General features: G+C 30.6%; 8 protein-coding genes, 2 long non-coding RNA genes and 1 pseudogene across 10 annotated transcripts; 4 read left to right on the plus strand and 7 right to left on the minus strand.

Moving 5' to 3' along the window:
- Nucleotides 1-8,113: 8,113 nt before the first annotated feature.
- On the minus strand, nucleotides 8,114-10,033 carry LOC140179456 (uncharacterized). Its single transcript, XM_072218354.1, has 5 exons — nucleotides 9,991-10,033; nucleotides 9,038-9,765; nucleotides 8,529-8,704; nucleotides 8,216-8,289; nucleotides 8,114-8,127 (listed from the first exon to the last, which is right to left on the minus strand). The coding sequence occupies exons 1-5, from the start codon at nucleotides 10,031-10,033 to the stop codon at nucleotides 8,114-8,116; spliced, it is 1,035 nt and encodes a 344-aa protein (XP_072074455.1).
- Nucleotides 10,034-11,358: 1,325 nt separating this feature from the next.
- Nucleotides 11,359-13,567, minus strand: LOC112751741 (uncharacterized). The gene is made up of 4 exons (XR_011872892.1): nucleotides 13,155-13,567; nucleotides 12,485-12,586; nucleotides 11,874-11,932; nucleotides 11,359-11,701 (listed from the first exon to the last, which is right to left on the minus strand). It is a non-coding gene; the product is annotated as an uncharacterized lncRNA (long non-coding RNA).
- A 4,617-nt stretch (nucleotides 13,568-18,184) lies between these two features.
- LOC112751740 (1-aminocyclopropane-1-carboxylate oxidase homolog 1-like) lies at nucleotides 18,185-20,440 on the minus strand (annotated as a pseudogene).
- Nucleotides 20,441-20,898: 458 nt separating this feature from the next.
- Nucleotides 20,899-22,837, minus strand: LOC112751742 (1-aminocyclopropane-1-carboxylate oxidase homolog 1). Its single transcript, XM_025800970.3, has 3 exons — nucleotides 22,191-22,837; nucleotides 21,439-21,760; nucleotides 20,899-21,366 (listed from the first exon to the last, which is right to left on the minus strand). Exons 1-3 carry the CDS (start codon nucleotides 22,718-22,720, stop codon nucleotides 21,103-21,105), a joined length of 1,116 nt encoding a protein of 371 aa, XP_025656755.1. The 5' UTR covers nucleotides 22,721-22,837; the 3' UTR covers nucleotides 20,899-21,102.
- Nucleotides 22,838-31,749: 8,912 nt separating this feature from the next.
- Nucleotides 31,750-32,562, minus strand: LOC112751745 (ethylene-responsive transcription factor 9). The gene has a single exon (XM_025800973.2). It carries the CDS (start codon nucleotides 32,472-32,474, stop codon nucleotides 31,821-31,823), a length of 654 nt encoding a protein of 217 aa, XP_025656758.1. The 5' UTR covers nucleotides 32,475-32,562; the 3' UTR covers nucleotides 31,750-31,820.
- Nucleotides 32,563-42,747: 10,185 nt separating this feature from the next.
- On the minus strand, nucleotides 42,748-44,382 carry LOC112751743 (1-aminocyclopropane-1-carboxylate oxidase homolog 1). Its single transcript, XM_025800971.3, has 3 exons — nucleotides 43,853-44,382; nucleotides 43,298-43,619; nucleotides 42,748-43,199 (listed from the first exon to the last, which is right to left on the minus strand). Exons 1-3 carry the CDS (start codon nucleotides 44,380-44,382, stop codon nucleotides 42,939-42,941), a joined length of 1,113 nt encoding a protein of 370 aa, XP_025656756.1. The 3' UTR covers nucleotides 42,748-42,938.
- On the plus strand, nucleotides 43,965-46,362 carry LOC112751744 (deacetoxyvindoline 4-hydroxylase-like). Its single transcript, XM_025800972.3, has 3 exons — nucleotides 43,965-45,377; nucleotides 45,607-45,928; nucleotides 46,011-46,362. The coding sequence occupies exons 1-3, from the start codon at nucleotides 44,842-44,844 to the stop codon at nucleotides 46,263-46,265; spliced, it is 1,113 nt and encodes a 370-aa protein (XP_025656757.1). The 5' UTR covers nucleotides 43,965-44,841; the 3' UTR covers nucleotides 46,266-46,362.
- A 44-nt stretch (nucleotides 46,363-46,406) lies between these two features.
- LOC112751746 (deacetoxyvindoline 4-hydroxylase) lies at nucleotides 46,407-49,513 on the plus strand. Its single transcript, XM_025800974.3, has 3 exons — nucleotides 46,407-48,111; nucleotides 48,459-48,788; nucleotides 49,047-49,513. The coding sequence occupies exons 1-3, from the start codon at nucleotides 47,513-47,515 to the stop codon at nucleotides 49,048-49,050; spliced, it is 933 nt and encodes a 310-aa protein (XP_025656759.2). The 5' UTR covers nucleotides 46,407-47,512; the 3' UTR covers nucleotides 49,051-49,513.
- Nucleotides 49,514-53,546: 4,033 nt separating this feature from the next.
- LOC112751748 (1-aminocyclopropane-1-carboxylate oxidase homolog 1) lies at nucleotides 53,547-56,702 on the plus strand. Its single transcript, XM_025800975.3, has 3 exons — nucleotides 53,547-54,344; nucleotides 55,140-55,461; nucleotides 56,241-56,702. Exons 1-3 carry the CDS (start codon nucleotides 53,821-53,823, stop codon nucleotides 56,493-56,495), a joined length of 1,101 nt encoding a protein of 366 aa, XP_025656760.1. The 5' UTR covers nucleotides 53,547-53,820; the 3' UTR covers nucleotides 56,496-56,702.
- A 679-nt stretch (nucleotides 56,703-57,381) lies between these two features.
- Nucleotides 57,382-59,499, minus strand: LOC112751747 (uncharacterized). The gene is made up of 3 exons (XR_011872896.1): nucleotides 58,927-59,499; nucleotides 58,107-58,368; nucleotides 57,382-57,992 (listed from the first exon to the last, which is right to left on the minus strand). It is a non-coding gene; the product is annotated as an uncharacterized lncRNA (long non-coding RNA).
- A 3,397-nt stretch (nucleotides 59,500-62,896) lies between these two features.
- Nucleotides 62,897-65,781, plus strand: LOC112747285 (deacetoxyvindoline 4-hydroxylase-like). The gene is made up of 3 exons (XM_025795238.3): nucleotides 62,897-63,568; nucleotides 64,110-64,431; nucleotides 65,381-65,781. Exons 1-3 carry the CDS (start codon nucleotides 63,036-63,038, stop codon nucleotides 65,639-65,641), a joined length of 1,116 nt encoding a protein of 371 aa, XP_025651023.1. The 5' UTR covers nucleotides 62,897-63,035; the 3' UTR covers nucleotides 65,642-65,781.
- Nucleotides 65,782-71,273: the final 5,492 nt, after the last annotated feature.

Here is a 71,273-nt window from a genome sequence, read left to right on the forward strand (position 1 = left end):
TTAATATTGTAATATATGTTGGCACAATTTTTTAACATGTATTTTATTAATAGAGTTTTTATTATATATTGATAACATCATCAAATAATTAATGCCAACAAATTATATTTTTTAAAAAAGTTAATATTTAAAAAATTAACACTAACATAAAATTATACTTTTAAATAAAAATATAAAATAATAATAAAATATTAATCTCCCATCTTTACATATTAAGCAACATTTTTTCTTAATTAGTATTTTATTAGTATTAATTTTTTTATTAAAATAAAATAAAAAATTATTATTTTCCATAACAATTTTTTATTTTTATCTTTTAAGATTTATTTTGTTTTAGATTTTCATAAACTCAACATAATTTAAAATTTTAAATTATAAAATTTTTAAATTAAAGGTTAAATAAATATAATTTCATTAATAACTTAATTTAATTTAATAAAAATAAACGTATTCATATTATTATATTCATATGATTAATTATATTTATTCAATTTAAAAAATAACTATATAAAATTGTTAATTATAAATTAAAAAATTAATATACTCATATTATTTTTAATACGATTATATTTACAATATGTTCTAATAGTTTGGTGAATCAACTGTGTATAAAGTTTTTAATTATTTAATAAATCAATACTCTATATATTTTTATTTTTAAATTAATTTTTTGCAGTTAAAATTTTTATTTTTTTTATATTTATTTTACCTCTTCTGTTTTAAATTAAAAAATCCTTTATATTTATTTTACCGCATAGTTCTCTTTCTTAAATTTCACTTCTAACCAAATCTATCACCTTTGTTTACTACCTGGTGTCTTGTTCAACGTTACATCTTTATCATTTTCTATTCGTATTATTTTTATTATCTTAAGCAAAAAATATCTCTAACTATATTTTTTAGATAAAATTTTTCAGATATTATGTACTTATATATACACTCTAGTATTATTAATTTAAAAAATTACATATATCTATCTCTTTTGTTGAGATATTTAAAAACCATGTTTAACCGCTTTAAAAAATAATACGAAAATGTTTATTTAAGATAAGATGAATATATTTATTTAAAATTTTTTAAATTTTAAATAAATTTATTCGTATTAATTTAAAATAATACGAATATGTTTATTTAAATAAAAAAATTTTAGAATAATAAAAGTATTATGTCCTTTTAATTCTTTTAAATTTTTAGTTTTATCATAATTTTATAATAATTTAATATCAATTTAAAAATAAAATAAATTTAAATTAAAACAAAAAATTTAACCCAAATAAAATTTAATGCTAATTCTTTTCTCTTTTCTTAGTAATTAAATGATGATTCTTCTCTCTCTTTTTAAATAAGGAGCACTAAAACTCTAAACAAATGTTTTCTCTTACTTTTAATTAAAGAGCACTAAAACTCCAAACAACTTTGGAGTATCAAATCACTTCCCCCCTTCTTTCTTTGACTTATAAACTGCAAAGTGCAAAACTTACAATACTCCTCTGTTGTTTGGAGTTTTGAAACTCCATAAAATTTTACCAAAAAAAAAAAATCTTTATGAAAATCCCATTTTAACCCTCCTATTCATTTTCATTCCTTGCAAATTCCCATTCACTTCATTTTAACTACTGTTATAATTTGTTGGATGGAACGCCGCGCTGCCAAGTTGCCGTCTGTCCACCGCGTCTATTCCACCATACGCTCCTTCTTTTTCGTCACCGTGTTCCTGCTCTGCAACATTCATTGTGGTAAAAAAAAAAAGTTCCGACAAATTAAAAAATTTACAACAGCAACGATGACGATGGCAAACGTAACCACCAACAAACTCCATCGCCCGAAAACGAGCATGCCATCAAATCACCGGCGATCCCTGAAACTACGACGGCAGCGACAACAATGTCCCGACAACTGCGATCGATTAGTATACCAAGTTCTCTTCCTCTCAAAGTTTCAAACCATAACCAGTTTGAAAGATTAGAACTCGTTGATTCAAAGAAAATCTGTTGATAATTTACAAATAATTTTAGTTATGAACAAAATTGATTGGGCCAGATAACAATTGTAGCAATGATCATCTGGAAGATCTGGAACGCCCGGAACTTGCTGATAAATCTTCATCGCCGGATGCCATTCACGCTGCTGCCATGGAGCTCGCGGGAGAAATGCAGAGGGGATTCTCAAGCTAATTACAGTAGAGATTTTTTTGTGCCAATAAGCTTTTTTAGGAAAACCCACACTAACTTAGGAAAAAAATTTCGAGCCCGATCTGTGATGCGACGATGACTCAGGATCCCGGAGGTCATTCCACAGCAGTTGCGTAAGGGAGGATAGGAAGAGATTTGCGTTCGGCCAAGGTGGGTGCCTCCGTTGGTGGCGTCAGATGCATTAGAGGCGGCGAAAGAGGTGTCAACGGCGCAAACAGTCTCCTTTGCGGCGGTGAACGGAGGAAGAACGAAGAGCTCTCTCTCACCATGAGGAACGACGGCAGCAGAATGATGAAACTAGATGAATGGGTCTTGGTTTTTGAGTGTATCCGGGTCGGGTTCTGTTTCTCGATTGGGCCAGCCCATGGTCCCACATTTGACCAAAACAAAACAAAATACAAATTTGGCCCAATAAATTTAAAATATAAAAAATAATAAATCACTTTTTTTCAACTTTTCGTATGGAGTTTCAGTACTCCAAAACATATTAAGAGTATTGAATCAGGCACCAACATTGTTCACGTAAATCTTATTACTTATGTAAGTATGTCTATTAACATTAAATGGACAAATTCTAGTTCACTGAAAAATTAATTGTCTATTTCTACTAAAATTGACTCACCAAAATTTGAGCAATATTTAAAAAGTCATGTGAGATTTTTGGTACTAGAATACTATCTATTATTGTAACATAATATAATAATGAGTTAATAGTTAAATTTGTCTTTAAAAAATTATTAATTTTTTAAATTAGTCTCCAAAATATTAAATTAGTCATATTAGTTTTTGAAAAAAAAAATATAGGTTAAATTCGTCTTTTTGTTAGTCAAATGATGATATATCACGTTAAGTGTCATGTGACATAATAAATTAATTGTTTCTAGAAGAAAATATCAAATCGGTACCCAAAAGATTCAAACGCGAATAAAATAGTACCTGAAAGATGTTATCGACAAAAAAATTTCTAAAAAAACTTAATTTTGACAAAAATGATCAACCGTTAATTGAGTTCTCTAGAGTTAAGGTTAAATGTTAAGGTGTCAATTAGCAATTATCATCTTTACAAAAGCTATCCATACTTTTAATTTTTATAATTTTAAAAACACCCTCGTTTCAATTTTTCTAAAAATCCTAAATCCCTAATCCCTTTTTTTGAGACTCGTCTTTTCCTTCTCCGCCTCTACCTTTCTCCTCCTCCTTCCTCCAACCAACTCCATGGCCTTCCAATAATATTCAATCGCGATCTCAAACTACTTCTTCTTGTAAGCAGTATTACCAACTTCCTCTTTTGTCAAATCTGCCACCTCTAGCTCCAACGGCTTTGAAATCTCTTCTACAGCAGTAGCAACTCACTTCCTCTCTTACGCATGGGTCTGTGGTGACTAAGACGAAAATAAAGGAGCCGCTTCCGCCATATTTTTGTCATCATCATCCTGTGTCTGGATCTTTACATAGAGCAAAACACCAATGACTTGCGTTACCCTTAGATCTTTCAGATAAAGATATTGCTCAGACTTTTCTGAATATCATGCATTATCTTCACGAAATTCGGTTGCTAAAGATAAACTCAGGTTCATGGATCTGCGGTAAGCCAACCCACATTCCCAGGCCAGAGAATACCTCGCCGAACTAATTGGTTGTCAGAGGACGAGACCTTGCTGCCGAGGAGGAAGGTAGAGGCAGTAGTGAACGGAAATAAGGAGGAGTTTATTTGGGAAGAAGAAGAAAACATGGACGAATTATCATGAGAAGAAAGAAGGAATGAGAGTCTCAGAAAAAAGGGATTAGGGTTTTTAGAAAAATTAAAATTGAGGTATTTTTTAAATTATAAAAATTAAAAGTATGGGTAACTTTTGTAATTATGATAATTGTTAACTGACACCTTAACATTTAACTTTAATTCCAAGTAACTCAATTGATGCCTGATCACTTGTGTCGAAAATGAATATTCTTTTAGGGATCTTTTTGTCGATAACATCTTTTAGATATTATTTTGTCAGTGTCTGAATCTTTCGGGTACTAATTTAGTATTTACCTCTTGTTTCTATTATTTTATACAAAGAGAATTTTGTTTATTAAGATCTAAAATTGATATTAAAATTAATGTTTAATTATTCTGTTGGTCCCTATAATTTTATTAAATTTTTAATTAAGTCTCTATAGTTTTTTATTTTCAATTGAGTTTCTATAGTACTTTTAATTTTATAATTATGTTATTTTTAATGTAAAAAATGTTAGAATTATCTGAATATTTATTTACAATCTAAAGGTATTCATCATTAAAAACCGAGTTAAATCTCAAAATAATCCCTGAACTTGCACTCAAGCCTCAAAGTGATTCTTAAAATTAATAATTACTCAAATTTATCCCTAAAATTGTCCTCCGAGACTCATAGTAATCCTAAATTAATTTCCTTCCATCCTTACCATTGGAAATGACTTAAACGACGTCGTTTTGTATTTATTAAAAAAAAAACCCACACTCCCCTTCCCCAATTCCCCTTTTCTTTCCTTTCCCTTATCTGTTCTTCTTCCTCTTCCACAACCCATCTCCAGTTCCCCTTTTTCTTTCCCTTCTGAAATTTGTCATATAAACCAAATCACAGATAAAATATTTTTAGTCTCTTCTACTTGCTAGGTTGAAAAAATTAAAAATAGATGCATGTGTTTTCTATGACATCAAATTATTTACAATCCATCCTGTCACCACTTTGTAGGAAAAGTGTTAGTTTTTTTCTCTCCAAATTTTAATTCCAATTGGTTGGTTCATATGCTTTACCGGTAACGGGATCATGTTGTTTTATATTTGTTAAGGAATTGGCTCTATCTCTATTTCTCCAGCCCTCGTGCCAATTTAGTAGCTTAAACTTACAGCAAATTTTGGTTTCACAATCACTGTCAGTGAGGTTGAAGCATTTTTTGAGCTATTTAAGAGCATAATCAGTTTGGTTGTTGATGATGGACTAATAAGTAAGGTACCATATAGCAAATGCGTTTTTCTCCTAGTTTCCAACATAGTTGTATTTATGACATCTATTTTGTGATGTTCATTTTATTATGAGATATTTGGTGTGCTTTTTAATTTCTAGACATGAATGATCAACAATATATTATATTATTTTTTGTCTTTTTCATTTTCTTAAATAGAATCTCACACAGTATCATGATAAATTGCTTATACAATTACCAATATTTTTTATTTCTATTTGTTCTTCACATTCATTTCATAGTCTGTTCTTTGATTACAGTGTTCTTTCTTTGCAGGAAGAATTTCAATTGACAATCTTCAAGAATAGAAAAAAAGGAGAATATCTTTGCCAATCGGGTACTATACATACACAACACGGTCACATGGGTCTGGTTTATGAATAAGGCCTTCATTTTTAAGGTTTCTTGTAGGGGTGTTCATAAAAAAAACTAAAATGTGGTTAACCGGTTAAAAAATCATAACCACATTGTGGTTAACTAGTTTAATAAAACAATTTTAAAAATTATATCCATATTTTTTAGAATTGGTTAACCAAAATCAAATTAAAAAAACCAGTTTTTAACCGGTTAACCAAAACCAAAACCAAATTAAAATCAAAACCTAATTTCAAAATCAAATTACATACTCTCTCTCCCTCTCCCCCATCTCTCTCTCTCTCTCTCTCTCTCTCTCTCTCTCTCTCTCCCTTCCTCTCTTTTTCTCTCTCCCTCCTTCTTTCTCTTCTCTCTGTCTCTCTCTCATCTTTCTCTCCCTCCCCTCTCTCTCTCTCTCTCTCTCTCTCTCTCTCTCATTTTCCTCTTTCTCCTCCTCCTCTTTGTCCTCTCCTTTTCTCTCTCTTCTTTTCCCCATATTTCTCTCCCCTCTCCCCTCTCCCCCTCTCTCCCCCTTCCTTCCCCCCTCTCTCTCTCTCTCACTCCCTTCTCTCTCTCTCACTCATTTTTCTCTTTATCTCCTCTCCCCTTCTCTCTCCTTTCCCTCTCTCTCCGCTTCTCTCTCTCTCTCTCCCTCTTTCTCCCCCTTCTCTCTCTCTCTCTCTCTCTCTCTCTCCCTTCCATCATCTCTTCCTCCTCTCTCCCTCTCTCCTTTTTCCCTCTTTTTCTCCTTCTCTCTCTCTCTCTCTCATATCTCTCTCTTTCCCTTTCTTCCTCTCTTTCTCTCTCTCTCTCTCTCTCTCTCTCTCTCTCTCTCTCCTATCTCTCTCTTTCCCTTTCTTTCTCTCTCCCTTGTCTCTCTATCCTTCTCTCCCTCTCTCCCCTTCCCTATTTTTCTCTCTCCTTCTCTCCCTCTCTCTCTTTCTCTCTTTGTCTCTCTCTCCTTCTCTCCGCTCTCTTACTTCCCCTCTCTCTCTCTCTCTTTGCCCTCTTTGTCCCCCTCCCTTCTCTTTCTTCCTCTCTCTCCTCTTCTATCCTTCTCTCTCTCTCTCTCTCCTTTATCCTTTCTTTTCCCTTCTCTCTCTCTCTCTCTCTCTCTCTCTCTCTCTCTCTCTCTCCTCTCCTTCCCCCCTCTCTCTCTCTCTCCTTTCCCTCCCCTCTCTTTCTCTATCTCTTTTTTTCTTTTGTCTCTCTCGCTCCTCTCTCTTTCCTTTTCTTCTTTCTCTCTCTCCCATTTCTCTCTCTCCTCTTCCTCTCTTCCTTTTCTCTCCTTCTCCTCTTTCTTTTCTTACTCTCTCTTTTCTCTTTCTCTCTTAACCTTCTCTCAATCTCTATCCCTCTTCTATCTCTTTTCTCTTCTTCTCTCTAAAGCGAGAGAGAAAAGAGAGAGGAGGAGAAGATAGAGGAGGAGAAAGAAAAAAGGAGAGAGATAAAAAGAGTGAAGAAGGATAGAAGAGAGAGAACAAGAGAGAGAAAGAGGACAAAGAGGGAGAAAGAGAAAGGAGAGAGAGAAGGAGAAAGAGAGAAGGAAAGAGAGACAAAAAAAGATAAAGAGAGAGAAAAGAGAGGAGGGGAGAGAGAAGAAGAGGGGAGAGAGAAGGAGAGAAGGAGAGGAGGGGAGAGAGAAGGAAAGAAGGGGAGAGAGAGAGAGAGAGCATGGGGAGAAAGAGGGAGAGAAGGATAGAGAGAAAGAAAGGGGAGGAGGAGAAAGAGGAGAAGGGGGGAGAGAGAGATAGATAGAGAGGAGGGGAAGAGAGAGAAAAGAAAGAGAGAAAAGGAAGAGAAGAGGAGAAAGAGAGAGAGAGAGAGAGAGAGAGAGAGAGAGTGAAGGAAGAGAGAAGAGGAGGGGGAGAGAAAAGGAGAGAGATGGGAAGAAGGAGATAAGAAAAAGTTACTCGTATCATTTAAAAAGAAAATTATTTATATTAGAAAAAATTATTTATAGAAAATGTTGAAAAGAGATAAGAAAGAAAAAGGAACGAAAGCAATGGAAGGAATTTCATTAGTTATAAATGTTACTCGTATCATTTAAAAAGAAAAAAAATTAGATTAAAAAAATTTAATTAAAAAAAGGTTTATAAATGTGGATTTTTGTATGTAAAAACCAATTTTATGGTATAAAAACCAATTTTTTTGTATAAAAACTAATTTTTTAGTATAAAAACCGATTTTTTGATGTAAAAACCGGTTATTTTTTAAAAACCGGTTTTTGCTTTAATAACCAGTTAAAAACCGATTTTAAATTTTACTAACCGGTTTTATCATATAAAACCAATTTGGTTAATTAACCAATACTATATTTTTGGTTAACCAAAAAACTGATTTGGTTTTTGGATTAACCAAACCATGAACACCCATAGTTTCTTGCATGCATGAGTGAATGCCTATCTAGCATCACAAATGTACTTTGTTAAATTGATGATTTGCAATGTAAATAGGTTAATGAAGACATTGTTCATTTAGGCTCTATGATTTGGACAACACAGGCTTTATAGAACGCCAAGAGGTATCATATAGTGCAATCCTTTTTTTTTTTTTTGAAATAAAGAAAGCTCGACACATTAAAGTGGAGCACCTAAAACAGTCATAACAAACAAAGTAGAACACAAAAACAAACCTCTGTTATCTCCGGCATTGCCATCAACAACCAAGAGGATCAATACCAGTCCACTCCTTGTAGCTCAAAAACGTCTTTCTTTGGATGATATCAACACCTGTTTCTTTATTGTTGAAAATCCTGTGTTACGTTCCAGCCAAATATTCCAAATCACTGCAAAGAACCCAGTCAGCCACATCTTCCTCTCCTGTTTTCTGTTAGGCCAGCCAGACCAACTCTCAAACAGTTCTTTAATGGTTCCTGGGACAACCCACTCTCTATCAAAACACCTCAGCCAAGCGCACCACACCTGCCACGTAAACTCACATGAAAAAAATAGGTGTTGTACAAATTCCACCTCTTTTTTACATAAAACATACACAATATCACTCTGTGGAATAACTCCTAATCTGCTTAATCTCTCTTTAGTATTAACTCTACCGACTAGCACAAACCAAGCAAAGAGCTCAATTCTCGGAGGAACTAGTCCTCTCCAAAGCGAGCTTGTGAAGCTATAGCTCGTAATATCCGCAGAAAGAGTCTCTGAATGCAACACCTGCATAAATGAGTTAGTAGAAAACACACCTGTATTATCAAATTTTCATACAACATTATCCTCTTTTCCAGTTGACAACTTAACTGGCCTTAATCTCTCATGAAGTTGGTGAACAAGTTCCAACTCCCATGGGAACAACTCTCTCCTCCACTGGAAATTCTAGATCCACTCTAGCCCATCCCAAAACCCATAGTCCCCTATCACGGATCCCTGTTGGTTTGAAACAGAGAAGAGTCTTGGAAAGCTCACTTGCAAAGGACCCCCTTGTATCCAATTATCCTCCCAAAAAAGTGTTCTTCTCCCGTTTTCTACTTCCATCGCTAGCCCACTTACCATTTTTTCCTTCACCTGTTGTTCTTTAATATTCAATTGAAAGATGTCTTTCCACGGGCCCCCCTTAACAGGTAATGTCTGAGAAGATAGCATTGCATGAGGCCTCAAATTATTACATGAACAAACCACCTTCTTCCACAGCGGACAGTCCTCCTTTGAAAATCTCCACCACCACTTAAACAGAAGCGATGTGTTCCTTAGTACTGCATCTTCTACCCCCAATCCTCCAGCCCTTTTGGGTGCTTGAACCACTTTCCACTTGACTAGCGGAATACCGTAGTTTCCGTCATCATTACTCCACAAAAATCTCCTCTGTAATGCAATCAGCTTGTCTGCAACTGCTTTTGGCATCTTATACAGACTGAGGTAATATATCGGGAGACTATTCAACACCGACTTGATGAGGACCAGCTTACCTGCTTTATTCAGAACCTTCGTTTTCCATAAGCTAAGTTTTTCTTCCACCTTATCTATGATCGGTTTCCAAGTTTTCACCAAACGCGGATTAGCTCCTAGAGATATCCCGAGGTATCTAACAGGTAGGACCGCTTCCTTGCATCCCAAAACACCACAAGCGTGTGTCACCCACTCCTTCTCACAGTTAACCGAGATCAGATTAGATTTATCGAAATTGATACTCAGACCGGACATAAGCTCAAAACAGCGCAGCAGTCGCTTATAGTTCACTATCGTCTCTGTATCCAGAGGGCAGAACAAGATAGTATCATCTGCAAATTGAAGATGCGATAACTCAATAAGATCACGCCCAACCAATAAAGGAGCAATTCGCCCTTATAGTGCAATCCTATTATAGTATTATGTGTCAATTTACTTAGATTTTCACTCTATTTTTCATGGTATCAAAAACAACTAACCCTACAGAAGTGTGCTCTACGAACACTTAATAAGTGATATTCGACACTAAAATATGATTTGTTGTAGTGTTCATTTACGTCTCCGCTTACGCCCGATTAATTTTAGTGATCCTAGCTTCATTGTTTTTTTGCGTTACTTCTAACAAGTCAAGCAAATGTTGATTGCACTTCTATGTGAATCTGAAATGAAGCTAGCATATGAGGTGATCGGGTTTTTTTTTTTAATAACTACAAAACTACGTCGTTTCAGTCATTTCCAATGACAAGGATGGACGGAAATTAATTTAGGGATTACTATGAGTCCTGGAAGACAATTTTGGAGACAAATTTGAGTAATTATTAATTTTAAGGATCACTTTGAGACTCGAGTGCAAGTTCAAGGACTATTTTGAGATTTCACTCTTAAAAACCTAACTAGATATTTGACCACATGTATTTTAAAAAAAAAATATTCTGTTAATTTTAATATTTTTGATATGAAAATGACTTAATTATAAAATTAAAATTAGTGTAAGAACCTAATTGAAAACAAAAAAAGTATTAGATCGAATTAAAATTTTGGTAAAACTCTAGGGACCAATAAAGTAATTAAGCATAAAATTAATAGTATTAAAAATATTAAGAATTTAATATTATGAAGAAAAAATAATAGAGATTTATATAAGGACTAATTTGATTAATTTTTAAAATTTTAAAGATGAAAATGACTTATGTGTGTATTTTCAGCGACTATTTTGACTCTAAATAAATTTATAACGTGTTAGATAACACATAGCACACGTGGTATGCCATATGTTATTGACATGACACATCAACTAATTATCTTGTGACATGTGACATTAACCTATCATGTCATCATTTTACCAGAATTTAATGTAAAAATTAATTTATCTAATAAAATAATTATTTAATAATTAAAATTTATTTATAATAATTTTTTGTCTAAAACATTTTTTACAGACTAATTTAATGTATTAATCTAAATTTATTGTTTCGGACATAATAAATTAATGGTTTAATTACTCTATTGGTCCCTATAGTTTCGCCAAAATTTCAATTAGGTCCCTATACTTTTTTTTTTCCTTTTAATTGGGTCCCTATACATTTTTTTTTTCAATTTAGTCCCTATTAACGTTAAACGTCAAAAAAATTTTAGTAAATTGTGAAATTACTTTTATACCCTTAGGGACCTAATTGTAAAGAAAAAAAATATAGGGACTTAATTGAAAATTCGGTAAAACTATAAATATTCAATGAAAAATATTCCTATAATCCCTATTCAATGATTCTAAGACATGAAAAATATTCTTATAATCCATTTTATTTTATCCCTATCATTCTTTTGCTTATTTATATACAAATTGTACCAAAAATACCTTCTCTTTTTTTTTTTTTTGACTTTCAAAATACCTTATCTTAAGAACCTAAAAAAAAGAATGGATAAAATGAAATAGAAATAATAGTAACATATATAAAATTCAGTTTTCATCCATCAAGTATTCATTATGATAATGTAACATTTTACATTTGTGTGGATTCATAGAATATAATTTATGTCTTTATCATATCATGGTACACAATAAAAAACCACAAGACTATGTAATTTGTGTTATTGAAATTTAAAATCTGAAAATCAGTTCTTGTGTTGCAGTCTCCCACTCCCTGAACTAGCATAGAGATCAATAATAACATTGATAACGGACGGTTTTGAGTCGAGAAGAATTCTGAGAGAGGACTTCAGTTCATCAGTAAATATATGCAACCATCCTAAACCTCACTTTTCCCAGACCTGTATAAAAATCACCAATTTAGTAAATCAAATAATAAACTTAAATTCATAGTCATGATTCATGAACCTAGAAATAATAATCTAATAATGCCTTATCAAAGTGAACATTGTAATCAAATCATGCATGCATCACAATGCAAACCAGATAGGAGTAAAGATCGCAAACACTAACCGTGCTTTCTCCAATTTTTCAACCATATCTTTCATTGTGTGTACTGTAATTTTCTTCACCTGGTGTAAATAACACAGCAATTCAGAAAGTGTAAAGCATATACATTATACACCAGCAAGAAATTATTAAGCTCGCAATATGAAGGACACGTAAAGTTCATGCTGGAACTATCAAATTTAAACAAATTGGTTAGTGACAATAAACTTCTGATATACAAAAACAAATTCTTAATAAGCAAAAACTACACATGCCAAGATTAGACATACAATGTGATACTCAGTAATGTTATCTGATAGCAAATATACTTCAAAATGGTCTTTAAAGACCCATTTTGAAGTCAAAGATGATATTCAAAGATAAATCTGATTAGAACTGCTATATCATGTTATATTCAATTCAAGAATCAACTTGAATAGACCTGCTACATTCAATAAAACACAAGGCTAAGGAGAAAACACAAGAAGCTAAGATTCAAGCAGAAGAGCATCAATGTTTCTTTTTCCTTCAGGGCCTTTGGTATATCATGATTTTACATAGTCTCCATAAACAACACCCCGGTATTTGGCTGGCGATGATTCATTTATCAGTTCAGAAGCTGGGGAGATCCTAACCGTCTTCGCTGGATCATGAAATGTTGCCACTAATAGTCTTGCGCGATCAGGATTTGTAATTGCCCTATGCATGCAGCTCTTGTACTTCCCATTTGTTATGATCTGGAACAGAGCATTTTATATTAGACAGGTTGCGCCAATTTTATATTTTCTTATTGAAACTAACCAGCATTTTCCACAGCCTTAATCTCACAAGTGAATGATTTATCAAGAGAACATAGATAAATCACACATATCATGAGAATCCACTATTAAGATGTCACATTGTAGAAGATGGAATATCATACAATGTTATGATTTCAAGAAGAATATAACACATAATCAAAATTGTAAATTGTGAATGAAAACACACCATCTAAACTCAATATTCATGACAGTTTGTCAACCGTAGTTTTACTAAATGAAAAAGCTACCTTTTTTCACTTCTATAATTTTATTCATACCAAGATTTATGACCCAAAAACATCTTCACCAGCAATCCAAGCAACCTAACTTTAGTTTTGTCAAACAAGTTATTCGTAATAGATTCAACACAAAACAGTTTCTAGACCCCTAACCTCAGTTTAAAATATCTATGTCATACTGCACACATGCTAAGAAGTACATACCCATTTTCTAGAACATGCAAGAAACTAAAGAAGAGAGATATTATTAGATAGGTAGTGTCTACCTGATGATCATCTATTGGACATTCTATTCAATTTTAGAGTCATATTGATGCAAGTTTGTCATTAGCCACACTATTCAATCCTAGTCCTGGGCTCTGTCTGAAATGGAAGCCACGGGAGCAGGCGCGAGGCAGCGAAACCAGGCGCGAGGGACGGAGCGGCGGCGCAGTGAGGGAGGGACGGAGGCACGGCGCGGCGAGGCGAGGGAAGCATGGAAGCACGGAGGCACGGAGGCAAGACGCGGCGAGGGAGAGAGGGACAGAGGCGCGGCGAAATACAAGGGATGAGTAGAATACAAGGGACGAGGCACGACAGGGACGCCGAGAGGAGGAGGCGCGGCGAGAGGGCACCGTGCGGCAGATCCGGAGAGAGCTCGATGAAGAGGTTACGGCTAAGGATATGTGAGTGTGGAAGTGAGAAGGATTTTTTTGGAATTTTAAAAATATAAGAGTGTCTTGTTATCCTAAAAGAGAGAATATTCGTTTTTTTAAGAGAATATTCTGTTATTTTAGACGTTTTTGTTACGGTAGGGATTTAATTGAAAAAAAATAACATATAGGGACCCAATTAAAAAGAAAAAACCTATAGGAACCTAATTGAAAATTTTGCGAAACTATAGGACCAACAGAATAATTAAACCTAAATTAATAAGGCAAATAATTAATTACATAACTGGGTATTTTAATGGGCCACTGCAATCTCTGTTGTTTTTTTTTGGGCCATTGTAATTTGTGTATTAGAACAAAGATTATTGTTTTTGGACATGCATCACTGTTAAAAACCTCACTTCATTATTTAATTCTTTTCTCATTTTTTAAAACCAACGGACCATGTATATGTTGAACCGATTTTTTGTCATTTGAACCAAACCAACGGATATATTAATAAAAAAATATCAATTTGACCACATGTTTATCTTAATTAATGATAGAGAGCAACCTTAATAAAGACGCCTAAACCTTTTTTTTAAGGATTTTTTTAATTAAAATTTTACATATGTAATCAATTAAACCGTATTATATATTTCTGTCATAATTAGATTGGACAAACTAATTTAACTAAAAAATCGATGAACCAAATTTTAAACCGATATAAATTAATATCTTTTTAAAAAAAATGTCTATAATATTCTATTATAGAAAATATATAAGAATATTTATCATGATCGCTGGTTGAAGTTAGAAGTTCACTTGTACGGAAAGAATAGGTACAAACGGTCGAGAGCTATTATCATTATTATTTGTCCGGCTTCACATTATTCTGGTTGGTAAGTGATAATACAACAAATTAAAATCGTTCGCATTATTCCTCATAGTCAATGAAAAAAAATATATTTCGGGTCCACAAACAGACAAACGTTAATAAAAGAAAAATAAATAAGATCCATTTTCTCCAAAGTCCAAACTCATATTCAACTAAGCCCATAAGCAACAGTTGTTCCTACCTCATAGTATTCCCATAACGGATATTCTATGGCCTCTTGCACAGTGCGGCTCACCAGTTGAGCCATTCCACGCCTATATCTGGCTAACTGCGATATTTTTGTTCCTCACTGACAACAATCATAAATCTCAATCATCACAGAAACCACGTGTCAAACTGAATCTACATCTTATAAAATATCTTTATTTTTCTATAAACTAGTGAATTGTCCCGTGCATGCACGGGTAGGTAAATTTAATAAAAATTATTCATTAAAAAAATATTTTTATGTTAATAACATATGTATGAGTGTTCTATAATAAATTAGATTGTTTAGTAAGATTGACTACAATTTTAAGATTTTGACTTTTATCCTGTAATTTTAACTTTTGTTGATAGTTTTAATATCCTTTAGCAAGTTAAAAGATGAAGCTATTGTTTAAAATAAAAAAAAAAAGACAATAAAAAAATATAATCAAGTTAATTTGACGATGATGTTGAAAAAGTTGTTTTAGTGTGGTAAAACAAATTGAAACAAGGCAATATTTATAATGTGAACGACTATCATGACTTTTACAAAAAAATCAATAATAATAAGGAAGAATATAAAGATAATTATGGTGTACAATTAAGATGATTGGTTGAAAAAAAAATCAAGATAGATGATTGGAATTATAAATAATAATATTGTACACAAAAGAAATCAAGTAGAATGTACGAATTAAGTTACACATGTAACCAAATATGAAAACAAAGAAATAATGATGTGAATAGTAAAGTAGATAAAGAATTGAGTACTATATACTATTATGGAATAGTGAAAAAAGAACAAAAATGTATGATTCAGAGAAAGGTTAAACTATCGAAGAGTACAAATTCATTAAAATAAATTAGCATAAAATAAGTGTCAAAATATTAATTGAGCTATTTTATGTATAAAATGGATGAAAAGTCACTGAAACTAATCAAATACTTTGAAGTAACAACTAAATATATAATTGTGATTAATACTATAAAAATTATATAGGACATGAAAGTGTTAAATTATGTTTAAGAATAAAAATTTGAGTTATCATAACAAATTTAATATTAGTGGATATACGGTTTGGGTGCATTAGGTTATAATAATTCGCTTTATGTTTAGGCATACGATACATGGATACAAATAGTTATATATTTATTGAAGAAATCTGGTAGAAACATACTATGAGGATTATATGATTTTTCAGTAGTATATAAATTACTGTTACATATGATATAAGAGAAAATTTAAAACTGGTGGTGATTAAGCTGACTTGATTATATGAGTATGATTTAATTCAAAATTTTATCAGTTAAAATATTATTATATCGCTGCACAGAGTCATCTGATAATTAGAATATATCAATTTCGTAGTAGGAACATGTAAGAATATAAGAATACAATAAAAACTATGTATAAAGCATTTGAGAAAAAAAATTAATAGAAAAGAAAATAATAAGTATGATAATTAGACTACTGTATTCAAATAAATATATTCATTACATATATAAATAGAAAAAAATAATGAGAAATAGAAACAAACAAACTGCATAATGAATAACCAAAAAGGTCTATAGTGTTTGATGGAAGAGAAAATCCTAATAAATACTAAATACTTAAAACTTCTAAATTCATTGATTTTTTATCGTCAACAGGGACGTCAAATTTGACCTTGCTCCCTTTGACTATACCATGTTGAAGACAAAATTTGTGTTACTTCTGATGATGTAGAACCTCTCCAACGAAGTTCCATTGTGAAAGAAGGTCTAACCTTTTGACGTACATTAACATAAGAAATCTCATTTGATTTTGTATATTGTAAGCAAATTGAATATAAGAGGAAAAGAGGTCAAGACCTTTTGGCGAATTGAAAATAGATTCTCGGCAACAACAATGCGATTCTGTCTTTTTTGCATGAACAACTACATACCAAACAAAGACGCATATGCATAACAACAATAATATTTCAAATATTACTAAAATTAGAAGATATACATTAGATCAAATAATAAGAAATATACATAACTCGTCATTGGAAAGCATTACGAATCTGTGATTGAAGCAGATCCCCTACAAAACTTTGTGCCTGATAGTGGGGGTGCGTCTTAAGAAAATGAACGGAAGAGGCCAATAAGAACTAAAGAAGAAGAGAATAAGTGAACGGAAGAGAAAAAAATAATGGAGAGAATCTTTTTTAATTTTGAGGAGAAAGAGAAAAAACTGAAAACAGAGAATGAAAGTATGTACATGTAAAGCAAGCGTAAAAATAGGAAAGAAAAACTTGACACGGTCATGAAATGTGAAGTGTATGGTAATAAGGGTCATTATGTGAAGTGTAATGAAAATAGTTTCATGTAGGAGTAGTAAGATAATAAGAGTCACGATGAGTAAAAAGTAAAAACATTAATATTTTGATAGAAACTTAGAATGAATATAAGGAATGACACGTTAAAATTCTACTACAAGAATAACTTTATTTTCGATGTCTGTTATAGGATTAATCTTTTTACCATATAATTGACCATTACATGTACTGATATACACTTCTTATTGACCACGTTAGTTCTAACATGGAGAGGACAAATTAAAGAACTTTAAAATTTGATCCTTATTAATTCTCAAAAGAAATAATTCTAATATAAAACAAACATTAAACCAAGCATACCTATAATTGGATCTATTCACTCGATATCTAACTCGAGAAACTTAAGAAATATAATCATTAATAATTATTACTCATATTCTCTTATATGTGCTCTATTTCAATAAAGTTTTTATGGCTTAGTTAAATCACCTGTTATTCTTGTTTTTTTTGGTCAAGAAATGACGTACGTGTTATTCGATCAGTGGTCCATAACTCATTAGGTTGGATTTATAAGTATTAAAAATGCCATCCATTTTGTAAAAAAAATATCTGTAACTGTTACTGATGTATCATCAAATACAACTAAAATGTAAGCCTTTTTTACTTATTCCCAGTAAAATATCAATACCAATTCCTGCAAGACAAATATAAAAGTTTATAAACTCAAATGTTATCAGTCCCAGTCTCAGCTGGAAGTTGACCTTGGTGACTTGGTGTAGCTTGATAAGAGGCAACATCATTAACACTTGGCCTTTTCTTTTGGACTTTTTTTTTGGATTTTTTTTTTGGGACTTTATCAGTGTTAGAAACTTAAAAATATACTACTTCCATTTACGTCTTGGTCTTTACCCAACACATTAAAATAAACCCAGCTAACACAATTAGATTTATAAAATCGATTTTTGTTTCTTAACACAAAAAACAGGCTGTCATCTGACATGATGAAGTCTAACTTAGTTTTATTTAAGATTGAAAGGCCCAATCTCCAAAAACAAAACTTTATAGTGGCCCAAATATGGTTTTGTCTGAAAATTTTTCGTTTATTATTATTATTATTATTATCTAGAAGTATTTGATTTTCCATTTCAACATGTTTGCAGCTTTAGAAAGCCACGCTCAAACTTATGATCTATTAATATCATTCAGATGCAGGTGCATAGTGTAACTTAAAATGGTAAAGAGCTGAATTTCCATCAAGTGCTTTGTCATAAAAGTATGCTCTGTAATCCTGCAATAATGTTTCCCCATAAAGAGAGAAGGATTATGGGGGCATAGATTATTGTTGATGGAGACTGGAGAGTGATCATGAGTGATGAACATTGCTATTTCTAACAAGTATACTACTCTGGATCACATACATTAATCTCCAAGTAGCCTTAGAAATGTGGATATGATGTGTTGATAGAGCAAGTGTTTAAGCCCTATATTATGTTCTCTAAAACCATATTTTGTGATATCATATTTTATCTTTGCAACAAAAAATGATAAAGAGCAGAATTGCCACCAAGTCCCTTGTTATAGTAATAAGCATTAAAATCTTGTAATGATGTATCCTTATAGAGAGGGGGGTTATCTTGTGAAAGTAACTCCTTGATGGGACCATATATTCTTTGTGATGGGTAGTTATCAAGAGTGAAGAAGCATGCAACTGATACTCTAGGTCCTCTATGGTTTGCCACAACACGATGCTCCACGCTTTTGAAATTTTCATTAGATATCAACTGCAAATGGTACCATAAATTAAGATTATTACAGGATATATGATTCTGCTCTAGTTACACTATAAATTATGCATCTATTGGAAAGGATTCACATGCCATAAACGGTAGTCCAGTGCATAAACATCCTGTCAAAAAGGTGTAATGTAGGCGGCTTAACTTAATAACAGTATCGATGGCTGATTCCACGAAAGATTCACGCGTCATATAGAGAACAAACAATTGAGATTTAAAATGATCAAATATAGGGTTGAAATGAAATATCATGTCTCTATAAAAACAAAGATTTTAATAGATTAGAAAAATATTGGACTCACTTGTAGCATATCTCCAATGTTAACTACCAAAGCAGCATGAACAGGGGGAACATTGATCCACTGATTTTGCCACAAAACTTGTAGGCCACCAATGTGATCTTGGAGCAGAATTGTGAGAAAGCCAGGATCTGAGTGTTTGGTAGTGCCAAGAGTGAGTTCAGGCTGAGGACATGGTGGATAATAGTGACACAGAATTGAATGCCCTTTTGCACAATCTATGCTTTCAAGATATTCAGGGTTCAGTCCAAGTGCTTCTGATAACAATCCAAATAAAAGGCTCCCCAATACCTTTATCTGCCTTGAGTACTCCATTATTGCATCCCTGCAAATCAGTTTTATTTCATAGCTAAACTATACAGCATAAGTACCCAAAATTTTGGTTCCCTCTAAATCAAATCACATTTTCCTAAATCATATTAGTTCACATCCCACAACTTTCTACTTATATCCTCCCTTGGTTCCTCACAGTATCTCTCTGCTTGGCAGACAAAAAACTAATCCGTTGTAAATCGGAATTCTGATCTATTATTGGCTGATGAGTAGCTGCATACACAATGCGTAATTCGAACCCGACTGGTGAGCTTTCCAGTCAACCAACTCAACTTAGTGAGATGTCATTTTGATAATTAACTATGGCTGCATATAAGAGCCCATCCGACCAAAGTGTCGCTATAGCCAAGGTAGCAAGACATTATAATCTTCTAGTCAAGTATACGCAATTCGAGTATCGAGAATAAAAATAGTTTCCATAAGTAAATACATAATCTTGATAAATTAATTGCAAAATGTTATTCTGAATATCAAAGTTATATTACGAACCTACAAACCAAAGGCAATTCCTGAGGATGAAGAGGATCAGGACCCATAACACACAACAGTGTGTCTCTCCAATTAGCATACCTCGTTCGATACAAATCAAAGTTGCTACCATATTTCACCTTCTTCATCTTATCCCTCGTGTAATACTCTCCCTTCACTTCCTGTGGCAACTCGTGGAACTCACGCACCGCCGTCAGCGTTTCTTCCAGCACCTTCAATGGCACCCCATGATTCACCACTTGGAACAGCCCACCGTGTCCGCCGCCTCTCGGACTGCAGCAACCATTTTGGAATGGTCTCCGGAGACACCCTTGAGGTCGATGACTGGAATCGTGAACTGGGACGGAGTCTGGTTGTCGGCGGCGAGTTCTTCCGGAGGGCGGATGAAGATTTGTGGGAGTTTGGTGATGCCGGAGTCAACGAGGCCCTTGACGCCAGCTTTGGATTCATCGAAGGACTTCAGTTGCTGGAGACGATTGTAAGATGTTGAAACTCCGCCGGTGTCGGCGACAGACATTGTTGGAGAGTGCAAAATGCTTCTAATCTTAAAAAGATTTTATTTTTTGACAAAATAGCTTTTGAGAAGAGATGATATTTTGGACTTCTAAAATAATTTCAATCTCATAAAATTAACCATTTTTTTGTTCATGTAAAAAAGAAAATCATTAAATTTAAAAGATATTATAAATGTCTCATTTTATCAAGCATCCTACAAAAATATGCATTAAAATTTGATCTTTAGGATTTTTTTTTCCCAAACACATCTTCCTATATATATTTTGTAAAATTAATATAATATTTTGAAGACCAAAATATTTTTTATTTTAAAATTTATTTTGTCAAAATTAAATTGACTTAAATGATAGTTTATTCCTCCAAAGTCAAAACCCTTTGACTTCTTATCGCAATGGTAATGAAGATATTATTTAATTTCACTCTAATTATGCCCCCTCTATTTCTTAGTGATATAATACGTACTTTTCTTCAGTTACTTCATATCCTTCTTAAAATGAGCGTTTATTATTGATATCCTTGTTAAATTCATCATTTTCTCAAACATAAAAAAAAAAAGAAAAGAAGAAATTACACAAAATAGTGAATAGTCATTATTCTAGTGGTAGTAAAATTTCATAATTTTAGTCCCGACAACTCATCTTTCAACTACAAAATATGACCCAAATTCTCCGTTGTATGTCAAAGTTTAACATACATAATTTTATTTATGTCCCAAGTTAGGAGCTATTTATGAGTATGAAGTATTAATCTAAGTCGAATTCCATGCCATAATTAACCCATTAACTTAAAATGGGAAAGAGCTGAAATGCCATGGTCACGCAGGCCCTTGCTATCATAGTAAGCGATGAAGTCTTTGAGTGATGTATCCCTATACACTGGAGGGTTATCCTCAGACAAGAGTTCCTTGATGGGGCCATACATTCTTCTTGTTTGGTGAAGATGAAGAGTGAAAAAGCATGCCACTGATACTCTTGGGCCTACATGATTTGCAAGTACACGGTGCTCCACACTCTTGAATTTGTCGTTGGACATTAGCTGTAGTATGATCATATTATAGCACTAGTCTAATCATGCATTTTCAACTCAATTTAAAAGAATTGGACTTACTTGTAGCAAATCTCCAATGTTGACTACTATAGCTCCATGAAGAGGAGGCACATCAATCCAACCATTTTGGGTAAAAACTTGGAGGCCACCAATGTGATCTTGAAGCAGAAGAGTTAGAAAATCGGGATCAGAGTGTCTGGTAGTTACCATGGTGAGTTCTGGCTCAGGACATGGTGGATAATAATGGTACAAAATTGAGTGCCCTTTTGCACAATCCAAGCTTGCAAGATGCTCAGGATTAAGTCCAAGTGCCTCTGATAGCAATTCAAATAACACCTTCCCCAAATCCTTCACTTGCCTTGAATATTCCATTGTCACTTCCCTGCAAATTAAACTAGGTAGTTATGTACTCTGAATTAAGATTGATGTTACCTAACTAATTTTTTTAACCAACATCAGCTAACGTTTTTAAATTATTTTATTTATAAATTTTAAATTATAAATTTAAATACTAAATTTCTTAAGGTTAACTAATTAAAAGTTAGTTTATAACTAATTTGGATTGTTCAGATAGTCAAATTACTCATTTACTTAAACTAAGTGTTGAGAATTTGAAATCTTGTCTTGAATATGCAATAATTTATTGTCCAACAAAAATTTATAAATAGAGTTCAAATTCGCAAAGAATTAGTACTTATCCTCTTAGGCGAGGAGATAGCATGGGAAACAAAAAACTAGTTAGTTTACCAACTTTTGGTGAATTAGTTACTAATTAAATCCATAGGATACAAGATTAATCAGTGATTACCTACCTGCATGCGGTAGGCAGTTCTTGAGGATCAAGGGGTTCAGGGCCCATAACACAGAACAGTGTGTCTCTCCAATTAGCATATTTTGATTGATACAAATCAAAGTTGCTAACATACTTCACTTTCTTCATCATCTCCCTTGTGTAGTACTCTCCTTTCACCTCCTGTGCCAGCTCGTGAAACTCACGCGCCGCCGTCAGCGTCTCTTCCAGAAGCTTCACGGGGATCCCGTGATTCACCACCTGGAAAAACCCCACCGTCTCCGCCGCATGTCTTACGCCCACCACTAATCCGGCTCGGTCTCCGGAGATATCCTTGAGGTCGATGACTGGAATACTGAACTGGGTAGGTGTCGGTTCTCCCGGAGATGGGTCGCCGGCGGTAAGCTCTTCCGGGGGGCGAATGAAGATTTGTGGGAGTTTGGTGATGCCGGAGTCAACGAGGCCTTTGACTCCGGCTCTGGATTCATCAAAAGCCTTCAATTGTCTCAAGCGGTCGTTGATTGCGGGATTTCCGGCCCCGGCGACAATCATTGTGGTTGTGAGTTGTGACAGCGATGAGTGTTACAAGATTGACCTTTACCTCTCTTAGTCTCGCATCAACTAATAAATTTTTTTCATATTGCCATATCGCACGTGCTAATGCTCTGCAACGTTGTTATTAGTCTCACGTGATGTAAGCTGTTGCCATGTGCAACCTCCATTACTAAGGTAGCGTTTGTTTTGAGGTATTGAGATAGAGATTGAGAGATTGACTGAGACTCAGTAGTCAGTATCGTGTTTGTTAGTTCAGAGACTGGTACTAAAATTTTTGTCTCTGTCTCTAAAATTTCAGTATTTTAGTACTTTCAAAAAATAGGGACACAGGGACTGAAATTTTTAGAGATGGAAACTGAAACTTTAATAACATTTTATACCTAAAATACTTTCATTTCAATTAATTAATTTCAATTTTACCCTTTGTGCAAATTAAATTAGAGTTTCATTCTTGTTTCAATTCCTGTCTCTCATTTTACACAAAACAGAATACTGAGATTTATTTCAATCCCTGTCTCTTAGTCTCTGTCTCTCAGTCTCAGTCTTTCTGTCTCTGTCTCTCTACCAAACGCTACCTAAATGTCTGAAAAATAATCTATTTATATCTATTTAAAGGTTAAGCAGTCCAATCTACAGTATTTCCTCCAAAACTAAATTTTCTCTAGACCGACACGTTGCAGGCAAAAAACAGGATTCCCTCCACGGTATCGAAGCGGAATTTTCCTGCACAAATTCATTTTGAAAATCAAATTACTCTCTTCCGTTTCACTTTTAAAAGTTTTAATGACTGAAAATTAAAAAGTAACAACAAAAAAAAACTTAATTCATACCCTTCTCTCACCACCCCTACCAACCTTCACATTCTCTGATTCTTCTCTTTTTTCTTATTTTTCTCTTCATGTCACCAACTGAAAATTGTGTTTTAAGTCACCAAGATTGTCTGGACAGTTCCATTTATCAAAATAGAGCTAGAAGTTACAAATATCTTTGTCTATGGCAGCAAAAAAAAGCCATGTGTCAAAGGAAAAAGAACTTAGTAAACCCAGATGAAGAAGAAGGTTTAGCAACAAAGACTATGAGCACAAGGTGAAGAGAACAGCAGATGATATTCCAATAACCAGTAGGATTGAGATTGTAGTTGAAGATTTGAAGTTTATCTTAAATGTCAGACTAAATAGGAAGGGAGATTTCGGAAGTCCGGAGAAGTCGTGGCGACCCAGAGATGGAGGAAGCACGATGGGGAAAAACAAGGATATTCAAAAATGTGCCACCGCAGCAATAAATAGAGATTGGAGAAGTGGTTATCGGAAGAGTTGAATGGCGTTGGAATCTGCTGCACGTCACGCGCTTGAAAGCATGAAAAGATTCTTGCATACTTCTTCTTCTTCCTCCAAATACATACTGTTTCTACTTTTAGTTATTTATTCCAAAGTGGGATTAACACTATTGGGCTTCAGGTTTCAATATTTGAGTTCTTTTCTTTTACTGTCTTTTTCAAGTATTCATTTTTTTGGTTTTGTTTTTGTTTTGCAGTTTAGGGTCTCAGACATCTTCAAATGAGTTACAACTTAAAATGTTGTCGGAAATGGTTCTATAATTCACGGGTAAGCATAGGATTCTTGCAGAATGTAACACCCTAATACTTTTAAACTGAGTTAAGCTTTATTTGGATTATATTTAGTAGCTGATATTCAAAGACCTTGCGAAATTTTTCTTTTAAAATAAATGTGAAATATTTATATAAAATAATTTATAGATAAAAATATTTGAATAATTAGTTTTTATTAGAATAGTTACTAGTTGAAAAATATAAGTGGATTTGAAAATACTAACATGAAAAATCGGTGTGCTAAACCATGAAGGCACAACAATGACAAGCTTTACTCATACCAAATAAAAAAGGAAACATAATAGTTACAATTGCAATCAGTCAATAAGGATAAAACAAGACACATAGGAAATCCTAATTCTCTTAATTTGTTTAACTATGGCCAAAACAATCGCATATTCTTCCTTCTTAAGGTAAACGTTTAATGTTTTGTATTTACGTCATCGATAGCTTGCTCCTACTAGTGCACTTGTCTTTTCACCTCAACTGTATTACTTCGTACTGCATCGTTCCTGAAGATGGTACGGAGAGAGGGGTGAGAAACAAAAGTTTCTCAATAGTTTATCTATATGGTGTCATCGTATCCATCCTCAGCCACTCTGAGTTTTAAAATAAAAATAGTGATGATGCAATGTTGTTCAATTATTATTTTCAAAAGTCTTGATTAGTCGGAGTGGTGTGTCTTTTAAATGCTTCTCATTTACTTATGTTATGACATGTGTAATGCATACAAAATGCCTATAGCGTTAAAACATATAAAGGTAATTCATAAACATTGGTATGATGTTCTCATAGGTCATAAAGCAAGACGAAATAAATAATAAATAAGAGAAGAATAGTAACATTACCATAGATAAGTCAAACAGAATAAATCTGAATAAAATAAAGATCTTAACCAATATCATACATCATACAAAAGAAACTTTGGAAAAAAGAAGGATCTTTGAATGCAATAATAAACATAATCATAAAAAAGATAAAAAAAAGAATAATCATGATCACACTTTTCATTGCACTTTTCATTACTTTCTCTCGTAGCTTTTATGGAAGGTATTAAGGTATTGACGGCTTCAGAACAGCGATGGCAGTGGGTGACCCAACGGCGGCAGAAGGTTCCAACTCCAACCGCGATGCCTTTCCTCTCCTCCGCATGCGACAGATTCGACCTCCCTCTCGCACGCGTCCTTCTCTCGAGTCTTGACAGAACAGCGGCGTCACAGTCGCCTCTTTCCTCCCTCGCGTCGAGCTCCTCTTCCCGGCGAACCTCCATTGATGGCGACGACGGAAACTGGGCAGCTCCTCCAGCTCGACGCGACCTTCCCTCTCATCTGCCCGATCTCTCTCTCCTCTTTTGGTGTGCGACGATGGCACGGAAAACGATGACGACGATGGGCTCTGCGGCGGCAACACGGCGGTGAACGATAGTGACTCTTCCGGCGTGCTCTTCCCCTCTCCTTTCTCTGCTCTTTCTTCTCCCTGTTTCTCTCACTCCCCGATCTCCATTTCCCTTTTCTTCAAATCTGTGTGTGAGCGGTGGTGTGTGGGTGCCGTTGGAGAGGGTAAGGGAGATGAGGGTGTGTGCGGATGATAGTGAGAGGTGAGTGAGTGTTGTGGTGTGTATCTGGGGAGCGGGTGTGGCGATGGCTAGTGAATATTAGGGTTAGGGTTGTTTTGGCAGGATTTAGGGTTTTAATTTGAAAATTAGAGTTTTAGGTATGAAATTTGGGATTTTGGGTTAATGTGAAATTTAATTAAATTTTTAAAATTATTTTAAAATTTTATTTATTGTGTCAAAATATTAATTGATTTAAAATTAAGAGTAAAACCCCTCCCCGGTCCCTAACTATTTACGAAATTGACCTGGCGCCCCCTTACCATTGGAAATTAACAACGCGGTCCTTAACCATTCTCTCCGTGTGACCAAAAGGACCCTCTTACCGGTACTTCCGGTTATTTTTTACCTGAAAACCGGCAAGAGGGTCCTTCCGGTCACACGAGAGAATGGATAAGGACCGTGTTATTATTTTCTAATAGTCAGAGGACACCAGGTCCTTTTCTAGATGGTTAGGGACTAAATATTTTAATAGTTGGATTACACGTAGAGACTAAATATTCTTTTTAGATTTATAGAAGTGATATTTGTTTCATTCAAATGTTCGTGATATGACGAATTAATTTTAATTTAATTTTACTTATTTTAATTTTGTTTATTTAGTTATTAATTAGAATTTTATGTCAGAGGATTTAGAGTTTTCTTTATTTAACCTAAAGTTGAGTGAGTTTCTTCGATTTAATTTCTAAACCAGTGAACAAATTAGATTGAGGTATTTCTTTCTTGTTGCATCAAGAAATTGAATAAAAAATTAATTGATTCTCTTTGTATTCAATTTCTTGATGCAACAAGAAAGAAATACCTCAATATAATTTGTTCACTGGTTTGAAAATTAAATCGAAAAAACTCACTCAACTTTAGGTTAAATAAAGAAAACTCTAAATCCTCTGACATAAAATTTAAATTAGTAACTAAATAAACAAAATTAAAATACGTAAAATTAAATTAAAATTAATTCGTGATATCACGAACATTTGGATAAAACAAATATCACTTCTAAAAATCTAAAAAGAATATTTATTCTCTACGTGTAACCCTACTATTAAAATTATAGTTGATGAATTTAATTCCACTAATAAAAAAAGCAGTTTAATTTTTTTAGAAAAAGGTGTATGAAATAATACTCTTGAACTAACTTTTTTTTTAGGTTCAACAATATAGAACATACATGTCGTTCTTAAAACCCTAAATCCAAGACATAATAATGCTTAATCAACCCAAATAATTATCACTTTTGTGTTAAGTTTCGTTGTTAATGATTTCGTACTATCTATTAAATTTAACGTTGTTTGCTCTACGTCCACATGTAAAATATGGGAGAATGCATTAGATGCAAAACTTAAAACAATGCTCTTTTTTTTATTTATTTTCTAATTTTAAGTAAAAACCCTTCCCGGTCCCCTCACCATTAGAAAATAACAACACGGTCCTTATCCATTCTTTCCGTGTGGCCGAAAGGACCTTCTTAACCGGAAGTACCGGTAAGAGAGTCCTTTTGGTCACACGGAGAGAATGGTTGAGGACCGCGTTGTTAATTTCCAATGGTGAGGGGACGCCAGGTCAATTTCGTAAATGGTTAAGGACCGGGGAGGGGTTTTACTCTAAAATTAAATACTTTAATTAAAATTATAAGATAATATAATTAATTTTTTTATAAAAATATTAGTATTAAATTTTGAAATCTCTCTTATTTACATTTGTTAAGTTTTATAATTTAAATATAGAAAATAATTTAATAATTATAAAATTAAATAAAATCTTAAATTGCTTTAAACTCAATTGATTAAAATTTATTTTAATTATCTTTAATAAAATAATTTTTAAAATTAAAATACTTAATGAATAATTAAATAAAAATTAATTCTTAATAAATTTTTATGAAATTTTTGGATCTTATAATAATAATATTTTATATTATTTAAATTTAATTTAATTAAATTATATGTAAATTATGATCTAATTCATATTTTTATATAATACATAAAATAATGAGTAAATATAATAAAAAAATTTACTAGTGGCACATATAAAATAATAAAAAAATTGATAAGCTGATTATTCCATGTTTTGTTTCGGCCATTGACCCATGGCAGGAGAATTGCCAAATCAACAGTTGCAGTGTTACATGACAGTAAGAATGGATGAGGGGTGAAGGAGCCAAGGGTCAAAGTCTCGAGAAGATTTTGACATTATTGTCAAATCCTACTTCCCATTTCAGGCCTTTTTCAACAACTTTATGTCTTTTTAATATATTTTTTAGGCTCAAAAAAGTATTTATTTTTTTATATATGGATATAATTTTGGTGTAATATTCAATCTGTCAATCGTTAGATTTTATGGTATTTTTTAAAATTATAAAAATAGTACAATATATTTCTCTTCTATTGACAATATATCTCTTTTGTATTGTATATTTTAAAATTATGTGAGTATGTTGTGAATGATTTATTTTAAGTAAATTAAATTTATCTAATTCAATTTATTTCGAGTGGTACAAAATTAAGACACTTTCTCTTATACTACTAAATTAAATTGCGTTAATTCGATTGGATTTTTTTTTGTGTGCATAAATTGAGTTTTCTAATTCGATTTATGTAAAGATGTGTAAATTAAATTTGGTTAGTTTGATTTACATAAATTAAAAAAATGTTTAATTAAATTCTAATCATATGATTTTAGAATTTAATAATTTTAATAAGATAAATTTCTCAAATAACTGAGATATTATTTGACGAATCTATTTAGATAAGTCATGATAGATTTTATTTTGTACTCGTTAAGTAATTAAGAATGGTCCCCCAAATATAGCTGAAATTTATGTTGGTTTTAACGTGATGAATATAATTTAGCTAATTTGGCAAAAGAAATTGTTGGAGATGCAGAAGGCGAAAGCGACAAACAACTGTGTGTGGTGCGGAATGGAGTGTCCATAGATTCTGCGTTCACGCGCACACAGCGGTAAAGGGCGCACCAGAAAAAGCGGCAAGTGACGGCACCACTCCACATGTACAAGGTTCTCCTCTTCTTCACTCAATCTCAGGTTTCACTCTTTGTTTCTTTCCCTCTTCCAATTTCCAAAACTAACACACACTCACGTATTATTACAACACTTATTTATTTGGACGACAAAATTGATATACTGCCCTCCACTTTGGGTTTCCACCGCTCCACACTGTACCCTACCATACCCAAATACAATTCCCTCCTCATCCCGCACCCTTGACCCACTTCTCTTTCTGTGGGTCACATTCGCTCTTCTTCCTCCTTTAATTTTGTCGTCGTTGTAAATTAAACTCCCCCAAAATCTAAACTAACCATTATTATTATTGAAAATGTTTAATAAAAAAATAATAATATAATTAATAAATATTAAATAAAATAAATTTATTATTATTATTATTATTATTATTATTATAACAGCCCAATTTATTTATACAAGTCTATATCAACTATTCAATCTAGTACCTTTTTTTTGTGGCTTAACTAGTGGATTAGGAATTTAGGATTGATTAATGAGGACATTTATACCGAGACCCTTGCATTTCCGACCATGTTTTATATATATTTAATATTTATATTAATTAACGTTACTGATTAAGGAAGTATACAATGAGGATTTAGGAATATTTGATTCAGTACAATATCAAATGTTTATTATTTCTGGTATCTTGATGGTTATTTTGGATAGTATGAATATATTATATTTAAAAAATTAGTAGTATTTTATTCTAGATATTATTTTTTAACTCATATTAAATAAAATAAATAATCTATTATACACATTATATAAATACTCTGTTGATTCTCTAACAAAATTTTTAATGATTTTATCTGTAAAGTATAGAATCCCTTATTTTAGAGTTTGGGTGAGATAGCAACATCTAGAATTTAATATTTTTTTTCTTATGTGAGGTTCTAGACTGTTGCAAATTTGCAATGATTACATACATAGAGGAGTCCATTTCTATTTAACTTATATCATTAAATAATTTCTTTTATGTACGATTGCATCCGATACAACGGTTGAATTATCGTCATGGCATAGATCAATTGTTGAATTAAGTTATATTATCATTTAAGTGTACTAAATTTCATAAAATTTGAATATTTAACGTATCAAAAATATTAAAAAATTTAAATGTATTTTATTTAATATTTATTAATTATTACAATAATTAATGATTATTAAATAAATTAAATTTTAACTATTTTTTTCTAACATTACCATTAACAAATATATATATATAGTTTAACAAAAGTTTAACTAACATATATCATAAGAATACATAATAAAATTATTATTAATAAAATATTTTAAATATTTTTATTTAATAAATAAAAAAATATATTAAAAATTTAAATTTTTATATTTAAAAATAATTAATTTATTATCTTAACATAATCTTTAGAATATAAGTTAGATAAAATCATTAACAAATATATATTATTTCTGGCATGTAGAAAGTATACACTGTAAAATTTAAAAGTGGCATAGAATACTTATACGAGGATTATTTCTGTGTGTATGTGTGTGTTTATATATTTTATTTTGTGTGTGTTGGTTCGATTTATTCTTTATTAAAACCAAAGGCTAATAATTAATTGATTGATTGCATGTAATGTAATACTAAAGCCTTCCTATACATTATTATTGGGACTGTTGCTCCTTTTTAATTAACAAATAAGTATTGGCTAAGTGTGTGTTTATTTGGATTATCTTTTGTAAACGGATGTTGTATAAAATTGATTTTGTAAAATTAATTTTGATCAAAAGTGAGTTAGTATTAACGTAGTTTATATTTGGTAATTTTTATTCAAAATGGATTATAATAAACTAAATATTATTTGGATTACATTATTCAAAATTATTTTTAGATGAAAAATTACAAAAAAGAATATGAATTTAAATAATTATTTTATATTATCTTATAATTTTATTTTAAATATTTAAATAAATTTTAATATTTTTTTAGTACTCCCAATATTTTTTGATACTCTAATAGGATTAATAAAATCAAATACAAAGTAAAAAAATATAACAATAACAATAAAAGAACTCATATAAAAAAACAAAAGTTTTATAAAAAATAATAATATGCATAAGAGAGTATTAAAAAAAAGTATTATAAAAATAAACAATAAACATATAAATAATGAAGGATATAATTGGTACATAGAACATAAAGTTCAATCTAACATAAAAAAGTGAACGAAAAAACTAATATTTTTAACTTTTAATAAATGTGAATTAAAGACAAAAATTACTTCTGCATTTACAGGATAAAACCGTTGCCAAATACAAAAATAAAACGTTCAAAAAATTCAAACGAAGTTCTCTCTTTTTCATCGCAAATCCAAACATAACTTAATAGTTAGGATCTATATAATTGGACATTTACATATACAACTTTGCGGTTGAGTGTTGACTCATCCTACCTCGTTTTTTTTTTTTTTTTCTTTCTTTTTCTTATTATTATTACTACTTAATTTAACGTGTATAATTAAACATGTTGCTTTCGCTCAGTTCATTCTTACCCTTATTTTTGACAAGATGTAACTCTCTTAACTTTATAGGTTTAACAAATTAATTCGATATTAAAAAAATAATTAGAAAAAATAATATATAAGAGATATTCGACCCAGATAACTAATGAAACATTTCTTAAGTTTGTTACCTATATTTTTTCTATTAATTAATATATAACTATAACAACAATAATAAGACTATAAAAGAAGAAAGAAAATATCTACATCAGCACCTTATATCCTCAACATGATGTTAAAAGGGAAAGTGAAATTGGAAAATAAAAAAGAAAAAGAAGCTTGTATTATTAGTAGGGTAAAAAACGATGTAAAATGAAGGTGAAGGTCAAGCATCAATGGCCAATGGGTAGAGCGAGGTTCAGATCAAGATTAAGAACTCCATTTGGTTTGCAATCGACAGCTGATGTTGAATCCGAGTTACTCTGTGCCCCACTCTCAGACCGTGCATTAAACCCACCCATCCTTACTGGCTCAAACCGGAAAGGACAACAACTCCGCTCGCCAATGAACTCAACCCTACCAACTGGTTCAGGCAAAAAAACCGGACGCACCGGTGCAACCACGCCCTCACCACCACAGTATGGAACAAACGGAAAAAACTGATCTACTTCTGTCTGCCGTGTCACGTCACGCTCAGGCGCAGAATCAATCGGATAAGACTCAACGATGCCGCATTTTCTGCCGGCGACGGCGAAGATGTCTTCGTTTTCACGGTGGGAAACGCAAGGGAAATTGGTCTTCGCCTTGGCACCGTAGAACTTCTTGGCGGCGTCGTCGTATGCCATGGCGGCTTCCTCAGCGCTGTCGAATGTTCCGAGCCAGACGCGGCTCTTCTTTCTGGGATCACGAATCTCGGCGGTGTAACGGCCCCATGGCCTCTTCCTTATACCCCTGTAATGAACCTCCTTGGCAATATTATTTTTTGGCTCCTTCTTGCTAGCAGGATGCTTTTCCTTGATAGTCATCGAAGATAATGGGTTTCGCATTTCTAAATCCAAACACTCCACAACGCTCAATGATATGTGTATTGTATATGTGTATTATATTCAGTTACGTGCCTAGTTCGTTTTGGAGCTGCGTTGGGTTTATATACACAGTTGGCGAAGGAGGAAAATGCAAATAAATAATTATTTATTAAAATTAGAGATAAGGGAAGGAAAGGGAAGGGAGTGTTTGACTGTAGGGAACTGCGAAGAGGCGCCGCCTAAAAAGGATAACGGTGTTTTAAAAGGGAGGTTATGTGTCATGCGGCAAATCCGAGACAAGCGGTCACACTTTCTTTTCCATGCTGTGCCGGCTTCTAACCCTACGAGGGGTCGTTATTTCAATTCACACCTCCTATTCACATTTTTATTTTTAATTTTGAGTTAATAATAGTGTTTTTTTGAATTGTAATTTATTATGATATTTTTTAAAAATTGGAATAATTTATTTTATAGAATACAAATTGGATCGTTTGATTTTTAAGAGATACAAAAATCGAAATGTTCAATTTTTGTACTCGGACCGTCTTATTTATGTTTAAAAAATTAAAAAAATTAGGAGGAGTCCGATTTGTGTACTCCAAATTTTTAAAATTCTTTTAACACAAATTGAAATATTTAATTTGTGTACCTCCATTTTTAAAATTTTTAAACACAAATCAGAGGGTATCCCAAATTTTAAAAATTTTTTAAACACAAATGGGAGGGTCTGATTTGTGTACCTCCCACAGTTTTAAAAAATACCAAACATTACAATGTTAAGGTATAACACTCATTTTATTTTCATATCTAAATTTTTTAGCCCCTCTTATCTCATCGCGTTAAGTATAATATTTAATTTTTTTATTTTTTTATTAAAACTGTTGGCCATATTTTTTTATAAAAAAGTATAGGTAGATAATAAAAATATAAACAATATGAATAATGAATATATTGGATGGTCAATTTATTAGGTGTGCGAATGATTATTCTAATATTTAGATTTAGATGAATATTTTGGAATGTAGTGTATTTTATTTGAATCGGATCATTTTAAAATTTATTATTTATGTTATTCAAGAAAATCATTAGTTATCTAACATAATATTTTTTTATTTAAAAGGAGTATAGTATTATAAATAATTAGTATTCTTATTTACATCTCATTATCAATTTATTTATATTTTAATTTTATATAATATAATTTTGAATAATGTAAGTTGTCTACCATAATTTAGATAATGGTACATTATACATTATATTGTTTGGGATGCATCTGACCAAATTCATATTTAGACTTGAGGGAAACGGCACGTGACACATATGCATGCGGAATAGTGTAGTAAGCTGAATGTTGGTTGGATGAGTAATACTGTCACGACGGATCCAAACACTTGTCATTCTCTCATGATTTAAATTTTTATTAAATATATTTTTTTTATTTTATTATTTTAAAATATGATAAAAAAAATTGTAATTTTAAAAAAATATTATTTTAAATTTAATTTTTGAATATTTTTAAACATCTAAATTCTAAAATCTTAAAACTCTAAATCATATAAGTATCACTTTAAATTTTTGACTAAAAAAATCGTACTCAAGTATTTTATCTAAACATCATTGTATATTCATGTAATATTATGTAAATGTATTATATTTTATATAAATATTATTTTTAAGATATATTTTATTATTAAATAAAAAATTACTATTTTAATATGAATAGTTAAAAATACTCAATAATTTCTCTGGTTAGTGAGCTGAGCTCCACAAATAAGAAGTGCACATGCAATGTCATACATCTTCTGTTGTACTCGACGCCTCTACTTAAATTTTGGGGTCCTCTCACTCACTGTGACACTCACAGTGATAGCCCTACAAAAGCGCATCACCGTCTCCCTTCTCCTTTCCTCGTAACCGGTTGGACATTGTTTGTGCGCTTCACAAGTCCTCCTTATTTCACCTTCTAATATAGTGCGTGAACTTCACGCCTCATCTTGGATCATTTTGACCCTAGCATACATGAGAGACTGTTTTATTTGAAACTATTTTTATGAGTGATCTTGCACCAATTGAAAAAGAACAACAATGCAAAGAGAAGAGAGAAAGTAATGATCGAGAATGATTGAGAATTGAATTGAATGAGAAAAGTGTTATTAGTGTGTTAACACAAAAGCACCCAACTTTTATTCATAGCATAACAGAAGCTCCCACGCTAACAACCTCTAACTAGCTGTAACAGCCTCTAATAGAATTCTTCTCATAACAGAATTCTAACTAACTCCAGGTAACTTATTACCCAAGTTTCTGACTTCTTCTCCCTTAACAAGTTTTATGGAACTATTTGTCTTACTCATTTGCGGTAAGTTTTCAATGGGTTAGGCTTCATTTATCCGGTGGTATATAATAGTGCTAATTTAGTTAGCATGGTGTTTCGTAATAATAATACATATTATATAGTTTTGTTCAAGGGACAATAAATATGTGAAGATATATATTATGTAATGCACTTGACAACTTATTACTATCTGATGAATTCTTAAATAGAAAGAGAGACCGAGGGGTGGTTGGAGGAGCGGATCGGAAAGCGTCATTATTTTATTGGTGTTGGTGACTTGATGCTCAACAAGGCAACATAGATTACGGGTTTAAAAATGGGGATTATTCCTTGAGTAATAAACTAATAATATCTAAAATTACGATCTTATATCCTACATGTTTTTTGTTTTTTGTTTTTTTTTTGTTTTTGTCAGGGATCCAGGCCATATCCTACATTGTTGAAGCAGGTGTTTTCTATCTCTGGAAGGCACATTATTGGTTTGTTGATCCACGGCTTTCAAATAAATTGATTGATTCGGGTGAGTTTTATGAAAAATAGATTAAATAAAAATTGATTAAGATGAGAGATTTAGAATAAGTATATTTGTAAAAAAAATATTTTTATTAATAACAAATAAGTAATACAAAAACTAATGATAAAAATGAATAAACTTTGTTAGAGCGAATAGGCATTAATTAATCTTGTTATCGTAGAACACTCGAATGCCAATTTTACTTGTGAAATTGATGAATAAAATGAAGAATAATGAGAAAAAATTGAGGAAAAAAAAAGATGGACATGAGTTTTTAAGTTTCAGTAAAAAGGGATCTTCTAAAGAGGTGGCTTGAGGTTCTTTTATAGTGTAAGACCATTTTGAGAAGGAGTCTATTATCTAACGGTTACAACTTGATATTTTATTTACTCCTTTTATCCCAAGACTTGTTACTAAATAAGGTAGTTAACAAAAAATATTTTTAGGTGTTTTCATTACTTTAAATCTTTTTAACTAGAAATAGAGGAAGTTGATTCCTACAACTTAAACTAAAGTTTTGCTCGGTGTCAATGACAAGGAGGTATATGGATAAAAGGGGTGTTTAGGACACGTGACATTAGTGAAGGGATATCTAGTTTGGTTTTCTTTTAACTAGATGACACTCTCTACACTCCAAATCCAACTAATCCACTCCTACCAATTTAGTTATCACTAAAAAAAATTCAACTCCTCAAAATATTCTTTTGGGTTCTATAATTTTACCCAACACCTTTAAGAGGAACTTAACTCTTTTTTTACCATATTTTCGGGTCTTTTTAAAATTATTTATGTACAAAAAATTTATATTTTTGGTACACAATTACTTACTACCTCATTAATTTCTTGCAATGGGTTTTGATTAGGACATTATAACTCGACAATTACAAGCTTTAATTTGAAGATTAGATCAAAAGAACGTTAGAATTTTTATGACCCATAAATTACTAACATATAACTCGATCGTTATATCTATAATTCGGCTATTACAATCTGGTTAATTCCGTATTATTCGGTAACTGTCACCTATTACTTAAAAGACAAATTTTAATCCATTACCTATAATTTGGCTAATAAAACCTATACCTCGACCCAAAAAAATTATAACTCGATCCATAACTCAAAAACATGATGATACATCATCACCAACAACTCAATAAAATAGTTAAAATAGATATTGAGAATATCACGGTAACCATATTGCAATTCTCACCATAATCATAGCTTATGATTCGCTAACCGAGTATATTCAAAGTGCTTAGTCTCTTTTCAATCTATATTAGGCAACATTAGGTCAAGTAAAAGGAGGCTAAAAGCCTAATACTCACTTAAGTCACTCTCACTCTCTTCTTTGAATTATTAATGACTTGAGTGTCGGGGCATGTAACGACCCAATTTTCAGTATGTGTAGATTATATCGAAAATTGAGTGCTATCAACTTATCTTCTTAATTATTATCTATTATTTATTATATGAGCATGTGTCTTGTTAGAGCGTTATCATTTTTACGGGTAATTTTTTTTGAAAACGTTTGGTATAACAAGCAGCACATACACACATAAAGGTACGAATACTAATAGATAAAATAATTATAAACAACCATCTTTATATATATTTCAAGCAGTTAACGACATACAATCATCCAGCCTTTATTAGAGTATAGATCCAGTTAGAATACCCCTAGAAATAGCTAGATAATAACTATATACATATATATACATACGACATATCAGGCCCTGACTTGTTCAAAATGTTCCTAAGTTGGATGCACATGTTTTGGAATTCCTTTTAAAGTCTATCTAATAGAATAATGCTAAGCATATGTTTGTTTTGGTAAAAACATTGTCTTTTCTTGAGTTGTTAAAGTATCGTTTTTGTCTCCAACGTTTGGGGTAAGTCCTATTTGTGTCCCTAACGTTTAAATCGTCCTATTTGTATCCCTAACATTTATAAAAGTGATTCAATATTATCCTACTATCAATTATACTAACAAATCAGATTATATTTTTCAATTATTCTCACTTGGATGTATTCATTCTCAATTAGGCCTCACTTGGATGTGTTCAATTTTAATATTATACCCACTATTTGTGTTTAGATTCAATTATGTCCATAGAAAAGTGAATTATGTAAATGTTGTAGGAATTAGTTTCAACTTTTGATGAGTTATTTTTCGGAGTGGATCATCGATTCTATGCCAGACATTTGTATTCTAACTTCAAGAAGAGATTTTTAAAACTCAAACTAAAGCGTTCATGGTGTGTAATTGACGGCAGGATAACATTGAATCACTTTTACAAACGTTAGGGATACAAATAGAACGATTTAAACGTTAGGGACACAAATAGGATTTACCCCAAACATTGGGGACAAAAACGATACTTTACTCTTTTTCTTTTGGTTCTTTTTGATTTTTATGTTTGGAATTTAGAATTTTTTTAAATATAAATTGAAGTTATTTGGTTATTACTTGTGGTTTATTTTTAATTTGATTCACACCGTTGATATTCTGATAATTTCTAATTTAATATTTAATGTCATAAAACTATAATTTTTTTCTTTGAATTATTGTTGATACAATTAAGTTAGTTAATAATTTTTAATGTGTTCTTATTTTAAAAAAATTTAATTATAATTTTAATTAAAGTATTAAGTTTATAATTTTAAATTTAAATTCAAATATTTTTTTTTGAATTTTTAAGTAAGCAATTAGATTTGAGAATACTTTTTAAAAATTTATATAATTTATAAGCTACTATGCTAATTACAAAGGATTATAATAAAGTAAATAGAATTACCAGTCTTATTAAGATGTAAGGTTATTTATACTATTTAAAAAAAATTAATTTAACATTCTTTTATACTTAATTCTGTTTTTAATGTTGTTCCGACCAAATTGAATTAATTTAGTATTTTAAAAAAATTTAAATATTTTGTCTAAATTTACATAATTTATAAGGTTATTAATTTTTAGATTGTATTTAATTTTATTTATTTTTATTGATAAATAATAGGATTGATACTATTTACGACGAAACTAATAAAAATTATTTTTAAATTAACAAATTTCTATATTCCTAATGAACAACGAACGTTTATTTAAAAAATTTTATTTAAAAATTTAAAATTTGTACTAGCTAATTAGGAAACTCTATTTAAAATTTTAAAATTTAAAATTATAATACTAATTCCTAATTAAGTGACTTCTTAACCGTTTTGATTTTTAAATTTAAATTTTTTTATTTGTCACATTTATAAATTTTTTCTGTTTACTTTGTTTACATTGTTATTTTTTAGATTATCTCTGCACAATAGAGATATTTTCATCTTTTTCTCTCTTTTTACTTATCAGCTATTCATTTTCAATCTCTATATTTAAGGAAATAAAAAAAAATTAACTATAAGTTGAATTTATTGATCGTGAGATTAAACTTATATTTATTTGAAAAAAGAAACTTTTGTAAAAAAATATATATTATTTTTCGTAAAATATATTTACGTAACTAAATAAATGAGAATGAAAAGGAAATTAAAGCAGCCATTGAAGTTTACGTAACTAATATTGTTGGTGTTGAATCAGAAATTGAAATTCCAGATGATCTATTGATTATAACTACTGATGATCCTCTCTCTCATTTGGTAGACTTTGCATATCCAAATTTGTTGCAAAACATGTCAGATTATAGGTATTTTTAGAGTAGGGTAATTCTTACACCCATGCTTGAAAGTGTCGAGAAGGTAAACGATTTTGTCTTGACAATCTTTCCAGGGATGGAAAAGGAGTATTTGAGTTCTGACACAACATGTCAAGCTGATAAGAATGAAGATGAACAACAAAAGTGGTTCACACTAGAGTTTCTAAATGACATCAAATATTCGGGACTATCCAATCACAAGTTGACTTTGAAGTCAGGAATCGCTGTAATGCTACTGCGAAAATAGACCAGACTTCAGGTTTATGCAACGGGACAAGATTAATAGTTAACGAACTTGGCAGCAATGTAATTGGAGTGACGGTAGTAACCGATAGAAATATTGGAGATAAAATGTAAATTCCAAAAATGAACTTGATCCCTTCAGATTTAGGGTTGCCATTTAAGTTCCAACGGAGACAATTTCCATTAACAATATGCTTTGCAATGACCATTAACAAGAGTCAGGGTCAATCATTATTACATGTAGGATTTAGTGTTCACCCATGAACAATTTTATGTTGCTTTGTCAAGAGTTAAGAGTCGTAGTGGCCTCAAGGTTTTAATTCTAGACGAAGACGACAATTCAAAGTCATCAACAACAAATGTCGTGTTCAAAGAAGTTTTTAATAATATTTAGGTAAGAATAATATTATTTTCATTTTAATAGCATGTTATGATTTACACTTTTGTATAAATATTTACTGTAAATATAACTAATTTATCTATAACTCTATTTTCAGATTTGAGATAAAATGTGGAACAAGGAGCACAACATCATATGCCAATTGCTTTTCTAATGAAGTTAGTAAGATACTAGATTGTCAATAAATTTTTATTAACCTTTTGATATAAAATTTAGTGTAAAATTGACATGTTATTATTACAGTTATATATGTTCTTATTCTTTTCATATCTCTTTCCTTATGATTCAAGAATATTATAGACTTTAAACTCTTCTATTTGCTTCTTACTTTGAATAAAGATAAAACAGTATAATCAGTACGTTTATTATATAATGACAATGATCATATTATACTAAACTCAAAAAATTTATAATTATAAAATATTATTTTTAATTTAACATGTCAAATTTAAATATAAGTTTGTGCATCGCACGAGTTTAACACTAGTAGTACTAATTTCCGGGGTAAAAAAAAAAAAACAGTTGGTAAATTCTCATTAGTGGTAAATGAAAAGAAAACTTAGAGAAACAGAGAACCGCATTAGAGAGATAAGGTAGGTAGAGGAAAAAGAAACTGACCACGTGTTTTGGTCTTTTGGATGAAACGCTTGATGGGGTGCGCAGATTTTATGAGCAGGATCCTGAGGTGAAGAGAGAATTCTATTCACGTGATATTTCGAGGATAGTGTACTACAACACCAACATGGATTTGTACACAAGTCCTGTGGTTAATTGGAGGGATACACTCTCTTGTGTATTGGCTCCAAGGCCTCTTCATCCTCTCCAACTCCCTTCAATCTGCAGATATATGGTTCCAACAACATGCTAGTAGTTAGTTACATTGAGATTTTAATTAGTTTATGATATGAATTGTATGTTATTAGTAATCCCAAAAGAGCTGGTGCTACTTATGTAAATCGAATTAGGTTGTGTAGATTTATATTGAAGCACGAATAGCTCTAAATCTATAGAGGTTGTTTCGATTTACTATGGTGTAAATCTAATTCAGCAATTGGCGGATACTTAATCCCGCGCCTTTGTTGCCTTTGTTGCGCTGGTCGCCGGCGGCGGCAGAAACAGCAGGTCTCGGAGCTGATCGTCGTTGTCGTCTTCTTGCTTTAACTCTCGCCATCAACTTTCTCTTCGCGGTCAGCTTCTTCTCGGCCGTCAGCTTCCTTCATGCAACTAGATGCTGGTCTCTGGTTTGGTGAGTTTCAACAAATTCCCGTTCTTTTTTTTTTTTCAGTTTTGTTGCTGTAATTCATCACTGCACTTTGATTTTGTTGCCGAGAATATCACTGAACTAGATTTTTTGTTGCTCAAAATTATCATTGACATGAATTTGTTATTGATTATCATCCCTCAACCTTGAATAATTTGTTATTGAGCTGGAATTTTCTATTTACATTGTGTTTGGATTGAACCTAATTAGTTGTGACCATATGTATACTTCAGTCTAGAAGTTGGATTAATGGTTTATTTAGATGGATATATCTTGGAAATGCTAAACAGTACTTATAAAAGTTGTTGCTGCAAGTATAAAATTTAATATTTAATTTGTTACTCCTTTATATTCTTATATAAAGGATTACAATGATAGAATCAGCATTGTGTGAGCATACTATGTATTGTGTTGGTGATTAGCTAACATACTATTTGGAGTCTATCTAAAGATAGACGAGGCAGGATAATTGGTTTTTGGAATTTTATCCATGCATGATCTTTGGTTGTTGACAATATGACATTAGAGCTCTGTCCATTAAGCTCTAATGGATTCTCATTTTTAATGGTTTATTATTTTGGTACACAATTAATTTTAACATTATGTCAACATTTTTAAGAAATCAATTGCCTTTATCTTAAATAATATGTTCTGCTTTTGTTATCCTGAATACACTAAGGGGCAGTACAAAGGCAACAAAACATAGGAGTGCAGTCAACAAATACAATATAAGGGGCCTGTTTCGATGCCTGAATTGGTTGAATTTGTTATTGATTATAGTCACTAAACCTTGAATTTGTTGCTGTTTTATTCAAATAATTACTTAACTAAATCTTTTTGTTGCTGAAAGTCATTATTGAATTGAATTTGTTAGTGATTGAACCTTAAATTTGTGGTTGTCTTGCTGAATAATTAGAGTTAATTTTCTTTTTGTTAAAAATCATCAAAGTTAAATTTGTTATTGATTATCATGACTGAACCTTGAATTTGTTGCTGTCTTTGCTCAAATAATCACCTAGCTCTTTAAACTTTTACAGCATGACTTTGCTTCATCATTGTAGTTTGTGCCTTTGAATCAAATTAAAAGAACTGTACTATAGGCATTGATTCATTGTTGTAGTAGAAGTTATCTGTAATGTATTATCTTGAGGAAGCTTATCCTCTTGTAGCAAATATTAAATTTATACATGTAATCAAAGTATGATCGTTGTCAAATACATTTGAACTTTCTCCGTCACTTTTCATTAGTTTTAATCAAAACTCTAGTATATAGATTGATTCATTTGCGAAATATAACAACAGCTTCATATGAAGCATGTAACATTATTAGTTCAATTCAAAATGATACATGATTCTCGTTCATGGTGTTAGCTTGTCATTTAGTTGGAGAAGAAGTGAAGAACTATATAAACTCCTTTTTGTTCTAAGGTTCCAACAATGCTCATCATCAAATAGAAACTCAGAATAAATCAAATAGAAACTCAAAATAAATTGTATTAAGAATCAAGATAATATATGTTCTCTTCTCTTTATCAATTATAACAACAACATTAGTACTAGTTTTTTTTAAAAGAACCAACTAAAAAAAAAATATAACATAATCAAAATAAAGATATTAAAATGAGAAGAGGCTTCGGTTTATATAAGTGTTTTACCCTAAATTAAACATATATAAATAATTCTTATACTAAACTTATAAATGGTATTCAGTATACAATTTTTTCGAGTATTTAGAAATATTCATTGAAGAGGCTTCAAATTCATTTGAATTATTGATATCCTTGTCAACAAGATTTGTTTTTTAAATTCATCATTTTCTCAAACAACAAAAAAAAGGAAGAAGAAGAAATTACCCACAATAGTCATTATTCTTATATTCTAGTAGTAGTACACAATTTTCATAATTTTAGTCACGACAACTCATTTTTCAACTACAATATTTAACCCAAATTCTCCTTTGTATATCAAAGTTGAACTAACATCATTTTATTTATGAGTATGAAGTATCGATCTAAGTCGAATTCCATGCCATAATATTAACTAACCCATTAACTTAAAATGGGAAAGAGCAGAATTGCCATGGTCATGCAGGCCCTTGCTATGATAGTAAGCCATGAAATCTTTGAGTGATGTATCCCTATACACTGGAGGGTTATCCTCAGACAAGAGTTCCTTGATGGGTCCATACATTCTTGTTTGGTGACGATGAACAGTGAAAAAGCATGCCACTGATACTCTTGGCCCTACATGATTTGCAAGCACACGGTGCTCCACACTCTTGAATTTGTCGTTGGACATTAGCTGTAGTATGTATCATATTATAGCAACATATAAATACAAATCTAGTAGTACTAGTCTAATCATGCATTTTCAACTCAATTCAAAAGAATTGGACTTACTTGTAACAAATCTCCAATGTTGACTACTACAGCTCCATGAAGAGGAGGCACATCAATCCAGCCATTTTGGGTCAAAACTTGGAGGCCACCAATGTGATCTTGAAGCAGAAGAGTTAGGAAATCGGGATCAGAGTGTCTGGTAGTTCCCATGGTGAGTTCTGGCTCAGGACATGGTGGGTAATAATGGTACAAAATTGAGTGCCCTTTTGCACAATCCAAGCTTTCAAGATGTTCAGCTTTAAGTCCAAGTGCTTCTGATAGCAATTCAAATAGCACCTTCCCCAAAATCTTCACTTGCCTTGAATATTCCATTGTCACTTCCCTGCAAATTAAACTAGGTAGTTATGTACTCTGAACTAAGAATCATGTTATAACTACTTTTTTTTTTCAACCAATAGCCAATCTTTTTAAATGATTTTATTTACAAATTTTAAATTATAAACCTAAATACTAAATTTCTTAAGGTTAACTAACTAACAGTTAGTTAACATACTTTTTGGTGAATTAATTACTAATTAAATCCATAGGATATAGGATTAACCAGTAATTACCTACCTGCATGGGGGAGGCAGTTCTTGAGGATCAAGGGGTTCAGGCCCCATAAGACAGAACAGTGTGTCTCTCCAATTAACATACTTTGATTGATACAAATCAAAGTTGCTAAGATACTTCACTTTCTTCATCATCTCCCTTGTGTAGTACTCTCCTTTCACCTCCTGTGGCAGCTCGTGAAACTCACGCGCCGCCGTCAGCGTCTCTTCCAGAAGCTTCACGGGGATCCCGTGATTCACCACCTGGAAAAACCCCACCGTCTCCGCCGCATGTCTTACCTCCGCCACTACTCCGGCGCGGTCTCCGGAGATATCCTTGAGGTCGATGACTGGAATACTGAACTGGGTAGGTGTCGGTTCTCCCGGAGATGGATCGCCGGCGGTAAGCTCTTCCGGGGGGCGAATGAAGATTGGTGGGAGTTTGGTGATGCTGGAGTCAACGAGGCCTTTGACTCCGGCTTTGGATTCATCAAAAGCCTTCAATTGTCTCAAGCGCTCGTTGATTGCGGGATTTCCGGCCCCGGCGACAATCATTGTGGTTGTGACACTGTGACAGTGGAGTGTTACAAGATTGACCTTTATCTCTCTCTGGCCTCTGCATCAAGTAACAATTTTTTTTTATATTGGCATATCGCACGTGCTAATGCTGTCCAAGGTTGTTATTACTTATTAGTCTCACCTCTCACGTGATCTAAGCTGTTGCCAATTTGGAATTTGCTATGCACCTCCATCACAAAATGTCTGAAAAATAATAAATTTAAAATAGTACTAATTTCCAGGGTAAAAAGAAAAGGTTGGTAAATTCTCATTAGTGGTAAATGAAAAGAAAACTTGTTGAGAAGCAGAGAACCACATTAGAGAGATAAGGTAGGTAGAGGAAAAAGAAATTGACCACGTGTTTTTATGGATAACAGTCATAACACTTGAAGAGTATTTGGACACCGCAATGTGCCGTCCAAATTACGCAATATCTACCAGCAATTGTATCATAACATGGTGACTACTAATGAAGAAGGAAGTAAAGTAGAACACGAATCTGATTATGACAGGCAAAGAGAGCTTAAGCTTCTTGATGAGTCCAAAGCAGGTGTGAAGGGCCTTGTTGATGCCGGTTTGTCTAAGCTTCCAAGGATCTTCATTCATGAAAATCTTAGCACATCTTCCTCTGCTACCAATAACAATGTTACTATTCCAGTCATTAACTTGGGATCAATGCATGAGCAAGTTAGCTCACGGCTTGAGATAATTGAGAAGGTGAAAGATGCTTGTGAGAAGTGGGGCTTCTTTCAAGTGGTCAACCATGACATTCCAGAGTGTGTTTTGGATGAAATGCTTGATGGGGTGCGCAGATTTCATGAGCAGGATCCTGAGGTGAAGAGAGAATTCTATTCACGTGATATTTCGAGGACGGTGTATTACAACACCAACATGGATTTATACACAAGTCCTGCGGTTAATTGGAGGGATACACTCTCTTGTGTATTGGCTCCAAGGCCTCTTCATCCTCTCCAACTCCCTTCAATCTGCAGGTATATGGTTCCAACAACATGCTAGTACTTAGTCAGTTACATTGAAATTTTAATTAGTTCATGATATGAATTGTATTAGTTATTAGTGATCCCAAAAGAGCTGGTGCTACTTATAAGTGAACAGTAATGATATTTGGTCATTACAACTTAATTGACATAATTGCTCCATAATGACAAAAATTGTGTGTTTTCTAGCTATTCATGATTGTAAAATCTTATTTCCTTGCAGAGATATAATAATTAAGTACACAGAGTATGTTAAGAAATTGGGATTAGTTCTATTTGAATTGCTTTCTGAAGCATTAAGCCTTAATCCCAATTACCTCAAAGACATAGATTGTGCAGAAGGGCTTTACATGCTTAATCATTATTACCCTCCTTGTCCTGAGCCTGAACTCACTCTGGGAACAAGCGGTCATTATGATTCCAGCTTCCTCACTGTTCTACTACAAGACCAAGTTGGTGGACTTCAAGTCTTGTATGAAAACCAATGGATTGATATCACTCCCATTCCTGGTGCTCTCATTATTAACCTTGGTGATTTGATGCAGGTATCAATTTTTTATAGATATTGTTACACACTGCTTTAATTTGTGGCTATGTGAATTAATGTGTCAACATCATTTTTAACAGCTGATCACAAATAGTAAGTTTGTGAGCTCGAAGCACAGAGTTTTGGCTCAAAAAACAGGCCCGCGAGTTTCGGTTGCATGCTTTTTTAGACAGCATTTTCAACCTGAGACTTCAAAAGTGTATGGACCAATAAGGGAGTTGGTTACAGAGGAGAATCCTGCAATGTTCAAAGATATCACAGTGAAGGAGTTGATTACACACAGATATACCGTAGGGCTAAATGGTGTCCGTGCACTAGAACACTTCAAGCTATAATAAGAAGTGCGACACGTGGCTGTGGCATGCAACTTTATGTTGTAATTAACGTTAACAAAGCATATTTTAATTCAAGAATATTTTTGAAACAATTAAATGATAGTCGTTGTTGAAAATTTTTTTTTTTTACATTGGAAAAAAGTTGTGTATAGAAACTTCAATTGTTCATATTGTCATTTTGCATTAGGTATATATGTCTGAAAAGTAATAATTTTATACTTAAAAGGGACTACTTAGATAAAGATGTCCAAAAAATAATAATATATAGAAGTATTTTAGTCATTTTTTATAAAAAATAATATTAATTTAGATCAGTTCAAGATTTGATTCACCATTTTTCGGTCAAATCAATTTGTCTAGCCTAATTTTGACAAAAATAACATGATTTAATCGATTATATGTATTAAATTTTAATTATTAAAAAATATCTTTATAAAAAGACATTTTCAGCGTCTTTATTTAAGTGGCTCCTATATTCAAATAGATATCTAATTTTTGTATATTTTAATTTACAACTATTAATTAATTTGATTATAGTTTTTTACATATTTTCAACTTTTTTTTTTTCCTTATGGCAACTTATGTTCATAACTCGACAAGTTTAATTTAAAATAGTACTAAATTCCGGCGTCAAAAAAGACTTCCAAAGAAGCAGAGAATGACATTTAGAGAGATAAGGTTGAGGAAAAAAGAAACTAACCACATGTTTTTATGGATAATTAGGGCTGTTAAAATGGGCTAAATTCATTGGGCCAGTTTGTTTATCTATTTAAATGGGTTGATTTTGTCTCTAAAATTAAGCCATTTTAAATTTTGGGCTAAACGGGCTGAGCCTGGTTAACCCGTAAAAAATGACAGGTTAAACGGGCTAAACGGGTGGCCTTTTAATTTTTTTTTTACATTTTAAAAAAAAGTAATATTTTTAGTCGATATTTTTCTCAATTTGACCCAAAAATCTAACCCATCAATTAAAAAAATATTATTTTTTAAAGGTTTTTTACCTAAAAATAATATTTTTTGTCAAAATATTTTTTAAAAAATAAAATAAAAAAATAAACGGGTTGGCTCGTTTGACTCACGGCTGACTATAAACGGTCTGAGTTAAAAAATTATAGCCCGCGAATAAAGCGGATTTAAACGGTCCAACCCATTTAACCCACAAATTTAATGGGTCGGACCTAAATGGACCGAGTTAGCCCGTTTGGCAGCCCTGTGGATAACGCTTAGTATAGAGTATTTGGACACCAATGTGCTGTCCAAATTACACTGTTTTATCATTAGTCAGAAAGGGAGGGGAATTGAAGAACATGATGGCTACTGATGCAGAAGAAAATCAAGTAGAACACGGCTCTTGTTATGACAGGCAAAGGGAGCTTAAGCTTCTTGATGAATCAAAAGCAGGTGTGAAGGGCCTTGTTGATGCTGGTTTGTCTAAGATTCCAAGGATCTTCATTCATCACAACCTTAACACATCTTCATCCTCTGCTACCAATAATGATGTTAGTATTCCAGTCATTGACTTGGGATCACTGCATGAACAAGGTAGCTCACGGCATGAGATCATTGAGAAGGTGAAAGATGCTTGTGAGAAATGGGGGTTCTTTCAAGTGGTCAACCATGACATTCCACAGTGTGTTCTGGATGAAATGCTTGATGGGGTGCGCAGATTTCATGAGCAGGATTCTGAGGTGAAGAGAGAATTCTATTCACGTGATGATTCAAAGAGGGTGTTGTACAACACCAACTTTGATTTGTACACAACTCCTGCGGTTAATTGGAGGGATACATTCTCTTGTGTAATGGCTCCAAGGCCTCTTGATCCTCACCAACTCCCTTCAATCTGCAGGTACATATGGTTTCTACTTTCTATTTTCTATTTGTAGAAACAATAGAACAGAACTCCACTATGCTATAGTAGTTAGTTGGTTCCACTCAAATTTTAGCCCATGATATGAATTGTATTATTTATTAGTAAGTTTAGTGTATAAATTAAGGCCAGAAGAGCTGTGCAAACAATTTCTTTAGTGAATCCTGACTCCTGAGTAGTGACTTATCAGTTCATTTGGTCACCACAACTTAATTGACATAATTGCTCCATAATCTTACTAGAGTTTTGTCTCTTCTGGCTATTCATGATTTACATTACTAACTAATGTTTGTTTTTCATGATTGTAAAATCTAATTCCCTTGCAGAGATGTCATAAGTAAGTACACAGAGTATGTTAAGAAATTGGGACTAGTTTTATTTGAATTGCTTTCTGAAGCATTAGGCCTTAATCCCAATTACCTTAAAGACAAAGATTGTGCAGAAGGGCTTTTCATGCTTAATCATTATTACCCTCCTTGTCCTGAACCTGAACTCACTCTGGGAACAAGTGGCCATTGGGATTCTGGCTTCCTCACCCTTCTCCTACAAGATCAAGTTGGTGGACTTCAAATCTTCTATGAAAACCAATGGGTTGATATCACTCCTGTTTCTAATGCTCTCATTATTAACCTTGGTGATATGATGCAGCCATGCAGGTGGTGATTATTTTATCAACTTTTTATAGATATTTTTACATATATGCATATAAAAAAATCAATACCTAAATTAGTCATTATATATTTGTATATAAATGTGTATATTATTTAATTTATTTTTAATATATATTTTATATTTTAACATATATTCTGTTAGAATGACTAATTTTAGTAACTGATTTTTTGTGTGGACATAATATAATTGTTTTACACACTGCTTTATGGCAATGTGAATTAATGTCTCAACATTTTTAACAGCTGATCACAAACAATAAGTTTGTGAGCTCGAAGCACAGAGTTTTGGCTCAAAAAATAGGTCCGCGAGTTTCGGTTGCATGCCTTTTTAGACAGCATCTTGAACCTGAGACTTCAAAAGTATATGGACCAATAAGGGAGTTGGTGACAGAAGAAAATCCTGCAATGTACAAAGATATCACAGTGAAGGAGTTTGTTACGCACTATTATGCAAAAGGACTTAATGGTGTCTCTGCATTAGAACACTTCAAGCTATAATAATAATACATACACACAATTGAGAGTTTCAGCATTTCCTCAAATTGAGTACGAAATAAGAACTCTGAAATCTGTGAAGTTGTGATCATGTCTTCATGATATAGAAAACTATTAAGTTATGTAACAGGCTACTTTTTCGTTTTTTTTCTTCTTTGGTTACAATTGTGACTTGTTACTTAATTTATGCCTAATTTTAGATGCGTTTGTGTTCATTTTTTTTTTTTTTGTATTATTTTATTTGATTTGGAATTTGAGAGAGATGTACTATAAAATTAACCTTGAGAGTTAAATGAAAGCATTATTTAGTCACCAAAAAAAAAAAAAATGAAAGCATTATTTTACTCTATAAAGTGATGAGAATCCTAGTAGTAGTATACTCATTTAGGCAATTGTCTCTGTTCTATTTTTATTTCTTCTTTATAGTACTTGCGCAACTAAATTCAGATTTATCATTAATTAAAATGCTAAAATTATAAGTAGTGTTAATATTATAAGTCTTATTTTACATGAATTTCCAATGTTTAATTAATGTAAAATCTTATAATTTTTTTTTTGTGTAAAAAAATCTTATCTATCTTTTCATGCACTAATTAATCATCTGAATTGCTAACTTACTACATTCACCTTAGAGCACCTACAATGGTGAGTTCCTCTTTTACTTTTTTCTGACACATAGGAACTCTAACCATTGGAGGAGAGAAGGAATGAGTTTCCACACGGGTCTCAAGATGAGGAAGTCCCTCTAAACAGGGACTCAAATTAACCAATAATAATTTGCCATTTAGCAAGTTATTTTAAAAAAATAATAATATAAAATCTAAAATAATTAAATAATTATATTAAATAATAAAATAATAATTAAATTAGTAATAATTATAATAAAAATTATATTAAATAATTATATATTAATTATTTAAATAATAATTAATTAGATTAAATAATTATTAATGATTTATATTAATTATTTATATCATAATTAATATTAAATATTATTTATATTATTATATTAAATTATAATTAATTAAATTTACTTACATTAAAAAATAAATTTAATTTTTACACCTTACAAAATAATTCTTAGTTGAGTTAGTTATTTTTATTTTTAAAATTTAAAATGCTAACGATATTATTAAAATTAGCAATTGTAAACACAAAATTATAAATTAGTGTAATCCCGAATTATATATTGTGTATTATTATTATATATGAATTTATTTAATATTAATATCTTTTAATAGTGAATTATTTTTAAATTTATAAATTTAAATAATATTATTAAAAAAATCAATTACATTAATTTTAAGTATTTTAATTAATTAATTAAGTGGGACTACAACAGGAACTAAAATTAGTTCTTTTTAATGGAGAAGAGAGATACTTTGAGTTCCTATTTACCGTTTATAACGCAAAAACTGATGTGGAGTTACTTTTTCCTACATGATACTATATTTAAAACAGATTCTATTTGGAGTTTGGATCGTCTAAGACTCGCCAATTAAAGCCCACATTGTTTCACCATATTTAAGGGTACGAATCCTGGCAAAAAAAAAAAAAAAGGGGTACGAGTGAATGGGTTGTGTGCATTAATCACATTGATTAAGACATGATAAGATTGTTTTGTAACAGTAATGCATTGTAGCTGTACATTTATATTGATATATCCCAATAAAAAAAATATTCATATATGCTCAATAATGAGAAATAGGAGCCGTATGATTGCAGTTGATTTACATCACATATTTTAGAGTATCTCCAATACTAGTTTTAATTTTAATTTTATTTTAATTTTTATAAAAATATTTGTAAAATTATGTCGTAAATAGTGATTTGAAATTAAAAATAAAATTTTTTATTTAATATTTAATCTTAATTTATTTTAAATTTTATATTATTTTTAATTATTTTATCAAAATAATTATACAAATAACAAATTTTTTTTATTTTTTATTAAGAAGATATCGTATTTCTAAAATAATATTAATTTTATTTTATAAATTAATTCTAATAAAGATTTTAATTCTAAATTAATTTATTTTTAAAAATTATCAAAATTAATACTCTGTTAGAAATACTCTTCATGTCAAATATGTGAGTAGAATTTCTTCATTCTGTCAGGTCACCATAAAGTACTAATGTTACACTATTATTTTATTTGATATATCGAGTCACATGATTTGTATGCAAAACTTTAGCTTCAGCTAGCCTATTTTGACATTGATCTTAACTTCTTTTATATATATGGTCAATGAATGCCCAAAAAGACCCTTGGTTCCTTTGGATATATAAGATTTTTTTATTATTTTAATATTATTATTCTTTTTAAACATTGGATGAGCACGGATAACAAATACTCGATTACCCGTCCGAATCCGAACCGAACTAATTAAATTGGTTCTGAAATCAACGGATAATCGGGTCTAACCCGAACCAAATCGATAATTTTTTTTAGTAATCGGCTCGGGTATTGATTTTGGGGGTACGGAATCCGAACCAACCCGCAAACCCGATCATATATATATATATATATATGACTTTTCCATTACACAATGATTATTCATTATTAATATATTTAGATTTTAATGAGTTTAGTTTCTAATGTATTTGGTGTTTAATATATTTGGATTATTTCTATTGATGTTACATGTTTATTGTACTTGTTGAATTTTTAAAATAAAAATTTGATTTTTTTTATGAATTTTAAATTCCTCAAGTACCCAATTATCCGAATCGAATCAATCCGTTTTTAATCGGTTTGATTTGGTTCGGGTACACATACAAAAAAATACAAATCCGAATCAAACTGAATCAATTACACTTTGATCAGTTCAATTTTAATTTTACCATAAATCCGAATTAAACCAACCCATACTCACCCCTATTAAACAATGTGCTGACACTTAGAAGTGACTCTCTATCGACTATCGAGTATCGACATTAATTGTAGTAGTCCAGATTCATAGTTCTTTTTTTCGTGGTCCCTATTCCCTGATTATACAGATAATTAAATGACACAAAATATAATTCGACTTTAACCCCCCAAAATACGGAGGCCATTTTTTTTTAAATATTATTTAGACTAACCAAGTAAATAGTCAACTTTAAATCAATTAAATCACATAACTTGAAACTTCAATTTTCTTCAAAACCCCGTTCCACATGACATGGCCAATATCAAATCATACGCTCCCACGTCTCGAAGAAGGGTAGTCTCAAATAATGTTTATATATTTTTTATTTCTTATTAACATTTTTATAAAAAAAAGTATATAGACTTAGAAATAATGAAGAAATAAATTAAAAAAGAAAAATATTTTTTTCTATACTTACTGTACTGAAACGACAACATGTTAAATAGAAGACGCGGCGCACATTGTGACCATGCATCATGCATGAGGCACCGTCCTCTTTCTCTTTCTCTGCGCTTCTCTTTTGTTTTCTCCGTTTACTCATCTTTAAATAATAAATATTCATTTAGAGTAAACTATTAAAATAGTGACTCAAAATTTATATAATTGGTAAAAATAATTTTAAAAATTGCTAACGATAAATAAATTTTTAAAATATTTAAAAATACGATAAAAATAAATATTAAATATATATTAAAAAATTTTAATATAATCTTTTTAAATATTATTAAAAAATATTTTTATTCTTAAATTTTGGTAATTTTAGGTGAAATAAATATTTTTAAAGTTTTTTATTGTAAGTGACTATATTTAAAAAAAATTTAGAGATAAGATTTTGTTTTATATTTTTTGTGTATTTTCTAAATATTTATTCAAATATTGTTATAAAAATTCAGATCAATTGGATAAATTTTTTACTAAATAAAAAATATTTTGTCTTTTATAAAAAATATAATATTTATTGATTATTTTTATTATATTTTTAAATTATTTAAAAGTTATTTTTATATTTTGTCATAATATCTTTTAAGAGCGTTGTTGTCAACATTTGAATCTTTTTCAACACGAATTAACAATTAACTCATAATTATTATTACTGAAGTTTATTTTTTATAAAAAAATATAAAATTAATTAGCATTCATTAGAATAATTTATCATATTTTAATATTTATTATAAAATATTATATTTTTATAATTTCAATTCTTTTGACACCTATAAATATCAATATATATTAAATCATATTACATATAATTTAACTACACACAAATCTTTTTCTATTACTCTCTTCTATCATTTCTAACATTTCTTTATCTATCCAAAAAATTGGCGGTGATATAGAAGGGAAATGGATCCTCTCCATTTTTTTTTGTTATTGGAGAGAATAAAGTGTAATCTCCCACCTTTAATTCTACAAGTGGACCAGAAATAAATGTGAGAGAGAATGCAATGAAAGATGAGATCTTTCATTGAATACCATCCAGTTTTTTTTCCACTGGAAAGGATCCACTCCCTTATAAAAGTAATCTAGAGAGAATATATATAGCATCATTTCATACCATCCCTACTTATTGGACGACATAGCTTATTGGGAAGGGAGAGGAATTAATTAACATGGTGGTCACTAATAACCAGGAAGATGGAGGATATGATAGGTTCAAGGAGTTAAAGCTTCTTGATGAAACAAAAGAAGGTGTGAAGGGTCTTGTTGATGCTGGTTTGACTAAACTTCCAAAGATCTTCATTCACGACAACCTTACCACTTGTTCCTCTCATCATGTCGGTGCTAATATTCCAGTCATTGACTTGGGATCACTGCATGAACAAGGTAACTCATTATCAAGGCATGAGATCGTTGAGAAAGTGAAAGATGCGTGTGAGAAATGGGGGTTCTTTCAGGTGGTCAACCATGACATTCCAAAGAGTGTATTGGATGAAATGCTTGATGGAGTGGGTAGATTTCATGAGCAGGATTCTGAAGCAAAGAAAGAATTCTATTCACGTGATATATCAAAAAGAGTGTATTTTCTGACCAACTTTGATTTGTATACAGCTCCATCAACTAATTGGAGGGACACTCTTCATTGTGCATTATCCCCTGCCCCTTTTGATCCCAACCAACTTCCCTCTGTTTGCAGGTATTTCTATAACTCTCTGGTTAATTGGTAATAGCCGAATAGGCTTTTCTTTACTGTAAAAAAAAATATCTTTATATGAAGTTATTTAACGGTTTTTAGTTTTATTTTCATACAAAAATATTTTTGTTAAAGTATTTATTTTATATCATATTATATATTTTATAATTTTAGTAAGATTTTTTACTTTTAGTTTTGTCTAATTATTTTTAATTTAATTTAGTCACGATTTTTTTTATGTATTTTTTGGGCCGATAAACGGGCTAGCCCAGTCCATTTAGACTCGATCAATCTAAACTCACGAGTTAAACAGATTAGTTCGTTTAAATTCGTTTTATTCACGAATTATAATTTTTTAGTCTGGACTGTTTATAGCCAGTCCGATAGGTTAAAAACGGACTAACTTTTTTATTTTTGTGTTTTATCTTTTAAAAAATATTTTGACAAAAAAATTATTTTTAGGTCAAAGATCTTAAACAAATAGTATTTTTTTTTTTTAGTTGACAGATAGGGTTTTTTGTTTAGATCAAAAGATATAATGGCTAGAAATATTAAATTTTTTTTAAGTGTAAAAAATTTAAATGGTCTACCTATTTAGTCCGTGAACCAGGCTGTTTAACCAAAATTTAAATGTGATTAATTTTAGAGATAAAGTCTGCTCTGAGCTAGTCCAATGAATTTAATCTATTTTAATACATCTATATATTTTAATGAAAAATGTTTTATAGAAATTTTTATAATATTTTAAAATAGATTTTCATATCAATGATTAATATGAAGTAAATTTATTACTTGTAGAGATATAATGATGGAGTACTCAAACAATGTGAAGAGATTGGGACTAACTCTGTTTGAGTTGCTATCCGAAGCATTAGGCCTTAAGCCTAGTTACTTTAAGGATATAGATTGTGCAGAAGGGCTTTTCATGCTTGCCCATTATTTCCCATCTTGCCCTCAGCCAGAACTCACCTTAGGGTCAAGTGGCCACTGGGATTGCAGCTTCCTTACAGTTCTTCTTCAAGATCAAGTTGGTGGCCTTCAAATCTTTCATGAAAACCAGTGGATCGATATCAAACCTGTCCCTGGTGCTTTGATCATCAATGTGGGTGATATGATGCAGGTAATAAGCTCATCAATTATCTTATTAGGAGAATACATGTATCCTTCTAACCGTTTTTTTTTAATTGACTTTTTTTTTGAGAAGTGAAATTTTGTGGCTTGTAACCATCAATTAGTCATCCTTAATATTTTTAATAGTGTGAGATTATATATAATGCTATGAGATTATTCACTTTTCTTTTAATGATTAAGTGTTAACTAAATTTTAATAAAAATGCTAGTCCCACTTTTCTCTTTTTTTTTTCAACGGTAAATAAGTGTGGTTTTTATGGTTAAACTACTCACATGAAGTTTTATGTAAATATAATAATTAAAATTTAATTTAAATAAATATTATATTAAATAATTTAATTAAATATATCAAATCATACTATTATTTTTATACGAAAATATCTTTTTTGAATAGTCATTTAAAAATAATTTATATTGATAAAGAAAAACAAATTGTTTCATAAATATTTACAAATGATGGTAATTTTTTTAGTTGACTAAAATGAACAGTAAATAAAAAAATTGGTGTAATTTTTATGTTCATAAATCATAATATATTAATAAATGAATTTGCTTTTAGAGGATTCAAATCCTATAACTAATGCTTCATATATATTGGAAGAAAAATAATTATGAAAGATAATTAGAATAGATAGCAAAACTCTATCTTTGCATATTAAGTCATGTGTGGAATTTTATTGCATTACTTCAAAACTAATGTACCTATTAAAAAAGAGGGCTAAATGATATTATCTAACGTCAAATTTTATATCTTGTTATTTTTTGCAGCTGATCACAAATAATAAATTTGTGAGCTCTAAACATAGAGTTTTGGCTCCTAAAATAGGTCCACGAGTTTCAGTAGCATGTTTCTTCAGACAAGATCATCCACCCGAGACTTTTAAGGTGTATGGACCAATAAAAGAGTTGTTGACCGAAGAAAATCCTCCAATCTACAAAAATATCACAGTAAATGACTTGATTACATACCAAGATTCCATAGGGCTAAACGGTGTTTCAGCACTAGAACATTTCAAGTTGTAAACTATTAAGAATTTGAGTAGAAAATACAATAGGCTGATGCAAGTTATGCAAATCTGGTTTGGAGTGTGTTAAAGTGATGAGAGATTCTAAATTACTGTATTTGAGTTTGAATTTGTTTTTTTTTTTCTCTAATAAATTCATGTTGAAATGCTTTTGATGTAATACATATCTAGTATGAAATAAAAGCTAAGTTGAGTGTTGGTTAAATAATTCAGGTATTTGTGACAAAAATTGTTCATATAAAGAAATTTATCTTAAATAAAGAAAGTGGTCCATCATTTGTACCATACGTAGCATCATTGTCGACTTGTCGTATATATGGCACGTTAATAACCACATGACAAGCCAAGTTATCGATAAGATTTCATAGCATGCTAAAATATTATTTTGCGTAACAAGAGCAAGTGAAGACGAATATAACAGTTATAGTGGAAATTGATTCTTTTGAGATTTGCCACAATATAATGCCTAACTAAAAAGCAGAAAGTTCAATCTTATACTACTTGTTTAGGTGTTAAAAATTGTCTAAGACACACATACATTGGTAGATCTTACATTAACCGTTTTTTTTCAAAATTATATATCAAAGACAATTTCAATATGATTTCAATCCTCTGTATCTCCACTTTCTAGAGATATTAAAGGGACTAAAACTTTGTGTTTTATAACTAAAATTTTAGTTTCCGTCTCTAATTATTAAACATAATACTAAGTATTAATCTTCCCATCTCAGTCCCAAAAAATAAATGCAGCCTAATAATTAACACGATTGTCATTCAACAGAAACTAAACTTTGTGACTTTTAATTGATACATACAAATTACTTAACCAACACGAGGCTTAGGGTTTTTATTTCATATACTACATAAATACCCAAGCTATGGCATTTGGACATACATGAACTTATTATTATTAGATAGAAAACCAATTATTTGACATTCATTCATATAAGACACATGCTAATTCAGAATCTCTTATCACTTCTTTAAGGGAGTGGATCCTCTCCAGTGAAGAAAAAATTGGATGATGTCAACTCTGATCTCTCATCTTTCATTACTTTCTCTCTCATATTTAATTTTGGCCTCACTTATAAAGTTAATGGTAAGAAATCACACTGCATTTCCTCAAGTGTTAAAAAAACTGGAGAGGATCCATTTCCCTTCTTCAACACATACACTCCAAATAAAACAAACTTGCATGACTTTCAGCCAGTTTCTCTTCAAATTCTTCATGCATGCTTTACAATGCAACTTGAAGTGTTCTAGTGCCTTGACACCATTTAGCCCTATGGAGCCTTGGTATGTAATCAAGTCATTTACGGTTATATCCTTATAGATTGGAGAGTTTTCTTCTCTCAACAACTCCTTTATTGGTCCATAAACCTTGAAAGTCCCAGGAGGATGATCTTGCCTGAAAAAGCATGCTACCGAAACTCGCGGACCTACTTTTGGAGCCAGAACTCTGTCTAGAGCTCACAAACTTATCATTTCTGATTAGCTGTTAAGAATGATGACCAAACATACATAAAGTTGTTACTTACGTAATTAATGTCATTAATATTAATTAAGTATACATCTCCTTTAATTTAGATAATTGATGAATTGAACTTACTTGCATCATATCACCCACATTGATGATCAAAGCACCAGGGACAGGTGTGATATCAAGCCATTGGTTTTCATGGAAGACTCGGAGGCCACCAACTTGGTCTTGAAGAAGAACTGTGAGGAAGCTAGTATCCCAATGGCCACTTGCCCCTAAAGTCAGTTCTGGCTGAGGGCAACTGGGTTTGAGTCCTAATGCTTCAGAAAGCAATTCAAATAGAGTTAGGCCTAGTTTCTTGACTCTGTTTGAGTATTCCATCATTATATCTCTGCAAGTAATAAATTGATTTCACATTAGTAAGAGAGAAAGTTAGTAACCCTTGATCAATATTTGAAAAGTTACTAATACTAGAAATCATATAAAGGGAAGAGGATAAGCGAGAGAAAACTAAAGAAAGTTAGAAGTGAAAGTTTATTAAAATAAGAAAAGTAATACAAGTGAAGTTTACCTATCAAATTCGTACGTTTAGACCATTTTTTTAAGTATTGAATTTAAAATTATTTTTACTGATGCAATAATATATAATTAGATAAGGAAAAGTCTAGGGGCCAGCAACTTTGTTAAATTCTGGTCAGCATGTAACTAGAAAAAAAAAGTGAACCATTGGATTAAATCTCACACCATTAAAACCATTATTGATGGCTATTTGATGGCTACAAATCACAAAAGTTGCTGCCCCCTAGCATTCCTCGTTAGATAATTATATAAAACTCTTTTACACTGCATGAAACTGAAATTCTGCACAATGTTATCAAATTCGTAAAATCTAGCTAAATTTAAACCATAAAATTTTATTGTTACTCACTAGAAAGTAGTACAAAAGTACCTGCAAACAGAGGGAAGTTGGTGAGGATCAAAAGGGGCAGGGGACAATGCACAATGAAGGGTAACCCTTCAATTAGTTGATGGAGCTGTATACAAATCAAAGTTGGTCAGAAATACACTCTTTTTGATATATCACGTGAATAGAATTCTTTCTTTGCTTCAGAATCCTGCTCAAGCATTTCATCCAACACCCTCTTTGGAATGTCATGGTTGACCACCTGAAAGCACCCCCATTTCTCACACGCATCTTTCACTTTCTCAACGATCTCATGCCTTGATGATGAGTTACCTTGTTCATGCAGTGATCCCAAGTCAATGACTGGAATATTAGCACTGACATAATGAGAGGAACAAGTGTTAAGGTTGTCGTGAATGAAGATCCTTGGAAGCTTAGTCAAACCAGCATCAGCAAGACCCTTCACACCACCTTTGGTCTCATCAAGAAGCCTTAACTCCTTCTACCTATCATAACCAGATTCATCAGTGCCAGCCATGTTCCACTCCATAAAAAAAAGGCTGCTATTTCAAGACTTCAGTGTTTAGTAGGAATCGCATGTAATGTTATTTTGCCTTGATTGCCTAGCGGAGTTCTTAATTATAATATCTGATATCAATTCTTGGACAAGGTATGAGTGCAATCAGTTATAGGTACATGAAAGTCAACTTTATTTGATTATTAAAACATACATAATCCAATATTAGAAAGTGGTTAAGATTTGATGGCAACCCTAAAAACAGTTTAAGGTGTGATAAATATTTTTTTATGGCTGACAGTTTATCACACGAGATATTTTCATCTTAAACTTCCAAATTTTTAATTAAAAAATTAACGGCTCCGCTACGTTACCAACAGCATATCTGCCAACTTCTGCCAACTCTTATTTATAATTGTTTTTTATGGAAATGTGTTCGTAGATGTGTCTAATAAAAATGTCTTTTTTATAGCTGTGTTTAATAGAAGTGTCTTTATAGATATATTTTCTGGATGTGTCTCTTTATTATATATATATTTAAAATATATTAATTATTAGACACATTCACGAACACACTTCCATGAAACACAATTATAAATAAGAGTTAGCAGAAGTTGGCAGATAATATGTTGGTACCCTATATTTTTCCAAAAACTAATGATGAGTTACTAGAACACTCTTAACTCTTAAGTATTTAATATTTCAAGAAATATATATTAAATTTAAATTTTAGATATAACAATTTTTTTTAGGAGAAAAAGAGCAATAAATATGAAATGTGTGAAATTTGAATTGTCCATCTATATATATAGAAAAAGTTTGGTAACCAAAAAGTTTCGGCTATAATTAACCAAAATTTTTTATAATATACTTTATTTACATCATTTAATAACAGTTTTATTTTTTAGTCCACTCTCTTATCATTTTACTTATTATATTTTTATCAACTCTACTTATTAATGATATTAATTATAATATCATATCCCTTATTATTAGACATTCTTGTAATTGATACTTAATATTCCTTTTTATAATTTGATTTTTATATTTAAGAATATAATAAAGATTAATAATAATAATTAATAACGGTTATGATTTATCATTGTAATTGATTCTTAGCTTGCTCTGTTCCTTCACCTAATAGAGATACGATTATATCACATAAATTCAATAATTGTAACGGATTATTATTATGAACGCTTTTTTGTTTTATTATTATTATCATGATCCTTTTTTTTATTGTAATTCATTTTTTATTTTTGTTAAGTTATTTATTATCATTCAATGGAGAGATACAAAATCGAAAAGCTACCTAATATGATTTTGTTTCTATTAATTCAATTATTTTCATTCAAAATTCATAATTTTAACACAATTAGAATATGTCAAAAAATTTTACAAAAAATCATCTTTATCATTACAAATAGTATCACTATAATGAAACAGATAGTGAAGAAGTTGGGAAGCAAGAAAAGAAAAAAAAGCCAAGAAGGACACCATGAAACTCAAGTATGTATTCTCCATTACACGTGTATGTGTTACTTCCATTATTGCGTGGACGCAAAGTTATAAATTCTATTCTACTCGCATCCTTATATTTATGAATTCGATCTTAATACGGTATCTATGGTAGAAATTATTAAAAAATTTGAATAATAAATGGACTCATTTAACAAAGTTGTTGTCAACTAATCAATTTTCGAAAATATAGAAAATTACACTAATTTTGATAAGGTATAGTAATAAACTGATTTATTATTTTGTGTGTGTTTTATGTGCATTTATAATTATATTGTACTAACTAAATTCATACATAACATTCATACGTTTATATACATAACATCCATAATTACATATAACTAATATCTAAAAATTAAATTCATGTTTATTAGATATTACATCCATACACATATCATTTTTTAATTATTGCATAAATAACTATAAAATTAATACAGATGTTTTTAAATTTTATCATAATTGAATTTTAAAAAATGTCAAATTCTTAAATTAATTTATTCAATTGATAAATTTACTCATAACATTCATAAATTCATACACATAACATCCATAATTTCATATTAATAACATCCATAATTTTGTACTCATAATATTCATAATTTTATACATATGATGTCTATAATTAATAAATTTTTATAATTAATATTATCAAATTTTAAACTATACGTTGTATTTTTCAATTTATCTCATATATGTACTAATAGGTCATAATTTTAATTATTTTAATATTTTTATTTAATATTCGTATGTATGCTTATTTATTGATTTTAATATGACGAGTTAATAATTATTTTTAAAAATTTATTTTTAAATTTTTGTTTATATTTTATTTTTTATTTTTTAATAGTCTATATGTAAAATATAAATTATATATTAGAAGTTGTTAAAAATTTTTAATTTAACTTCCATAATTTTTGCAGAAAATTATTGCACTTTAATGGATAATAATGTGATTGAGAGATATTAGGGATTTAATTTGGAAGAAACTGAAATTGATTTTGGAAAGAACATTAATAATTCCAAATATGCAGCAAAATATAGGTGATAAGGAGAATAAGTGATCTCATTCTCTTGATAAGGACTAGTTTGACTAATTTTTAAAATTTGAGGGATGAAAATGACTTACGTTTGGACTTTCAAGTACTATTTTGACTAATAGAAAAAAATTTTATATGTCAAGTGACACGTAGCATGCCACGTGTCACTGACCTGTCACGTGGCGTGCCACGTGTTACTGACCTGCCACGTGGCACTTAACGTGACACGTCATCATCCAATTGACGGAATGACTAATTTGACTAACAGTTTATCTTTCAGGGACTAATTTGATTAAAAAAATCATTTGGGAACGAAAATAAAGATCGCGTGATCTTTCAGGGACGAATTTGAACATTAACCCAAACTCTACGTGTATATTAAAATCAGCTATCAGTATAAAATATATGTTAAAATATAAATATATATTAAAAATAAATTAAATTACATATGTATTTATATATAAATACATTAGTGATTAATTTTAATAGTTAATTTTAATATACAAATAATATTTTTGTTACAAATTAGTGTGTTACGTTTGTCACTTCTTAAAAAATGCATAGCAATCAAGAAGCTCTTCTTCCATTCAATTAGATGATGCATGCTTCATACAAATTGATTTCACGCATAAACCATTATATATATTATTTCAAATTGGTTGGCTCAACTTTAGCATTTTTATGCCAATGAGTAATAGCTTAAATGACATAATCTTCCCATACTCATCTAAGAGATTGCGTGTTTCAGTCTTCATATCTTTGGTAAATAAAAAAAAAAAAAAAACTTGTGCATTTTTATATTGATTGTGCATCTAATCATGTAGCCACCCGCCCCAACCCGGATTCATAAACTATAAACGAAAACTATTTTTGGTTGCAATAAAATATTCAATTTTTTACGAACTTTACTTCCCTTTGATAATATGTCTTAATTATCCAAGTTGACTTCTGACTTAGCTCTGATAATAATTACCATTAAAGCAAGCAAGGCAGAAAAAATAACATTACGCGCGAGGTTTCTAGATACCATGAATTAAGTTCTTAACTGAATAGATAATTTTTATTGAAAACTTGAGTGAAACATGATGGAAGCAGATCATGAAGATGGAAGTTATGATAGGAACAAGGAATTAAAGCTTTTTGATGAAACAAAAGCAGGTGTGAAGGGTCTTGTTGATGCTGGTTTGACTAAGTTACCAAAGATATTTGTTCATGATAACCATAAAGTCAACGATTCTTCTTCTTCCTCTTCTTCCTCTGCTACCAATGTTAGTATTCCAGTTATTGATTTGGGATCACTACACGAAGAAGGTAATTCACGCCATGAGATAGTTCAGAAAGTCAAAGATGCAGGTGAGAAATGGGGGTTCTTTCAAGTGGTCAACCATAAAATTCCACAGAGTATTTTGGATGAAATGCTTGATGGGGTGCGTAAATTTCATGAGCAAGATGCTGAGGTGAAGAAAGAATTCTATTCACGTGATATTACAAAGAGAGTGTTCTACAACACCAACTTCAATTTTTATACAACTTCAGAGGTTAATTGGAGGGACACCCTCTATTGTTTATTGGCACCAGGGCCCCTTGACCCTCACCAACTCCCTTCAATTTGCAGGTATATAACTCTAGCTTGGTTTAGTTTGGTAAAGACTCACATATCGTCGATAACTAATTCGAATTAGTTAAATAATTAATTTACTCGTTTAAGTAAAGAGGTTTGAATATACAGTAACTATTGATTGGTCGCAAATCTTTAAATGAAACTCCAATTTGAAATAGACCAATCCTTAACTTATCGTGTTAGGAAGATATTGTGAAAATTTTCAAAAAATAGTTAATAATAAAAAACTATTAAAAATTTTGATATGCTTTTAACTATTAACATTCTATAAAAATAACTATAAGTAAATTTTTACTTATTAATTTAACTAAGTTAAGTAATAGCTATTTTTTTTCTTTAAATAAAGTAATGGATTTGATTTTTGTTTAGAAGAAGTTAAATACCTTTCTACTTCATTTTTTATATTTTTATTATTTAAAATTTTTGTATAAGAAAAAAAAATAAGAAGAGAAAATAAATTTTGAAAAATAAAAACACAAACAAAAAATGTTAAAATTATTTGTTTTCATGACATGCGAGATTAATTTGTTTGCAGAGATGTAATAATTGAATACTTAGATCATATCAAGAAACTGGCACTGACGCTGTTGGAATTGCTTTCGGAGGCATTAGGCCTAGAAGGCAATTACCTCAAGGACATAGATTGTGGTGAAGGGATTTTCATGGTTGGAAATTATTACCCTCCTTGCCCTGAGCCTGAACTCACTTGGGGGTTAAGTGCTCATACGGATATGGGCTTTGTAACTATTCTTCTACAAGATCAAGTTGGTGGACTTCAAGTCTTTCATGAAAACCAATGGTTTGATATCACTCCCTTTCCTGGTGCTTTCATCATTAACCTTGGTGACATGATGCAGGTGATCATAATTTTATCATTGTTTTTTTAGTGATTTATATTAAAAATAAAGTATATTTTTTATCTTTAACCATTTATAAATTTTAAATTTTTTTAAGGGTAAAATATTAAATTAGTTCTTTATGTTTGGGTGTAAAGTGTCCTATTTGAATAAAAAAAAGTTTTATTTAGCATCAATTTAGTCTCACAGTGAGGTCAAATTTAAATAATTAATGTAATGTCCTACATAACAACAGTACAAGAACAAAATCGATAATTTGGAGAATAAGTACAAGCTCCAGAGACACAAAATCAACCGTTGATGCATCAATACATTTATTTATTATTTTTCTTATAATATAAACAAAATATTTTATATAGAACTAAAGAGAATGATAAATAAATGTATTGATGCATCAACGGTTGATTTTGTGCCTCTGAAGCTTGTACTTATTCTCCAGATTATCGATTTTGTTCTTGTACTGTTGTTATGTAGGACATTCCATTAATTATTTAACTTTGACCTCATTGTGAGACTAAATTGATACTAAATGAAACTTTTTTGGATTCAAATAGGATATTTTAAACCTTAAGGATCAAAATAGAATTATGCCCAAACATAAGGGACCAATTTAATACTTTACCTTTTTTTTTTAAATTTGTTTTATTTAATTTTATTTTTAATATTTTTATTTATGTCAAAATTATTCTGAACGTTAATTCTATTTAAAATGTTAGAGACAAAATTAAAAATATATAAAAATAATTTTGATATAAATAAAAAACTCATATTAAAAATTAAAAAAAATTAAACATTAGAGAAACCTACTTTAATCTTTATATTTGTATATTGAATTTAATTTTATTTTAAGCAAATATCTAATCATGTATTACTATGTTATATAATATGCCACAAATCAAATAGTTAAGTTGTTCAAATGACCTATTTAATGTCTTAGCACTGATTACAGCTAATCACAAATGACAAGTTTATGAGCGCCAAACACAGAGTTGTGGCTCAAAAAGTAGGTCCACGAGTTTCGGTTTCATGCTCTCTGAGACAACATGTTCAGGATGAATGTCTAAGAATGTATGGACCAATAAAAGAGTTGGTAACAAAAGAGAATCCTCCAATTTATAAGGAAATGAAAATGCCGGACTTGGTTAAACTGGTGTATACCACAAAGCTAGATTACGATATCTCCTCTCCACTAAAACACTTCAGGCTATGAAGCATCAAGAATTAAAGATACTCCTATATAAAACTATATTAATTACAAACTTTCTTGAGGGATGTTAGAGTGAGAAATTCAACATTTATAATTTTAAAAACTCTCATGTCTTGTATTTAAATAAAAGTCCCTTCAAATTTTATTTAGTGTATATTAAATTAGACGACACTACAAAAAAAAACATTAAATATTATCAGATTTTTTTATCGGAAAAATGAACAAAATCTTATGGTACTTAAATTACTATCACAAGAAATTGAACAATATAAATTTTGCAGGTAAATATTTGCCATTGAATTTTTTTCGTTTGACGATAATTATCATCGGATTCTGCAGTAGATTACCTATTCGAAAAATTATTTGATTATTAGCAGCGAATTTTTTCGACGGGAATGTTGATGTTACAATATGTTATTTTTCGTACTATTATCGTTAGATTATTCCTTCGATAAATCCGACGATAATGTTAATTTTTTAAAAGAAAATTGTGAAATAAATAGTCAATTTATAAATAATAGAAACTTATTATTTAAAATAAATTAAAAATAAGTAAATCAAAAAAATACAATAAAATAATAAAGTGTAATTGCACAAAGAAATTTTAAAATTAGTTAATTTAAATAAAAGATATAAACTAGTTAAAAAATTTTGAAACTAAAAAAAAAAATTAATTACCGCCTATTTTTGAAATCATTGGTCTCATATAGGGGATCTTTTGTGGAGATGATCGTACATTAGCTTGATGACGTTGGTCATCTTCTAAATACATGTGTTGTTGTTCAGCGTAAACCTATCAACAATCCACAAATAAACCAATATGATAATATAAATTAAAACTTCAGAACCAAATAACCACAATATATAGAGATTTTTATAGAAATTTCAGTAGAGTTTCATCTATAACTAGAATGCGTCACAAACTCTATTTATCAACAATTAACTTAAACAACACCAAATGTCAACAATCAATAAACAACAGGTAATACTCAAGAATCAACATCCATAAATCCACTAAACTAGAATCAATAATCAGACATTTTCAACAATTCAATAATCAGGAAACATGAAATACTTCCAGCCATTTAAACCTACAACTCTAAATCCACTAAACTAGAATCAATAATCAAACCCTTTCAGCAATTCAATAATCAGAAAATATAGAAGATTTAAAGTGATACTCACCCCGTGCTGCCATAAGGCCAAATCGTCAACCGTACGATGGGATGTGGTGTAGGGGCATCAGCTGCCTTACTTCCGTAAGAGGACTCCGGGGCTGCGGCTTTCGTTGTTAGAGGCGGCGTCGCCATGGCAGTGGACTGCTAAACGGTTAGAGGCGGCGTCGTGGCCATAGACAAAGGGGTGTAATTAGGATTAGGGACCATGATAAACGGCTGATCCAATAAATCCACAATTTGTAACGTCACTGGGGTAGTCGGAGTAGGGGAGAGAATCCATAATTCCTAGGGGTACTAGAAGAAACCTTCCTTCTACTGCGACCACGACCAGTAGCCTAATTTGCAACACCTCTACCTATCGTCATGTCTGCAAATAGCATACTAATTAACAGAAATTTAGAACAACAAATCAATAATAAATTATAATAATACTAATGTAATTCTTATAACTAATCCCATAACATTAAGTTTAATATTTGACAATCTAAACAGCAAGTGGCTTAGAATATGCATTATTGGATCTAAATCAGATATTAAATGTGAAATAAATTTCAATCAAACAATTTGGCATTTACGCACAACATGTATACTCAAAACTCAATTAGCAAATATTTTTCAACATATTACAATTCTTTAACACAAAGAGATTTAATTAACTATGCCAAACAAAAATCAAACATTCTAAATCACATGGTAGCTATAACATACAATTTAAAATAAATAATAGACATAGAAGCATATAAACGATTTCTTGGCATGCACATACATCAGAGATGCAAAATCAACACAACTAAGAGTTTAACATTCAAATTCAAGTCAATGTTATTCAACTAAATTTCAGCAATTATTCAACAAAATAAATAGTCTTTACTTAAATCTACCAGTAATTATCGACGAAGTTATTGTTAAAAACTTAAATTCACCAGTAATTATATAATCTTATGAATTCGAGCCTTTATTGACGGTATATTTAAGGGTTCTCAGTTTTTTTTTATAGTGTGATATGAGGAGTTATTTATGGAATATCAAATAAGAATTCGAAAATTGATGGTAATATAATTTGGACTCTAATTAAAGATAGTGTGCCATCTAATATAAGTGTGATTGTACCATTATAAATCTTATGACTCGAGATATTAAGAGTTTGTTTGAGTATTATTAAATTGTTAAAAAAAATATTATAATGATATAAGAAACTATTAGTTATGAACTTTTTGTAATACAACTATTATATGAAAAATGATGATAATATTATTTCCAAATTGATGACACAACTTCTTTTTATATTTTTTTTTTTATCTTTTTCCAAAATTATTTTTAGGTTGCAATAAAATATTCTATCTTTACAAACTTTTAAGTTTCAAAGTTGGATTATACTATAAATATTGTAAAGATTTTTCTACGGTGAAAAAAGAATAATTCGAATCTTGAAGGACCAAAGAATAGATGAAGATAACCAAAAAAATAAAGACCGGTTTGTAAATAGTGAATTATAACAAATAAGGGCAAATCTGAATATAGGTTAATGAATTATTTTACTGCTAAAAATTTTAGAAAGCTTTCACAAATCACAAGCTTCACTCCACTTTATTGAGAGCCTTAGTATATGAATATGAAGCCGGGTGAGTCAAGAAAATATAAAATAAAATTAAATAAAATTAAATAAATTTTTTTTTATACATAAAAAATTGAGTTAAATAAAAAAAATTAATAATAATTTTTAAACTTAATTAAATTTCAGTGACAACATAATTTTGTTCTTTCATTTATTAGGAGCTAGAATAAGATTCTTTCCTAAAAAATATATAATTATTAAGTAAAATAACTAAATTTGCATAAACTTTTTTTTAATAGTTTTAGTTTATTTGTTACTAGTTTAAATTGCTTAAGCATAATGAAAAATATTTAATGAATATATATGTTGTAGTTTATAATTCATATGTTAATCGTCCTTTCTATTATCATGCACTGATGCACATGTACTCCCTACTATGTGTTATGCAGATGATTATTATTATATTTAAAAAAAATAATATTTATTTAATTCAATTGTATTAGTGATAATAAGTTTGAGTAATATTTGATTTTTACTTAATAAATTATTAGTTCATGTGTAAAATAAAAAGAAAAGTAATTTAGGATGATTAAGCAAAATTTTATTAATTGAAGTGTGACAATATTAAATTATTTACGCTAAAAATTGATAATCATATTTTTTGTCGATATTTTTCGATAAATTATCGTCGATAAAATGAAAAAGATATTAGAAATAAAATATTAAAATCGACAACTAAATCGTCTATTATTTTGACGACCTTATAACGCCTTAATATTATCGTCGCATTACCAATGAACAGTGGATGAGAATTTTTTCTTTTAAAATCATCGTCTATTTTAATATTTGTAATATCGACGACTTTTGTACAATGGAAATTCCTCTTTGAAATTAAATAAATAGAATAAATCTATTATATAAAATCATCGATTAAAATGTTGATTTAATTTACGATTTTTTTTAAAGTTAATATATATTTTATTTAATGAGGCGGTCCTAAAATTTCACCCCTGTTCCGCTTAACCCGCAGTCCGCCAAATATCTTTTTTTATTAATATTAAATATTAAATAATATATATAATTTTATGATTACTTTAATAAATTTATAATTTTTAAAGACATACAAAATTTATAATTTCTAAATTTATAAATATTATTAAAGTCTTTAAAATTATAAATATATAATAAACATAATCACAAACCAAATTTTTTGAAATAAAATAATAAAACTAACATTGTCTAAAACAAAATAAATATTGTCCAAAATATATAATTAAATATCTACAACATTAGAATATAATCAATTAAACATAAAACATAATTCAAAATACTAAATTAGAACATCTTCAAAAAATGTCCCTAACAAAAAAAAGCGTTAGGCCCGTCAGGGAGGCCCGTCCCACCAAAATCCACGGTTTAAGTGGTGCGGATTAGACGGACTTTTGATGTATGACGGTCTCAATTTTTTAATCCAATCCGCTTTTTCTTAACGAGTTAGACGGATTGACCCAACGAATTTAGACCTGTTTGTCATTCCTATATATGATATATTATTTATTATTGTTCATTTTCAAATTAAACTATTAATTAGCTTCTTCAACTATATGTTTATGTAGTATATAAATGCTTCGTTTCCAATAAGCTAGAGGATTGAGATGCATTACTTTTCTATCTCCCTCTGATATAATTAATTAATATATATTAGGGGGTAAAAAATCTTAATAAGCCAAGCTAAAAATAGTGTAACGTAAATAGGCCAAACTGAAAATCGTTTCAGCAATAAGTCAGAAGCTATTTTTATGTAATTCGAACCAACTTGGTTAGAACTCCATCTCTACATAATTCGAACCAGCTTAGTTCGAATTATATACAAACACATGCACACACATAATTCGAACCAGCTTGGTTCGAATTACACACAAACACACGCACACACATAATTCGAACCAGCTTGGTTCGAATTACACACAAACACACGCACACACTAATTCGAACTAGCTTGGTTCGAATTACACACAGTAATTCATGGTATAATTCGAATTATGCTGTTAAAAAATTAATAATTTATTAAAAAAAATTTATTAAAAAATTTATTAAAAAAATTAATAATTTAAAAATTAAAAAAATATATATTTTTATTTCATACGTTAAAAAAAAGCTAACAAAATATTTAATTACGAGACTTCTTTAAAATATTAATGAGCTATCAATTCGAATTCCATACAATACTTTTCTGTCCATTTTTAATAGTTCATGAATATTTTTTAATAAATTTTTTTAATAAATTTTTTTAAATTATACTACAAAAAATATTTTATCCTATGCAAAACAATTTAAAAAAAATGGCTTAAAAAATATTAGGAGTACTATAAAAATTTGTAATGTTATAATAAATTAGGTAAATACATGCATGTACTCAAATTTTAAATAAAATATTCTACATAGTCAATAATAATTTAGAAATGAAAGAAAATATTTTATTCCATACAAAATAATTAAAAGATATATTTTATTCTATACAAAATAATTTAAAAAAATGGCTTAAAATATGTTATGAGTACTATAAAAGTTTGTAATATTCTAGTGATTTAGGTAAATATATGATAAAAATATTTTTTCTTTAATTTCTAAATTATTAGTGACTATGTGGAGTATTTCTTTAATGTCTTAAGTCATTAGGACATTACAAATTTTTATAGTATAGTACTTCTAACATCTTTTAAGGTATTTTTTAAATTATTTTGCATAGAATAAAATATTTTTTTATGGTATAATTTAAATAAATTTATTAAAAAATATTCATGAGCTATCAAGAATGGGCAGAAGAGTATTGTATAGAATTCGAATTGCTCAACATATAATTTGAATCAGAGTAATTCGAACTTCCCTATGCGTAATTCGA

This window comes from Arachis hypogaea, chromosome 15 (assembly GCF_003086295.3).
Source record: "Arachis hypogaea cultivar Tifrunner chromosome 15, arahy.Tifrunner.gnm2.J5K5, whole genome shotgun sequence".
Taxonomy (NCBI): Eukaryota; Viridiplantae; Streptophyta; class Magnoliopsida; order Fabales; family Fabaceae; genus Arachis; species Arachis hypogaea.

Coding starts and splice junctions, on each gene's coding strand:
- LOC140179456 (XM_072218354.1), bottom strand. CDS start 10,033: ATGAAGCTAGGATCACTAAAATTAATCGGGCGTAAGCGGAGAC. Junction 8,705..9,037: donor AACAGGTGAAGGAAAAAATG/GTAAGTGGGCTA, acceptor TCATTTATGCAG/GTGTTGCATTCAGAGACTCT. Junction 8,290..8,528: donor ATTCCACAGAGTGATATTGT/GTATGTTTTATG, acceptor AACGTAACACAG/GATTTTCAACAATAAAGAAA.
- LOC112751742 (XM_025800970.3), bottom strand. CDS start 22,720: ATGATTGTCGCCGGGGCCGGAAATCCCGCAATCAACGACCGCTTGAGA. Junction 21,761..22,190: donor GAACTGCCTACCGCATGCAG/GTAGGTAATCAC, acceptor TTTAATTTGCAG/GGAAGTGACAATGGAATATT. Junction 21,367..21,438: donor ACATTGGAGATTTGCTACAA/GTAAGTCCAATT, acceptor ATCATACTACAG/CTAATGTCCAACGACAAATT.
- LOC112751745 (XM_025800973.2), bottom strand. CDS start 32,474: ATGCGAAACCCATTATCTTCGATGACTATCAAGGAAAAGCATCCTGCT.
- LOC112751743 (XM_025800971.3), bottom strand. CDS start 44,382: ATGATTGTCGCCGGGGCCGGAAATCCCGCAATCAACGAGCGCTTGAGA. Junction 43,620..43,852: donor GAACTGCCTCCCCCATGCAG/GTAGGTAATTAC, acceptor TTTAATTTGCAG/GGAAGTGACAATGGAATATT. Junction 43,200..43,297: donor ACATTGGAGATTTGTTACAA/GTAAGTCCAATT, acceptor TACATACTACAG/CTAATGTCCAACGACAAATT.
- LOC112751744 (XM_025800972.3), top strand. CDS start 44,842: ATGGTGACTACTAATGAAGAAGGAAGTAAAGTAGAACACGAATCTGAT. Junction 45,378..45,606: donor CAACTCCCTTCAATCTGCAG/GTATATGGTTCC, acceptor ATTTCCTTGCAG/AGATATAATAATTAAGTACA. Junction 45,929..46,010: donor ACCTTGGTGATTTGATGCAG/GTATCAATTTTT, acceptor CATTTTTAACAG/CTGATCACAAATAGTAAGTT.
- LOC112751746 (XM_025800974.3), top strand. CDS start 47,513: ATGTGCTGTCCAAATTACACTGTTTTATCATTAGTCAGAAAGGGAGGG. Junction 48,112..48,458: donor CAACTCCCTTCAATCTGCAG/GTACATATGGTT, acceptor ATTCCCTTGCAG/AGATGTCATAAGTAAGTACA.
- LOC112751748 (XM_025800975.3), top strand. CDS start 53,821: ATGGTGGTCACTAATAACCAGGAAGATGGAGGATATGATAGGTTCAAG. Junction 54,345..55,139: donor CAACTTCCCTCTGTTTGCAG/GTATTTCTATAA, acceptor TATTACTTGTAG/AGATATAATGATGGAGTACT. Junction 55,462..56,240: donor ATGTGGGTGATATGATGCAG/GTAATAAGCTCA, acceptor TATTTTTTGCAG/CTGATCACAAATAATAAATT.
- LOC112747285 (XM_025795238.3), top strand. CDS start 63,036: ATGATGGAAGCAGATCATGAAGATGGAAGTTATGATAGGAACAAGGAA. Junction 63,569..64,109: donor CAACTCCCTTCAATTTGCAG/GTATATAACTCT, acceptor ATTTGTTTGCAG/AGATGTAATAATTGAATACT. Junction 64,432..65,380: donor ACCTTGGTGACATGATGCAG/GTGATCATAATT, acceptor CACTGATTACAG/CTAATCACAAATGACAAGTT.